The sequence below is a fragment of the Seriola aureovittata genome, chromosome 1 (genome assembly GCF_021018895.1).
Source record: "Seriola aureovittata isolate HTS-2021-v1 ecotype China chromosome 1, ASM2101889v1, whole genome shotgun sequence".
Classification (NCBI taxonomy): Eukaryota; Metazoa; Chordata; class Actinopteri; order Carangiformes; family Carangidae; genus Seriola; species Seriola aureovittata.
Window position 1 is genome coordinate 31,752,358 of NC_079364.1, and position 72,089 is coordinate 31,824,446.

General features: G+C 39.9%; 2 protein-coding genes across 4 annotated transcripts in view; one reads left to right on the forward strand and one right to left on the reverse strand.

Annotated features, from left to right (window-relative positions):
• Positions 1 to 5,412: 5,412 nt before the first annotated feature.
• Positions 5,413 to 39,776, reverse strand: LOC130171076 (cortexin domain-containing 1 protein-like). Of its 2 annotated transcripts, none has more exons than XM_056378994.1 (2): positions 39,507 to 39,776; positions 5,413 to 10,231 (listed from the first exon to the last, which is right to left on the reverse strand). In XM_056378994.1, exon 2 carries the CDS (start codon positions 10,142 to 10,144, stop codon positions 9,962 to 9,964), a length of 183 nt encoding a protein of 60 aa, XP_056234969.1. In that variant the 5' UTR covers positions 10,145 to 10,231; positions 39,507 to 39,776; the 3' UTR covers positions 5,413 to 9,961. The 2 variants fall into 2 exon arrangements, with proteins under 2 accessions (XP_056234969.1, XP_056234884.1); XM_056378909.1 differs by having other exon boundaries at positions 5,413 to 10,234; positions 39,507 to 39,774.
• Positions 39,777 to 57,503: 17,727 nt separating this feature from the next.
• The window catches only part of arnt2 (aryl-hydrocarbon receptor nuclear translocator 2), a 64,532-nt gene continuing 49,946 nt past the window's right edge, over positions 57,504 to 72,089 (forward strand). Inside the window, exons 1-5 of one of the 2 annotated variants that reach the window (XM_056374007.1) lie at positions 57,504 to 57,613; positions 61,949 to 61,996; positions 63,916 to 63,963; positions 65,248 to 65,461; positions 65,798 to 66,011. In XM_056374007.1, coding sequence (XP_056229982.1) covers positions 57,504 to 57,613; positions 61,949 to 61,996; positions 63,916 to 63,963; positions 65,248 to 65,461; positions 65,798 to 66,011 — 634 coding nt within the window. The remainder of the gene's footprint in view (positions 57,614 to 61,948; positions 61,997 to 63,915; positions 63,964 to 65,247; positions 65,462 to 65,797; positions 66,012 to 72,089) is intronic. The other variant, XM_056374018.1, reaches the window with a different exon arrangement.

The window sequence follows — 72,089 nt, forward strand, 5'->3', positions numbered from 1 at the left end:
CTATTTCCACTGTTGCTCATTTCTCCGCAGAGACCACATTACTTAAGTCGAAGAGGTGTAGCCGTTTGTTTGTGAAAACATGATGCAATCTGGACAAAATACACTTTTACACAAACACACTCTGCCCTCTAGTTAATTTATTCATTAATACTTTACTTATAGCTCATTCCCAAAGTAAAGGTCAGTTTTGAGCTAATGCCAGCTTTCAGTCAACAAGATTTTTTCCTCAGGTAATCAGCTTGCAGAGAGTAAACAGATCCTGTTTCCATCTGGACTGTGATTGAAATCTTTCCTGATCTGAAGTGAAGCTGGCATCCATATACAGTGTTACTGTAAATGTTTCTGAGAATAATTCAGTATATACTGTATGACACAGTTCACTGACCACTACAGGCCTCTGCTGCTGTATTAATGGAAATCAATACTTGCTAATTAGTTGCCATTTTTGAAGTTGCTCCTGCAGCAGCAGATCTGTCCGCTGAGTAAATCTCACACTAGATTTCTCCTCTGTGCACAGCACACACCATCGATTAGGCTCGGACCGGCAGGAGCTACAGTACAGGAACCATTTATAGCACTCTCACCTTCTACCACTTTTTACCACATTTTTGTTTCACCCTCATGCAGACTGCTGCAACATGGACTCACTTCCCATTGGCATCACTGCTTAACGCCCTGAGTATCGCTTTAGCATCATTATCAACATACAGGGTTGTCTGATAGACTCCCATTGACCTCATTGGAAATAGACACATAGGCATGTTGTTGGCTGACATATACTGTATACCTGTTTCTCAGTGGATTAGCTACCTACAGTATGTATAGGTTATCTGTTTTCTGTCCCTCTCTGCATCTGCGTGCTTGCCAGATATTTACAAATCCAAGACTGAAATTGCATATTGGCTAATACTGAGTACATTTCTGATACCATTGCATAAAAAAAAAATGTTTTAACAGCTGTGCATAAGATACATAAATGCCATTGGATCTGTCTTTTATCTAATGTAACTGTGAGAATTAAAAATAAGCAAATAAATGTAGGAATAAATAATAATTCCTACATTAGTGCTACCCCTCAAAATTAAAGCCTTGTTTATGTTGCCTTTTCACTAGTGGGACTTTCCAGTGCAACACGCGCCAAATGGCTGACATTATGCTTGCAGCTAATGTTACACTAGTTGCAGGAAATACTGTTTTAGAGCAGCTGAACCTGGATGTGAAACTATAAAGTTTATTATAAATTACGTGGTTTCGGATCGGTGCATAGACTCACATACTCACCGATACCCAATCTAATATTTTCGGCAGTATTGAAGGAATTTCCAATACTTGTGTCGGTATCTACCTGGTTATCTGCCTGTCTACCTGAAAGCCTGTTTGGTTAAGGTCCCTTTATTTCAATCAACCAGCCAATCCTCTTTATTTGTGTTTCTACAATTTTGACAGTTTGTCTGTAATGCTTTAATTTTCTTGACTCACAGACAGCAGTCAGTAATATTAAATACAAAAAGAATGAATACTAACAACAATGTATAGCAACAGCAATCAATGCAATACATACAGTTCATACAATACATACGCAAATAAACATAAGTACACAAGTTCACGCCTATGTCACTGTTTTCATCGTCATTTGAAAGTGAAATGACCAGAGAGAGCGGTGCAAGGGAGGAAACCCGAGGACACGTCATCACGTCCGCAGCTTGCTACAGGCAAATCACATTTTCTTTTAAAAGACCGATGGAATAAAAGACTCATTGATCTATTTGTCACCTCCAGAGAGGTAAAACCTTCACCTTTATGGAAGCAAATAAAGTAAATAATAAAGTCAGTCTGTAAAGGGTGAATCGAGACACATGGCCAGGGCTTTCTGTACGGCTCTGATTTGACACAGATGGCAAAGATCATTTCAATTTATGTCACAATTTATTCACAATTTGTCCCTGCGGGTTTTTATTTTTCACTCTAAGATGAGTACACCAACATATCATAGTAAATGTCAAAATGTACTTTAATTAAAGAAGCACAGGGCACTTTCAAAGGAGACTTATCAAGATTAAATCTTCTGAGCTTCCTTAAGATAAACATCTCTTTGGTCTTGGAGACATTCAGACTTAACAGCAGCTGCCAGACTCTGCCACTGGGCCATGACTCTGTGTCTGATTTGAGGAAGGCTGAATCTTACTGAGTCACTGCAAACTTAAAGGGATAGTTCAGGTTATTTGACGTGTGGTTGTGTGAGGTGATCATGAACAGTCATTACATTACCCATAGTAGATTAGGAAAGCCGACCGGCAGAGTGGCAGAACTATGTGTTGCCCACAGAAAACAGTCCAATGTCCGTTTAAATATTGTCAGCAGTTTATCTTCCTGTGAAAACAGCTCTTTCCTTTGTCACTATATTTTTCAACCACTGAACAACACAAGCGCATCTACAGAGCGCAATGTATTACACTGCTCTTTGATTCACTAAGCTGACCTGCAGCTGCAGACTATTCATGACTACCTCACACAACCCCACGTCGAAAAACCCAAACTATCCCTTTAACGTATCTGCCTTAAGATGAGGTTATTTTTTAAATTAGTTGTATGTCTACAATTTAACAATAGTTGTATTTATTGATATGATATTGAATGAAGCAGTTTGACATTTAAAGTCAGTGTTTGAGCGACGCTGTACGGAGGACAGAGACTCAGGGAAGAGCTGGAGCTGAGATTGATGCTAACCTTTGTTCTGATTGTTTCTCTGATAACTTATGAAGCAGACGTTCAGCAGGTTTTTACCAGCAGCTGAATTATCCACAGAGGTGTCCTCCTCTCCATAACAAACACACCAGGGGATTAAAACCAGTAGAAACACCCAGAAAGCAGTTTACCTTTAAAAAGCAGAGATTCAGCGACGCTCTTCAGTGACACAGGACAGGACGTCTCCAGCAGCTGGGAGCTGAGCTGTCTAACATTTCCTCAGCTTGTTTCATCATCATAGAGGATATGATGTCACTGGCAGGCGACCAGTGAAACGTTACCATGATTAAAATCACAGATTTCTCTGGTTTGAGAATTGATGGAATCATTTATGATAATGTTAGAACACAACTCAACAACATATAGAACACAGGTCTAGATGTTTTTAGACATTTTAATCTGGAAAAGTTACAGATTAGAACTTTAAAACCTTGATGAGTTATTCCATACATGACAGTAGTTCAGTTTTCCTTTGTTCATGACTTTCTCCATAAATGTGAATACTTGAACACCTGCTGGCCTTTACACTAGCAGGTACAAAGATTAGCACTTGGTGTGAAATATTCACTGTAGCAAAATTTGCAGCAAAATATAAATGTCAGAGAGATGTTAGCAGGAAACTCAGATAGCTCTATGCATACTGAATGTAGTAAACTTGCGCCCTGTGCCCCAATAAGCATGCTCAACATGAGAGGCAGGCCGACCTTTTCATAGAGACCGGGCTGAGGCAAACAGAGCACAGAGCCAAGGTTAAAGGCAGGAGAGACACAGGACACGGTTTAACAGCCAAAGAAAATTAAATCACTGTTTTACATTCTCACATTATTGTGCTGGCCTCATTATGATAACATACTGTATGTACCTTGACCTTCAAAGCCCTGTGGATGGTTGAATGTGCAGGATATACCCTTGACTCTGAGCTCCACGAGAGAGTTTCATCTCTGAACCATTTAGCCTATTATGCGAGACAGACGTTGATGAAATTGGCCTTGGGGCTGGCAGATGGTTCCCCATGGATTAGCACTGAATGAAATTTCATCAGGTTTCCAGTGTGACCCAATTACACGTCCAAACTAATGTGAGATTAGTTTCATCTGTGTTCAATTAAAAAGCACACATAAGACAGGTACTTCTGCAGATAGTTCTGTAATTCACATTCATCTTTACTGTAACGCAGTCCAGTCTTTTTTAAACATGAAGAACCTCCAAGGATACAAAAGAAATATGTCTCACTCACTCACTCACTCACTCATGTGCTTGCTCTTTGCCTTTTAGTAGTTAATAGGAGGGCGCCTACTATCTATGCCTCACCTCCACTGAATCCAGCTGTGTCATGGTGACAATGCAGTTGCAATATGAAGCAGCTCAGTCATGGCTCCATTGTGATTCAAATGTCCACTCATAGTGCTTCAGAAAAGCAGTGTTCATGTAGTTTTGGTAACAGAAGGAGAAACATTTTTTGCATGTTTTCTCCTCTGCGTCAGCCATCCATTCTCACTATGCCAGAGTCTTCTTCACCCCAAAAACAGAGCTTTTGGAAGACAACGATTAGCTTGTGCATTGAGGGTGCTAGCATCTGGGTGGCTAAAGTTAAAGGTGCCTTGTAAAGTGTTTTTGCAAGCGAATAAGTAGTTTTTTCCTTTACTGTTTCCCAGCAAAAAACACATTAGCCGTGTCCTAATTCAGGGGCCACATCCTTCGGAGGCTGCATTTAAAGACTGATTGCGTCACACATCAGCCTTCTTTTCCTGGACGATGAAGGCTCCAACTCCTAAGATTCATTGTGCACCAGTAGAGAAAATCATTTGGAAGCAAACAATAGCAACAGAGAGCCTGAGGATTACACTTTTAAATGTAAATATCGGGCTTCAGCTCAGTTCAGCACCTAATGGTACAACTGTTAAAACTGTTTGTAAAAATAAAAAAAAGAAGGTTACGTGTTGTCAGAGTTGCCAGGTGACAGGAGCGGCACGACGGTAAGGGCGGGCACAGCTGGTGATGCAAAGCAGAAATTCTCTGCAGGCCAGACCTTCTCATTTCAGTTCAGCCTTCACAGTCTATGACAGCTATGAAAGGCCACAGCTTCGTAGACCACGTCCTCAGAAGGATGTGCCCCTGAACTGGGACACAGCTATAGTGTATCCTTGCAGTCTGATTAACATGTAATCGCATTTTCTTCTGCACTGCCTGTGTTTACTGCCACTGACTGTAGATGAGTGGAAAAGTGTGAAAAGCTCCAGCTGGGTTTGAGTCGTGCTGTGTGTGTGCCTGCGTGTTCACCTCTCTGAAGGGGCGTCCGTGTTGATGTGCAGGAGATTCGAACACAACAGGGACCCACTCATAAAAACACTGCTCCACAGGACACCTAATAGTCAAAACTCCACAGGAGACCTTTAACAATATTTGAATGTTTTCTCATTTCTAACTTTCTGTCATCTCTCATTTTAATGTCATTAAGCTACATATAATCTGTTTTTGTCAGGTGATGTTAATGAGCTAATGATCTGAGTCTGCTTGATGGTAACAAGTGGTATTTAAGAACTGAGATCAAACTACTGGTCTAATTCCATTGTCTAACATGAAAAACTGAAAAAGGAGTAAAATAAAACAACTAAATGGTGAGTTCAGCTGTATTTAATCTCAGTGATGACACATGTTGCGCAGGAAGTGACTCATCGCAGGTTTAATCAGCTGACATTCAGCAGACAAGGACAACTGTCTCATTCTCTGTGTTTAAAAACATATAGAAGTAGTAGTACACTTGTTTTGCTATATATATATATCTATATATATATCTATATATATAGATATATATAGATATATATATATAAAGACAAAGTCAACAGAGGAAACGCAACATTACATATTAATTGTAATATATGGGCATTCATGTACATTCATACTGAGTTTCAGGCTTTAGAGATTCAAGCTACTCCACCAAAAACAGAACTGCAGCATAAAAATAGTGGAGAAAAGAGCTGTGTAAGAAGACAGAACGTGATACAGCCCTGTACAGTGGACAATACTCCTCGTTCTTCTTCACTCTGTGGTGCTGCTTCGCCTCATTGTTATACAGCATATTAAACAGGAGGTCATTTCATCACATCCACTTCAGCATGTCAGTAAACTGCTGACTTCCACACTGACCCCTGCCACCAACTTCTCTGATTTGCTGGATATCTGAGGTCACTGGATCACAGCTACTTAACCCTGATGCCTTTAAAAGAAGCATAACGTGACTTTTTTCCCCCCTCATCCAAATAAATGGTAATTTTATCCAAGGAATCTCAGATAAAGGGACCATGGAGCTGATGTGGGACTCAGCATTGTGCTAAATGGCTCTTATGTGTGGTGTAGTGTAGTGTAAGCATAGGCACTTCATATCATGCAGCTGACAGTCATTTCATAGATGACTTATGCTTTCTGTGCAGATCATAAGTCAAGGACAGATTCAATTAAATGCAACAAGAACAACTCAGCTGGTTGTGAACTAATGGCTGAGACAGGCAAAGCAAACAAGGTAGATTTACGAACAGAAGCAGCGGTGTCTGGTTGTAATAGTTCATACTGCCACGAGGTGCCTGTTTTTGCAGTTTTGTCTATGTGTTTATGTGTGTGTGTGTGTGTGTGTGTGTGTGTGTGTGTGTGTGTGTGTGCGTTTTGTACAGCAACAGCAGAGGACATGCTGTGGCATTAACACATCAAGCATGACTGCTACTGTGAGGGCTGAATGGCTGTAGTTTGTCTGAGCATTAATGCTCAGTAGATACTGTATACTCTGAATCGCAAACAAATACAAGTCAATCAATCCTGTAAGAAAGTAACAATTCTTTATAAAACATACAAAATCTGCTAGTGTGGCTTACAATAAAATCAATAGACAAAGGCCTCTCTACAGTTTATTGACATCTTGTTTGATTTAAAGGGACATTCCAGTGATTTGATGCATGTGCAACTTGCAAGACTGAAGCAGCAGATGCTCATGTTGTCGCTTTTACACCCTTGTGTAGGTGAAGCTGCAAAAACCCAGGATCCCTAACCCTACACTTCCCATAATGCAACTAGCATCTTCCTCTTCAAAGCCACAGAAGACATTAGAGAGGGCTGAAATGAGACTACAACTTTCAGGTTCACATTGAAACAGTATGTGGTACATTCAATTTGTCTACATAGGGAACGTATTTATTTTAAAAATGTAATATTGTTTATGTTATGTTTCAATTTTAAGCTATCTTTAACATCTACCCTCAGTTGTCAGTTTAATAGCGACACCTGGCTAAAGCTAATACAGCCGTCCTGTAATAAACCTTACCTTCATGAAGGTTGTGTTGTAATGTTCAGTGTCAGTTTCTGCATTTCGGTGGCTGCAATTTGTTTCGAACATTAGGATTATTGTATTATACTGTGTTAGTTTTAGCTAGGTGGTCCTAATAAACTGACAACAGTGTACAGTTGTATGCGGATGTTTGGCCACCCCTGAGCAAATTCCATTTTTTGTTGATTGGAAGTGAAGTGTAAATACAACCCCTGCAGCAAACAGACATTATCTTGCATCTTTTCAAATGTTAATGCGCTGTTACTTTTTATCCGATGAATTAAAAAATCTTAAAACGATTTTTTTTAAATTAAGTAGGCCTATATGTTGCATGTGCAAAACTTTGTGCACGCTATGTAATCAGTGTTTTAGTGTCATGAAAAAAACTTGTGCTGACTGTCATGAAGAAAATGAAACAACAGATTACATTTTGTGTACCTGGACATGAACTGACATGAGGCCCAGCTGGCTTATTCTCTGCTGCTGCTAGGTGCACAACTATTCGAAGCATTTGGATTTTTCTGGATTTTAACATCTTTTTTCTGAGCTTTTAATCCACAGTTCTTTTTTTTTTTTATGTAGTTATCCATGTAAAGTGAGTCAGCAGCAGTTCAGTGCTGGCTGCCTCAAACACAGAGCTTTGCATGACCTTTGCATGGGACCCCTATGGGCTTTGTGCCGGGGTCATCTGTACCCTTTGACCCCCCTGACAGAAGGCCTGGGTGGGAATGTGTTGACAAGGATGGAGTGATTCTATCGCGAGACAATCTCTAGCTTTTTTGTGTTTTTCCTCATTGAGGCGATTACTACAGCCAAAACCTGTGAAGCTGAGAAGAGTAATTGTAATATTAATGAAACGTAATTGCAGTAGTTGTTAAAGTTCATTTAAAGAACATAACGCGACAGTTTATGTGATTTATTTATAAAATCTTTGTGTTTACTGACCCTGTCACCAACTCCTGCAGTCCAACGGCCTGGCCCACCGGGAGTATTTCCGTTCCCCCTGGTTACACACTCTGTACCTGTTGACAGCAGCTGCAATTTTTCAATGTGCAAGATCCTGAAGGTTTCAACTGTTAATAGGAAATGATCTTATATTTATAGTATACCCCAGGAACACGTTTCACTTTTTTCAGAAGAAGAAAAAATCCCTCATCTTCAATCAGACATTGCAGAACCTAGTGTAACGACAACGAGCTTGGAAAGACTGCGCCGCAGGTTTGACATGAAATTCAGTGGAGTGTCCCTTTAAACTTGTCATGTCTCATGGAAATCATCAAGTTGTGGTCGACCTTTTTTTCTCAATTCAACCATGATGTGATGATTGTGACTGTGATTGTTTCCTTGAAAACGGTGGAGTACCCAGAGGCTCATGCTAATGCGTCATCATACAATACAACTGTACACCATCCCTTACCTACTCATCCACAACATGCCACTATGCTTATTTCTTACACAACGTACCATATACATTGCTAATGTACACGGTATATTGTCAACACATTGCTTCATCAAAGAGAAGCTTATGTAATTTTCCATCACAGGATGATTCTGGTTTATCACAACATGGGTCTTACTTTTATTGTTTTGGCCATAATTTCCATCTGTAATTATAACAGTAGCTGAGATCTGAGAACACGACACAACAAAGTGGAATTTGACGATAACATGACAAATATGATCATCCAGGTTTTAATTGAGTTAATCAGTTTTGGATGTTTAGCCATATTATCTAAACCTCTAAGGAGAGTACAGTGGTGTAGGTCAAAGTTGAATCAGGAAACTTCAATGGATGTTTACACTTGCTGACAGTTACAGACAGTTTGGGTGATAATTCAGTTCATCTCTGTGATTTTCTATGTTCTCACATCTCAGCAACTGACTGGGTGATTATTCTAACATCACCGAGCAGAATGACAAAACTACAATGATATAAGTTGTAACGAACTGGAATTAAGCTTTAAGTTAGATTAATAACTAATGCCAACAATTGAATTTTATCATGATAAGCTGTGTCCATATGGAACATGGATGCTTTTTGTTCCATTTTACAGTCTTGTGCAAGTTATAAAAGCAAATCCTGATTCTATTGCCCCAGAACTTCTGTTCTTCACGTTCATCCTCTGCTATTTATTTCTCTGCAGTCTACAGATATAAAGGGAAAGTGCGGTCAGTCAAAGGCTGGCGTCCACCTGCCATCACTTGATTGTGTTTTTGTCAGTCCGATAGGAATGTAAGGCAGCCCCTGGGCTCCTGAAGACATCTCTAGGTAGATACAAAAAGCCAAGTTTATGTGCTTTACTCTGAAGTTGTAATAGCGTCACTCCGTCAATGGCTTAGTCAGCAGATAGCATCCGCAGCTCCGTGTTCAGGCTTCTACTCCTAACAAAAAAGTACCAGAGAGGGTTTTTACTCTACCTTTACCACCGCAGAATGCTCTTGGTTCGATCAAGAGTGAAAGACTGGGAAATTATTTCAGAAAGTATCAGAAATGGTAGCATGGCATAGCAGAGCCATTTAATAATGTGTATTCAAACAAAAGAAGTTCTGTACCAGGAGAAGACACGCACTCTTACGTGCTTCTTCATCATTTCTGAATGATAGAAATGCTCCAAAGTGGTACTTTCATAATCAAATATTTGTATATACAATATACAAATATTTGTATAATATTTGTGCATTGTGTTTTGATTTACCAGGTTGTTTGCTTGCTTGTCTTTTTTAGCTTTGGAAATAAAATAGATTGTGGAGTCATTACGGTTTCAAACAGCATCACTGCCTCACTACAGAACCGGCGGAGAACCATCCTCTTTCTGGGTCGAGACTTTGGCGGTGTTGTTATGTATGGTTGCCTTGAGGAGTACACATTTACATGATATGCATGTGTTATGTTTGGGTATGTCAGTCGTCCAGGTGCTGCTCCTCCCATGTGGAGGTGGGGATTGCGCTGTAGGGGTCCATGATCACCTTGGCGCAGCGGATGATCATGGCCACCAGCAGGAGGCAGAGGAAGGCGATGCAGGCCAGAGTCAGGCCCTGGTCCACGTCCACAAAGGCTGGCTCTGCTGTGCCCTCCACCTCCATGACTCGTGTTGTCTGCTGCTGCTGCTGCTGCTGCTGCTGCTGCCGTCCTCAGACACACCCACACACCCTGCTATCATCCTGAAGATCCTACTGGAGATACACAGAGAGGAATAAGATGGATGTGTTAAGTCATATGGAGTTTTCTATGTTTTTCTGTGAATCTGATCATTTCCCTCAAATATAACTACTGGTTTCCAAACAGTGTGGAAAAGCAGCCTCGTGTAACCTCTCTGCTTCCACCACTCTGTGTATTTGCTGTCCCCCACACCCTGAGAAATACGTTACAATGAAATATTAAACTTTTTTGAGAGTGTGAGGAGGGAAGTGCAAAGTGAAGTTTAGCAGCAATATAATGCACACAATATACACTAGTAGTACTTAAGTGTCCCACCCTACCTGTCGCACCTTCAATCTCATTGCAGTGCTTTTGTCCTGTTTGTACATTAACTTCTATCACTGTCCTAACACTCCGTACAGACTTCTCTGCTGCTTGTGTTATTTTTTAGTATTTTGCCGTGCAGTTATAAAACATAAATATAAACCATCAATATTTCTTGAATGAAAGGTCAGTCCCACTCCCTCTAAAAACTGGCTGCAACATTGAAGATCTCAAACTCATCTCAACTCACAATTTCTTGTCTTAATCAGGTTGAAAAGTGAAGGAGGCTGCAAGCGAAAGCATCTGGCCTCATTTCCCTGAGACATAAGACACAAGACAAAAGACATGGACACTAATGGGAAGCCATTTTGCACACTGACGATGAGGTTGGAGGCTGTTGCTGCCGCAGGAAAATTGACTGCACGGCAAAGGCCCTTCCATCTGCAAAAGGTGGGTGGTGGGTCTGATAGAAACACTAGAAATAATTTACGAATATTGAAGTGAGGCTAAGGCTATAAATAAGTGCAGGGTTTATTATATATTTCTTTAGTAAAAGTGAGAATGTTTTGCTCTTTTGTCTGATGATGGGCAAACTGTCGTGAATATGTGATGAGCTTAAAAAATGTTTTTTTAAAAAGTAATGTCAGACTGTTTCTGCTGCCAAAGCAGAGAGGAGAGGAGAGAGAAATATAATGAGGTCTATTTGACTGAAATGTTGCATTTATAATCTTGTGAAAAGTCTATGGATTATTTTTCTGGTAAAAAATGACAGAGGTTTTACTTTCTACTTCCAATTATCATCACAAAGTCTCCTCCTGTTATTCTGGGCCGCAGTGATGGAAGAAGAGTGTAAAAGCATAGGCAGGGATTAATCTCTGAATTCCAATTCCATTCCATTAAAAATACCTCTTTTGAACTAAACAACATTACAACTACCGACAGTAAAAGTAAATGACCATTGTAACACTAACGGAACTATGTACACTTCTATATCTAATTAAGTAAGGAGAAAGCCAAAATAAAATGAAACAGGCTGCGACTTTGTTGCCAAGCCTGAAAATACGGTGCTGAGGGGGGCAGCAGAGAGAGGCGGCTAGAGAAGAAACAATCAGACAGTTCTCTACACCCGGCTGCTCGCCACCGCCATCGTCTCTGATAGCAGGCTATTTGCCCCTCCTCTCACATATTTGACTTTCACAGCAGGTGGTCAGACCACCTGCTGTGAAAGTCAAATATGTTGCACAACTTTGGTTTGTTTCAAACTATCTGTGGCTTTTATCAAGGATCTGTGTGAGTCTAATTTACTGTTGTTCAGTGTTACAATAGAAGTGACACTACAATGTTTCTGTTGTTCCCAGTGGCTCTGTTGGCTTAGCTGCCAGAGATACATTCCTAAAGACAGACTCCCTTTTAATGTGTGGTTAAAGTCCCTCTCCAGACATGTAAAACTCCTCTGCTGTGATTCATATTTTGTTTAACATGGTTTTCACACATTAAAAGAGAAAAAAATTAAACACAGTGACACAGTGTTAGTGGTTGTGCTAATGCTAACTCTCTCTCTCTGTACTGACAAGGTTTCAGGTGTATTTAGCCCCGCCCCCCATCCCCACCAGTTGACAAGATTGGTTCCTTAGGTTTGTGACGTATGAAACCCTGGCTGTCTGAATCTGTGTTTATGAGACTGTCATTGGTTCACTGCAGTTCAAGGTGGAAACACTCAGTCATGGAGTTGATGATTATTTCTCTCATCATATGTCTTGTGTTATATAAAAACATCATATGGATGTTAACAAGGTGAAACACTTGATTCTCTTTGGAGGGGTCTTAAATGTTGCTCTCATGCATTTGTTTAACCAGTGAAAAGCACTTTGAATTGCATCTGTGTTGGAACAGTGTTACATACAAACGTGCTTTACTTAAAAGGGTGAATCTCAACGTGTGGGGCTGGATGCCCATTAGTCTTCTTACCTCTGCCACTAATCCATTAGGCTTTCCACCCCTCATCTGTCTCCTCTGTTAATGGTAGTGGTGATAGTGGGAAAGTAGGGTTGGTTATGGTGGGTGGTACTGTAGGGGTCTCATTTATCAAAGCATACACAGAGCAAATTCTAAATGTGTGTGCAGGAACATCCCTTACAGAAAAAGGACATGAATTCTATGTGTGCAAAATCACATGACCGCATGTACATGTGATTTTTGCACATGTGAAATTTTACATTTGAAAAACTGTTAAAATCACATGTGAAATGTGTGGAACACATGTGCTGGCACATGGCAAAAATCTGGTTTTGGTACATTTTCCTGGTGTAATGTATGAAGGCCATGTAAATTCCCATGTGAAACCTTTACGATGTGAAACCTATGTACATAGCCATGTGAAACACAAGCAAATACTCATGTGAAAGTTGATTGGCCTATTTTTCCAAATTCAAGATTTACATACAGAAACACATCCATAATGCAAAATATGGACAATCACAGCCCTGAGAGTCGTAGTAGCCTGAATGTGACAAATTACTTGTTATGGACAAAGGTAGCAAAAAAGAAAAATCAATATGAAAAACATCACAGACAATGAGGTTAAGATACTGTAGCGTTAAAAAAAAAAATCCTGCAGCGTCCTCAGATGTGGGACAGGTTCCCAGCAGACACAGACTTATTATAGGCTAAGTCCTAAGTCTCATATTTCATGTTTCCTGCATTGTTACTGACAGTATTGTGTTTCGCATTGTGCTGTACCATGTTTCCACACTTCATTGGTTACTAATGGTTACACAGAGGGATGTAGAGTGTGTAAACCCTCATGAGCTCCCTGCTGTGCTGAGGTGATGGCTTGTAAGAAATGAAGTTAAGCCCTGTTGTCATTGCACTAAAACATAGAGTAATGTCAAACTATGCTCTAATAATGTGTTGTACAGTAGCTGAGAACCTGAGATCACCACAGTATAAAAATCAATTTGATACTTCCACAATACTTTGTTTTGTCAAAGATAAATAAAGATAGAGTACAGGGGCGGGTGATTGACAGATCAATCAAATAAAAGATTTACATAACACAAAATAGCTAGTTAACACAATACCACTTCAACCACCTCAATGCAATTCAATGATTACAAATTAGTTTTTATTTTTTATCTTTTTCATTTGTTTCACTTTTTTTTTTTTTAACAGTTTAAGCATAACAGAAAATATATGATAAATACCAGTCAATTCAGATCCACCACATCAACTCACTGGTGCATTACTAGTGAAACAAGATTAAATAGAGGCATTAATAGCATCATTTATTCTGAAAGTAAATGATGCCATTATCTTCCAAATAACAACAGAAATGCAGGAATATATCCATTATCACATGGTCGACAGTAGAGTCGGGGTTTGTGTGTCTGTAATTTACGAATCGATTTGTCTGCCTGTCTACCACTGGGAAGCTGTTAGCGCTCCTCATCAGGAGGGGCTCTATGTAAATGAACGGTTCCTGTGCTCAGAAGGGAGAGTACGCATGGACTCAGCACAAATCTGTGTGTTTTGGGGGTGTTGGTGGTGGGACTGGAGGACACTGAACGGCAACATCCGTCAGGTCAGCAAATTCCCCAACAACTTGTTTACATTCAAGTGATAGTGATGGCCAGTCAATCTATACTCAATAACCCAAAATGAAAAAATGTGACAACATTTTTTTGACATTTTTATAAATTAATAGAAAATCCAAAATGGGCCAAAAATATCTGGCCCATCAGATTATTTTGATTTTGGACTGAAGGACAGAAACAAACATTCAACATTCAGGCAGCTGGCTCCTCTACAGTCAGCTGGATGGTGCCTGATGCCGAAATAGATCTCATCATGGCAGCAGAAGTTACCCACACGATCACTTCCTCTTTAGCGATTTTGCCTACAAAATAAAAACGAGAAAGTTTGTTTTTTTGCAGCAATCCTTTATCTTGAACGAATCGAGAGCTTTTATTTTGAAAGGTTCAGGTGAAGTTCAAAAGATTCTGTCACTTTGTAAACCTATGAAATAGCCAACAGTAATGTGTGGTATGAAAAACTTAACAATTAAGTAAATCATTCAGAATTACTTTTTGATAGTGACGTTTTTGCTCTGCTGCTTAAATGTTTAGCTAACTCCACTCTGAACACAATGTAATAGTGTAATAGTGCACGTTCAGCACACAAACAGTTAAAAACTGATGCGAAGGAATAGTTCTGAGTAAAAGTGTGTTAAATAATTAAATGATGTTTCAGTGCGTAACAAATTAAATCAAATTAAAATGATAAACATTTATTATTCACAATAACGAAAGGGGAACTAAAACAGAGTTCATTAAGGGCATTTCATGACTCCAACAGGTCATTAATAACTCATTTCTTCAGTTATTTTTATCCATTCTCTGCATTTCCACCACATACATGTCTCATAAGGTGGTCCTTGTTGCAAGTTGGTGACTAAAGACACCAGCCAGATTATGTGTCTATTGTATCCTTAATGCAGTGCAAAGCCCAGACACCAGCACGCAACTCTTTTTGTTTGTGACTGTCCCGCACAATTTAACCACAGTGTGGAACAGCATTTTTATCAATCAATATCTTAGACTAGCCTTTGATGATATTCTGGCCCACCATGTAATGGCTTAGGAAAAAAAATTGGCCCTGACAGACAGTATGAATTGTGGAACCTTATGTAGATTGTGTCTTTCTAAACTATGTCCAACCAATTCAGTTTCAGACTCTAAGCAAGTTCTGGACACATCTCAAGGATGATTCAAATTAAACTAAAGCAGAGAGGATGAACCTGGCCGCAGCAAAGGCTCTAAATACTGTTGGAAATGACTGAATTCAGATTTAGATTTTTAATAAATTTGCAAAAGTTTCTAAAAACATGATTTTGTGTGGTCATTATGGATTACTATAGATTAATGGGCAACTATCTGAGTTGGGACACTTGAAGGTCAGTCATTGACCTCTGCTGCCGTACTGTTCACAACAGAGCAACAATACACAGAATGTAAATATTTTAACTTTTAACCCTCTACATTCCGTCACTATGATGAGTGTGGGAAATGTGATGCATTGTTAGAGATCACTTTCATACAGCGATGTGGTTTAGATAAACTCCACTTGCATTTGCTACAACATTAAAATGCTGGTTACAAATTAATGCATCAGTGATCATTCATGTATTAATGTAATATATAATAATGTATCACTGACAGGAGCCATGAATAATGAATACATTACATTACATTAAGTACATTTTGTGATTATACTGTACACTTTTCTGTATGTGGAACTGGATGGAGTAATCTTAATGAATACTTCTGCAGCACAAGAACAAATAAGAACAATCTATATGTATTATATCTTATAACAGGATATTAGCACAACAGTATATCCAAATAGCAGTGCTATAGATATAGCAATCATGCACCCTCTTAGTGAGGGGGCCCAGGCAGTTGCAGCCTGACACTATCTCATCCAACTCTGGATAAGACGCTGACATTTCTGGTTTCGAGTTATTCTCGAAACAAATGCATCAGATTCCACCTCATTAAGTTTAGTACCTCATGCTGAACTGCTTCATTAGAATCTTCTTTTGCTTCTTATTGTGTGATATTTGTGTGCTGTTTGAATGCAAATTATACTTCACTAACTTTGAAGCAGATGCGGTTGAGAGCACCAATTGCTTCCAGGCCTGATTTGATTTTTGAAGTTATAGTCGCCCCAGTTTTGAGGCTACAACACGAGCAAAATGTAATTCAGTGTGAGCAATAGATTGACAGCCTTGTAAATTTGCTGATGCATGAATCCAGACTGAGGTGAAGTGGAAAGTCAATTTGTTGGTAAAAGCTGGAGAAGAATGAGAGAGAGAATTGGTGAAGTTGTGTGTATTATCACTTAAGCTGCTATATATGGTGACACCCAACCAACAGCCCTGTGATTCGATTCAACAACAGCTTGTGATTAACAAGCTGCAATCATGGTGAGAGACCTGACATACACACACACACACACACACACACACGTTCAGTGATAAAGTCCCCTCCAAGTGGAGGATTGAAAGTGTGTCAGTTAGACAGAGGGACGTAGCTTGAAATAAAGTGTGACTTTGGGAATACAGCTGGGGAACTGTTCTGTCAGACCAGATTCAGTCAAGCCTATAGAGGCTGAGAATTCACTTCAGTAAATGTAATAATAGCACAATGTAGCAATACATGAAAATAAGTAAGTGTTCCTTAGTAATCAAAGTAACTAAAAGCATTTGTAATCCTGTTATAATATTATTGTCTTATTTTTGTTAATGCATGGAGTTAGACTTTAACAGGACTTGCTTTATATTATGTTTCATAGTTTAATCTATAACAACATATTGTATCGTAGTTCATAAAGTAATAACATGTTTTGAAGGATGAACCAGACCAACCATCACTAAACTAACAACAGCCAACAACTTAAACGACCATCTAAGTTGCCTGTCCTTAACTTCGATGATGGTGATGATGATGATGATGGTGATGATGTATAAAATGCTGTTATTGGTAGTTTGTGCACTTCTTCATTGACAAAGTAAGCTCTCGCATCAGTTGACAACTCGCAACTGCCAAAGTCTGAGAGAACGTACGAGTCGCTGACTCACTTGTTAGCTGACGGTGCACTTATCGCAATGGCTTATGGGATTGGTATATTTTACAGTCTATTGCAGCATTACAATCGGTAAGAGAGCACTGAGTAACTGTGACAGACTACTGAGTCATTTATTCGGTCTCCTTATTCCATGTATTTATTGTGTGCATTGCATTCTTTAATAACAGTTTAATTAATCAAAAAACTAGGAAAGAGGCGACTTGTACATCAGATATCATAAGTCCATCTGTAGGTCACAGCCTTCGATTAACAGAATCTTCTTGATGCACTAAAACATTGCAGCGGCTTATGGAATCAGTTCAAAACCTCCCAATATCAGCATTTCAGTGAATGAGTCAGAGTGTCACTGTTGGTCTCGACTCTGGTGGACAACTGTTGCAGTCTCATGGTTCACAGTTTGGTGTGTTGAGTGTTTTGAGAGTTTTACTAACAGTATGTTATATTGCTGCCATAAACAGAAGGCGCTAGAGGACAAGGAGACTATGTAAAAACCATAAGACAAATGGTCTTCCTGCCAGGACTTAACTAGGCTTAGTATTATGTATTTGCACATGCGGCATGGACAATGAAAGAACACTTGTAAATTTTACAATGACTGATTCATTTGCTGCTGCCCCACAATTCCGCCTGCTCAGGGAAATTACCCGATCCACTGAACCGGATCTTGGGTCAGTCCGCCAACACCAGCATAGATTGTGATAAGCTGCTTGTACAGACAAACAATGGACTCATTTTTACAGGAGGACAACTTCATGGCAACAGAGACCTTCAGTCCCCCTCTCTCCTTTCTGAACCCAACTTCTACTCACCCCTCTTCAAGCTGCGGTTGCTTCGGCAATCAACCAAAGCCACGTTTCCACCGCAGGAACTTTCCCCAGGAACCAGGAACCTTTTGAGGAACTATGCGCATTTCCACCACAGGAACCAGGGTCTAAATTTAATTCCGGGGTAATTGATAGACCCCCAAAAAAGTACCTGGTTGGGGGGGTAGTACTTTGCAAAGGTTCAGGAACTTTGGGGGATGTGGTCTGCTGTGCTGAACATTTCTGACTGGTCAAGTACTTGCTGCATTTTATTTCACCCACCATGTTTAAAAGTCCATAGGGACCGAGCACCAAGCGAGCGAACACATTTTCCTCACCGCAAAACAAGTCCGGGAGAAGGTAAAAAAAATTCAAACAGAACTTCAAAAGAAATAAAGGCCCACAACAACCGGCGTGGCTAGGGTTGCCACCTGTTACGCATAATCCAGGATCGTCCCGTATTTGACGCAATTTGTCCCGTATTTTTGTTCATGTTATGGCCTCAAAGTGCTGTGAATAATGTAATGTCAGGCAATAATTTTGCATAATCTTCCCCAGACCACAATGGGCCACAGGAACCTTTTAGACCGGCTCGAGGTCTTTTAGTTTAGACTTGGAACTAAAAATTCCAGGTACTTTTTGGTCGAAACGTGGCACAAAACATCACTCTCTGAAATGTGTGTTACCTCAACAACCTGTTGACCAAACCCTCACGTTGAAAAAGTTTTCCACCGGCTACATCTGGCTGAAGAATTCATCTGCCTGAACGCTGAACATTCAACTGGCAGCAGCCGACTACAGCTCTGATGGACCACTAAGCTTCACGCCGCCAGCTGGCCTGTTTGATGGAACTTTAACTGAGCGGCGGGAGGCAACTGCACAGTCATCCTGCCCTCATCCTTCAACACACTCTGCCCTCAGGACTGTCTGCTCCTCACATATTCAGGTAGTAGCATCTTTAGATATACTTAAGCTTTATTGTGTATTCTCATTATTTGTATCTGTTCATTTATGTGAACATAAACTCTCATACTCTAAGGTGGCTCAATCACTGATCACTACCTTGCTAACCAATATAAATATGATCATTTCTTTCATCCTTTGTTATTAGATATGGTTTGCATTGTCAATATTCATCACATTCATCTTCTCTCTCTTCATTATGTGTAAATATTGTAAATAAATCATACTGTATATCTGAGAGAAGCTGTCCTGACTCCTTTGTGTTTGTAAATCTGATGTCAGCATTAGCTAGAAGCATACGTATGTTTCCACCCCTGGTATGCTACTAGTGTGTCCACTACACGTGCTACATCTGCAGGGTTGTGACACAAACTCTCCTCTGTAAAAACACGTCGGCTTGTTTAGATTGTAAAGAGTCTACAGCCATACACAGCTCTGTGATGGAGAGGTGGAAATTACAAATCAAGCGAAATCAAAGTTGGAGGAGGAGTGGGTGTACCACTAATAAGGTTGCTCGATCCCCAGCTCCTCCAGTCCATATGTCGAGGTGTCCATCGGCAAGATAGGACATGGTACAGAAAGGGCTGTATATATATGTGTGAATGGGTAAATGTGACTAGTAGTGTAAAGTGCTTTGAGTGGTCGTTAAGACTAGAAAAGTTTCATACAGAACTAGTTATATACAGTCACAGTGTGAGAGCAGAGCAGCCAGCTCTCAGAAACACAATGATTCTATCATGAATGATTCTATATCATTCTATCTATCAGGCATCAACAAACTGTATTTACTTGTCTGTACAGTATTTCTTGCCAGTCTAACCAACAGACATCACTGGTGGTAAAGTCAGGGGATCAACAAAGCGCTTTTTTTGAAATTCATGACGATCTGCAATATTTATCTGCAAAAGTGGGGAGCCACTCCAGTCCTCTACCTCTAGCATGGCAGTGATTTTCTTTATTATTGTTATCTGCTGTGACTAACACTGATCCAGACATCTTTAAAGGATCAAACCAATCATTTTATTACTTACTGCCTCACATTTTCAAAAGCAAACACCGGCTTGAAACCTGCTTGGAGAAAGGTAAGTGAGAAAACATGTATATTTCAGTTGAATTAAAAGTATTTACGCTAACTGAAATATACCAAATAAATGAAATATCATTTAAATAATATAAAATAATAAAATGAAGTCTTAAAAATGAGAATATGATTTTAAAAAATTGAGAATAACTTAGAGTAGATATTTCTATTTAACTCCTCAGTTGTCCATTCACACCAACAGGAAAGGTAATTCCAGTTCACTTAAACTATTTGTTTGGACTTTGAGGAGGAAACAACACAGGCAGAAAAACACACACACAGAAAGACCTTTGTTCTATGAAGTGACAGTGTCAGCTCATTGTACAATCCCTAAATCAGTCTGATTCTGATTTCATTCCTATGATTTTTTTAAATTCATATTATCTTATTTAAATATAATCTGGATCACTTTGGAGCGCTATACTGCACCTCCCTGAGGCTACTCAGGCTATGAGTTTGTTTTCAAACTGTCGAGATACTGTTTGACTGCTTTGTGTAGAAGTTTGACAGATGTTTCTGTTTCTGTGAACAAAGTTTGGAAAAAAGAAAATGCAAAACTCTTGAGGAAGATGGGATCTTATATAATGAGAACTTTAGTTTGGAGAAATAGATACGAAGTGGGATTGAGGTCCACCACAGTCAGACTCCTGTGGGTGCTGCAGTAATCTGCCTCCTCCCACTTTCTGGTTCTCTTGCGATCCACAGGGGTGAAAATTTGTGGTGAGCGCTCCCATTCATCACAGCCCATCTGCCAGCCCAGGGAGCGGGGAGGAAATAAAGGGGAGGAAGACATCAGGGAGGAAAGGGAGAGGCACAGGGCAGAAAGGCTTAGAGAGGAAAGATTGAAAAATAACAGAAAAGCAGTGAAAAGGGAAATGTGGAAATATGCCCCTGTCTGCCTTAGACTACTGAAGAGAACAAAGACTGACGAGAGCTGCCCTCTGACGCTGCTCCGCTTTTACTGCTGCAAAGTCTTAATGAAGCCGAATAAAAACACAAAACATAAATCTAACAAAAACTATACATAAACAGAACATCAATGTTTTAATACAGAAAGTTGCATTTCTGTGTTTTCTCTATTTGTAGCGTGTTTCTGTATTTGCAGCAGGTTTAGGAAGCTAAGTGTAAGTTCAATTAGGAAGACTGTCTTTATGCCTCATTCATTGACAATTCTCTCTCACTAACTCCCCCCCTCCCTCTCTCACCCCACTTATTGTAATGACTTCAGGTGTTCTCAGTAACCAATCACATTTCAGGAGTCTCTCCAGATTGACCTGTATTTGGTTGTTTTCTCACATCTTCTAAATGCTGTAAACCTGCTGTCAAACTGGGGAAGATGTTTTCTTAATTGACGTGTGTTTAGTGGATCTGCATGTGTTGTCTTCTGCATGAATGTGCTACAACCATCCACCACCTCAATTAGAAAAATGTTGAATATGTTACATCACACAACATTAATCTGGCAAACAATTTCTGAAAGTGTCAAGAAGTAAGATGTGAGATGGGACTGCTGCCGTGGTGTTGAGGTGCAGTTGGATTTGGGCAATGACTCTGCGAATGATGTCTCATCCTCTATATTGTATTTCTGTAAAACATACACTCATTGAATTTATTTTGTTAAAAGCCTGTGTCATTTAATCCACTCAAATCCCCATCCAAAAGTCTGAAACCACTTCTCCATGAGTTGCATCAGTTAATTACTGTGTTTTTTTTATTGTGTATTAAAAAACCGGCAGTAGTCTCTATTCTCAAATGAGTGTGTGTAAATTCTAAGTATGGTGGGACACGTGTGAATGTGAATAATAAAGTAGAGGGCGTATGGGGAGATCCCACATCTGCTGTATTTGCCACATTCATCGACTCTTCATTGTGTTTAGTGGAGGCAGATGGGAGGAGGGGAGGAGAGAGCTGGTGTCCCTGTGCCCCCCCCCCCCCCCCCCCCCCCCCCCCCTCTCCTGCCCACACTGTGTTTGCTCTGCACTCCAAGGATCGTCAGAGCCGGCCTTTAGCTCTCTCACTATTTTCCTCCTCAGGCTGAGCTCAGCTGAAGTGGGAGCTGGGGAAGAAAATGACAAAGCCGGCCCTGTAATTCCCACAAATGTGTCTTCAGTGGAAAGGCTATAGTACTTCAATCCAGCAGGAGTACAGAGTAGATAATAGACCTAGAGGGAGGTCTGAAGCTCTACAGCCTCCCAGTGATTCAGCCTCTGATAACTATCACTACAGTCACAGGCACCAGCCCCCACTGGGATGAATGCCCACCTTTGATGCCCCTCTTTAACACATTATGACCACTGATAGGCTCATCCTTTAAATAAAAATACAGCTTATTAAAACTTGGGACTTTTTCTTGTAGTTCTGGCCGTCAATGAAAAACCATACACATTATACACAGAGTCAAACTCATTTGAAAAAGACAAAAAAGATGAACAGTAAAATCATTGCCTAAAATGTCCAAAATTGTGTGTATAATATTTTATTTTAACTGGCTGCTGTGGTTGTATGCAATGTTCAATTGTGTTCCATTCACTCATAGCAACTAAAGCCTGGTTGATTTTTAGTTTTTATAAACACTGAACATTTTGACTGGCCTATTTTCTTCAATACACCTTGTCCAAAAAAATGAGAAATGTATTGTTGTCTCTCACTGTGCAGCTGCTGCTGCAGGTCAGTTCACCTGCAAAGCAGCCATGCCACCCTGAAGTCTCCTGCTGGGCAGCCGACTGCGATATCAGCTGAGCGCTCAGTCACAGTGGACGGCAGTAGAGGAGGACGTCCCTAACGTTTGGTTGAACAGTAATTTAGCCAGCGTCTGAGTGGAGCGTGTCAGAGCAGCCGACAGACATGAGTTTCCATTACTGTTCTCTACTTCCATCACAGTTAGTGGTGAGGTCATTCTGACACAAAGGTTTGGCATTGCTCTGTGTGCAATGACACAGCTGAAAAAAAGTGTGATGATTCACTTGCCAAAATGTGACTTCTCAACTGCTGACATATTTATTTACTGCTGTTGACTTAAAGTCGTCAATCAGCTGCTGACTGACTGAAATTAAACTTTAGCGAGCAGCAGCCTGTAGAGCTGAAAACTGAAGCCAACAGTGAAGTGCCAAAACCTGCAGTTCCTCTAATGACCACTAGAGTCTGGCTCCAGCAGTAAGTCACTCCCCATAGACTCCCAACTTTACAGCAGAAATAAACATGTTTACAGCCTGGTACAAAAACAGTTTTGGTCTCAAAGTCTCAGTTCCACACACACCCCACCTCTTTGCTCATTTTTGGATTAGCCGAGAGTCAGGGGCGGAGTCAGACACTGCCAATATGGTGACAGGGAAGCAGCTCACTCTGAGCTTCAAAACCGCTCCACAGAAACCTGTGACTACTTCCATCTTTATATACTTGACAAATATATTTTATTAATGTGGTAGGTCAGGGCTGTACATGTGTCATGTCAAGACTTAAAGCTAAAGCACTGGACAAGATATTCAGGCCAAATGAGTCTGAATCCTGGTCTTGTCCCGCTTGGTGACACTGATCAAAACAGAATATCTTTTATTATGAACAAGTTACAGCTAAAATGTTCGTCTCCAAAACTAATTTCACACCTGTTTGGTTTTTGCAAGAATCTGGGTCAAACATCACTGAGAGGGAGTGGTGTGTGTGTGTGTGTGTGTGTGTGTGTGTGTGTGTGTGTGTGTGTGTGTGTGTGTGTGTGTGTGTGTGTGTGTGAGAGAGAGAGCTGCATAGTTCCTGATAATCCTGATGCTGTGGTCTGTCGAGTTTGATCTGAGAGTTGTTCATCTGTAAAAGTCGTCTATATGTGTGTGTGTGTGTGTGTGTGTGTAATGCAGCCGACTTTCCTGTTTTAAATCATTGTAAAACATTATATAGACATTGACATTAAATTAGACTTCATAAAAAAACATGAGTAAGAGGAAATCAGATCATGTAAAAGAAAATTTAATCAGTGTAAAAAGATGTTTATGGAACTCAATATGGATCATGAATAGTATTAATATTAATAATAGCCATTATAACTCATTGTAGAATAGAAAGAACTCAGAAAAGAGAGACAGCAGATGCGTGAATAAGAATGAAAAGGTTCATCAGGCAGCCTGACTGGGTTGTAAACCAGCTGCTGGTTCAGTAATACACATTTTCAGACGGTCTCTCCTGGTAAACATTCTCTGTCTTGGCTCTCAGTTGTTTACATGAAAAGAGCCACAAATAGTTAATGTTAGTTTCAGGAAGCTAAAGAGAGGGTTGGACACAAAGGTGTGGAGGGAAGAGCTTCCAGATGCTGATGTCCAGCAGCAGCTCCCTCTGGGCAGGTAAAAAATAAACTGCTGCCACTTTGTACTCCAGGAAATGGCCCAGTTTGAACAAAGATCTATGTGGTGCAACACCACTGCTGAGCTACTTAGACCGGACTACCTGACCCAGTCCAACAAACACACACAGTTTCAGAGGGACAGAAACACACCACACCCCAGACACTGAGACTGGTGGACAAACCTGGCAACCCAGAAACCTCAAACCAGCAGAACATTAAACTGCTGTAGATTTTTTTTTTTTAAATTTAATTAATGTAACCTTATTTCACTTTTCACCTGATGTTTTTATTTAATATCTTCTTTGCAACTGTTTTTGACTAATCATGAATGTTGCTGTCTGACTGACTGACTGACTGACTGACTGACTGAATGACTGACCGATGATGTTTCCACCACTGCTCAGTGGAGTGCTCTGGTTTCCCAGCTGCTCAGGAACTGCAGGGAAGAGGAGGAGCACTTCCACTACACTGAGCCTCACCTCCATTACAGCAAATAAACTGCTTTCATTCCATGTATCATTTTTACTAAAGGAGGCAGAGGAAGAACTAAACATAAAACACACAGAGCAGAAAGAGCAGGAGAGAGGGAGAGAAGTCATCGGTAACGAGGCTTCGTACTAACGACTATGACCAACTCTTCATATCAAACAGAGGGAGTTAGACATAAAGACCTTCTTCGTTACGTTCTGGAGTTGAAATAAATAAAGACTATTATTGCAGATATTGTGGATCCAGATGGAGGCTGTGCTCTGTGTCAGAGACTAAATAAAAAAGACAGTCTATCTCGGGCCCCGGTGGTTCACCTGGTGGAGTGCATGTCATTTGAACTTGGTCTTTACCATGGTGGCTCTCTGTTTCTCTCTCTCTCTCTCTCTCTTTCTCTCTCTCGCTCTCACTCTAACTGTAATAAAGGCAAAAAATAACTGAAAAAAATAACTTAAAAAAAGAAAGATAGTCTGTCTCTTCTAACTTTCTCTCTGATCATGTAACAGTAAATCCAGCTGAAATCACAGCTCAGTCTTTGTCTTTCATTCATGTGTTTGGTGATTTTGTCAGACGACGTCACAGTTATAAAATCAGGATTTGACCATAGGCAGCCCAGACAGATACTAGGCTTAGACCTAGTCTTGGTTTATTTAATGACTTGTTTGCAATATACATAGTGATGCACATTTGTAGCTCTACCATTGTGTGCAGTATTGTATCATGTACAGTATACAACTGTACTGTGGTGTAGGCTAATAAAGTGCAAGCCATCCGTTGGCTTTTCTTTCATTGAATGACTCTACTTCAGACGTAAACCTCAATGACTTATGGTCCTGTCAACAAAGAGAGAGGACTCAGTGAGCTGAGCTCAGGAGGAGACATCAGGATTTTTTGGGGAATAAAATGCTTTTCTTGGTCTGTTGTGCAAATGGCAGGCTGCTGACAGGGCATGTATGTGTGTGTGTGTATGCGTGTGTGTATGTGTGTGTCTACCAGATACCACATGCTGCAAAACACAAGGATGAAAGTAAACACAAACCTGATCTTAGAGGAGGGTACATTCAGGTCTGTATTTGCTAATAATTACTTAATTAATTTCACATTTAGTGTGCAACCCTGTCAACTGGAAATTATGTTTATATACAGCACTACCAAAAATGACTAAATTAATTTCCCAGTTACGCTGTGGTGGTTAACCTCATCACTCCCTGGGTTAAGTTCAGACAGTTTTTTCATATGAATGAATGGCCTGTGGTTCGAGTTTAAAAAACGAGACTTCTGTAGCTTAAACCTAAGATCATTGAGGGTGAAGCCCTCATTTACAATTATGTCGAGTATAAAAATACCAGTTAAAAAAAGAACAGTTCAGTATGAACTCTAGGGACATGGAGCGTTAGCCAGTCATTAGTCCTGGTGTGATGGGGTCCAGTGGACCAAACTAACATGGAATTTAGATATGACTGCAGTTTTTCAAGAAGGGCTTGGTAAATACATAAATACAAATCACGCCTCTCAGAGAGAGAGGACCATCCAAACTTTTGATACAAGATGCAATGATGAATATTATAGGCATCAGCAGTAATGAACAAGGGAGCAGAGTGGTAGACAGCATCAAGGGGTTTCAGAGTTGCAGCCGAAGCCAGTACAAGATGTCACCATGATCTAAAACTGATTTAAAAAAAAGTTGCCTCATCAAGAGTCTTTCTGCAATGCAATGGGAAGCAAAAAAAATCAAATTTTTTGCCTTAATTTTCTCACCAGATTTGAGACATGATTTGTGAAGGATAACTTCTCATCATTTCAGATGCCAAGGTATTTGTAGAGCATAACTCTTTCAATACTGGTGCTACTTTTAGTGGTGATGATGAGATTTCTGTCTCTTGGGAAAAGCATAAATTGAGATTTGTTATCGAGAGCAACTTCTAAATCAGTAAAACAGAGCTGGAGAGATTCCATAGCAGACTGTACAGTTTTGGCAATGCAATATAGAATAGTATCATCAGCATAAAGATAGATATTACAACCAGTTGCATAAGAAACAATATCATTTATGTAAAGAGTAAAAAGAACAGGTCCAAGGACTATGCCTTGAGGGACACCTTTTGCAATTTGAACAAAATCTGATTTAACAGCACCTTTTGCTACACATGGCTGTCTGTCCCTAAGATAACCCTGGAACCAATGGGTAACTTCATCAAAACCAAAGTTTTTTTTAAAAGCAACGAATGATCAACTGTATCTTGATTGAAGTTTGTGAACAATTGTGGTTTGTAAAGTAAATACTTCTCCCTGACATTACAATTAGGTTGTTGAAAATAGACAGTATATTATTACATTTACTTATTTGGCAGACGTTTTTATCATGGGCGACTTACAAGTGATAGACATCACTAAAGCTTAAGTGCAGTAGGAGACCAGAGAGGGATGTCCCTGCTCTGATAGCATCTGGCAGCTTGTTTCACCACAGACCGGATCAGTCTGGACTGTGATTACCTTGTGTGGATGACAATGCCAGATGACATACTATGGGGGAACACAATGGCCAAGAAGGAGCAGAAGGCTGAACGATTGAGTTCAAGTAGATGGGTGCAGACCCAGAATAATTAATTAATGGGAAGATTAGGCCATATCTTGGAAGAAAAGGCATGGTCAACACTGAAGGGTGGTGGTCCAGTTGTGATTCTAGAGATTGTTCATCACCATTATGTAATAAATAATCTGACACCAATGAAAAATTTACAAAATGTAAACCATAAAAGAATTTAATAAAAGAATTTAATGAAAAAAAAAAAATTCAAAATATAAAGAACAATAAACACTTAAATAAATAACCAAACCTCGACGTTGTCACAATCTAAATAGCCTCTTTAAGGAGGTTTCTGACCAAGCAGTGTTGCTAACATTCTTTTTCTCACTAGATTTGGCAACTTTTAAAATCCTTTAGCTAATTTTCTTCATAAAAACAGCTAGGGACATATCTAAAGACTTTTTGGAGCTTATCTCGTCTCCTCTCTGGACTGACAGTGTTAAGTGGGCGGGAAAAAGCAGCAGCATGTTCAGTCAGTTTACTTGAATTTATTATCTTTAGATTTTAAAAATCTTGTATGTTTGTGCAGCTTGACCTCTTCTGAGACGTACTTACAAATCAGCGAGGGAATGACACGGGGCCCCTTTAGGGAGGTTTCCTACTGAGGCGTCATTGCAAATCATCCATTGGTTAGTGACGTGCAATACCACTGATTTCTTTTCCAATCCAGTATCTAGTGATACCAATACGATACTGGTACTATGTACAAAAGCTTAATATGTTCAGAGAAGGGAAATAATAAGTAGGCTATAACTATTTTGAATAAGACATCAGACTACGCTTTGTTATTCTTAAATAAAAAAGAAAAATACATTCAGTGCACCATTTAGCTCTTTCAAAAAATCAAAAGAAGATGTCCTACAGACCAAGAAACTTAAAAGTTGGATGTTAATTGACACTTCAGCATCTGTATCAGGCTCCCCTTGAAAACACTTGCCTCAACCGTTTTTACAAACACACGACTTAGTTTGCGTTCGGCAAACATCAATGTCATCACTCTGTTCAGCGGCTCATGTATTTATAGAGCCGCAGTTCATATGACTATGACAGACGAAAAGAGGAGTAGTTCCTATCAACAAGGTATTATTTAGACTAGATCCCGGTGATAGCCTTGTTACTTTCTGCTGTGTCCCTGTCGATGATAAAAGACACATTTACCCCAAATTACTGAGTTAAGGTATCAATCTTTTAATGTGAGAATCGATCCTAGAAGAGAAATGTTTTAGAACTGGAAGTATTAATATTTCATTATCAACAGCCTGGAGCCCCGAGCATTTGCCCGCCTCACCTGTTCCCATGCTGTGCCTCTGGTCAGGTCTCTTTACTGCCCACTGATGCAAGGCCCCTAAAAAACACCAGGACTGTAGTGTTCAGATGCATCATGATGAGTGTGTTCGATTTGTTGTTTTGGAAGGTGTGGCAGTTTAATAACTTTGTCCTCTACCTTTTTACACATAAAATAAAATGTTGACAGTCGAGAGGGGCCACAGCCATAACAGGCCGACCGCCTCCATCAGCTGCTGTCACTGCCAGACTCAAGGAGGATGTTGCATTACACGGGTGATATGGAGTCAAGTCAAACCCTCCAGCCCAAACAGAACACAGTGATGAGGAACAATGATGAACATCCTCCATTTGCGCTTCAACACAGACTCTCAGGTTGTGGGTAATAAAATAAAAAAAATGTGTATTCCTACTGCAGCACTGCAAAATTATAAAGAGGCTGTCCTGAAATGAGTCCTGTAATGTTCCTGATAAAACAATATTATATATTATATTTATCAATCCATATGACTTTGTCTCAAACACAAAATGTGACATGCAGTGAGAACAGTGGGTAGTGTCACTAAACTTTGATCTTGATTTGGTCAGAATGACTCATCCAGTGACATGCACACACATGCACGCACACACACACACACACACACACACACTGAGCAAGTGAACAGCGAGGTGTGTGACATACATCCTTGATCAGGTCAACACTGCAAAAACTATTTAAGCATTTACAGTAAGAATTGATGAAATACTTCTTTGTATGGGTATCAGTTCATTTTAGTTTTCTTTCCATTGCTGGTCAAGACTGTCACATTATCAAAACTCTCTCACAGTCAGCAAGAAGAAGTCTATGAGAAACCAAACTGTGTCATTTTTCACTGTTCACACAAAATGCTATCAATGAACACATTTTCCAAAATCCATTAACTCTCTTCTCATTCATACTCCACCAGCAAAACGCTTTTAAAATGTTCACACAATGTTTTCAAAACTGTAAAAAACACATTCAAAACAGTATGATACATTTCTGCGGTAACCATTTTGAAGTATATAGGAAACTAGAACAGAATATTTACAATAAAATGAAATACTAATAATTCCAATCATAGCTGACTGCTATTTCAGCTGAAGACTGTTTTCAGTCACTGTACCAAAGAGAGATAGGGGAAAAGCTTCAGAAGGATTTTCTTTGGAGACGTGGATCAAGGAAGGAAGGCTGGTGGGGTAAGGAGAGGGAGAATGTGTGGAGGACGAAGGAGAGGAAGACCAAGAGCAGGTGTCCCTGATGAGGAAAGGCCACAATTATTGACCATGTTGAAAGTCATGGTCTCTCTCTCTCTCTCTCTCTCTCCCTCTGAGGGGAGGGTGCAGCCAAATCTGCAGCAAACAACAGCTGCATCAGTGGTACAAAACAACAAGTGAGAGGTGTATCATTCAATGACAACTGAACTACTTACTACAGTAAAAACAGTAAACAGTGTGTTTGCATTATTACACGCAGGGACATTCTGAAATATATTGATTGTTTTGTGTTTTACAGAGGGATCCAGAGTTCGCCTCCCACAGGGGGGAGAGGAGGAATGTTTTCAGACGCACAGGAAATTGCCATTGTTGACATGGTTATTGGCAACAATGCAATAAAACTGCAGGAAATTCGGGACAGAGCGCTGGCAGACAAGATCACTGTGGGGAATGCGAATACGGTCAGCACAATGACAACTGTCAGAGTCCTCGAGAAACATAAACTAAGGATGCAGCAGTTGTACACTTTGAAAGATTTCCAGGTAACCATATAACCTCACAATAACCAAACAGGGAACTTAGAGGAGCTAGCATTGACTCCTACAGTACAGAGAGGCTCTTTTTCTGGATGACCAGCAGAGGAGAGAAGTCAAGGGTGAAGAAACTCCTCTACCTTGGTTGTTGTTGTGCGATAACGTTCCACCGCTCTGCTGCAGTCACACACTGGTTTGCTGCACACCCTGGTACTTTTCCTGTCTGCATACTCTCCCTCTTCCTCAACCACACAGAGGAGTTTTTCTCTTGGGGGTGCTTCTATGACACATGGTGGTTTATGTCACTTTTTCACTGTGTATACTTTTGCATTGCTTTGATACAAAAGGTTTTCAATTAGGACTTCTTCCAAAACTCATGAACACCTCTCTTAGTTTCACCACCAGCAAAATGCTGTGCAACTACAGCAGCTTCTGCAGACATTTAGACAGAAATATGCTGCATCTTGACAGACAAATGAAACTATACACACAACACAGTATAAATGTGGGAGGCCATGGTTCAGGTGGTAGAGCAGGTTAGCAGGTCGTTCAGTCCCTGGCTCTCAAGAACCAAGGTTGTGCCTATGTAAGTCTGTCTATGCCAGATCCAACATTTGGATGGTGATCCTCTGTGGAAACTAACAGCATCAGCTGAAAGTTAACGACAATTTATTAATAATTGTCTGATACAGAAATATAAGTATAACTCGAGAGTGAACTGACCTGCATAAACTGTCAATGGCTCATAAATTCAGCAAAATGATAAAAAGTGTGATTTCATACTTCATTTGTTCTAAAGAGCACCTTCGACAGCCAAATCAATCAAAGTACATTTAATTTACTCTCTAAAACACATTGGAAATTTGTAATATTTAACATCTGCACATATCGGAATTTATAAGAATAATGCTGTGATCCGAGTCAGCTCCTTTGCCCTCCATGATAAAATATGTGTTTCCAGATGACTTTGCAGTTTGGAGTCAGTGTGCAGCCATTACTCCTATCATCAATGCTTTTTCCCAACAGAAAGTAGAAGGCACATCATCTCATTAGATTTGAGATGAAAATATAACAGTGAGGTTTTAGTACAGACCTTGGACTTTGGGGTACCCACATCAAGTGAATAGCGTAGTACTCCTGAGGGTGGGAGTGTGTTCAACAAGAACTAGTTCATACAACGTGTCATCCAGCCATGACTGCTCTAGACAGTCACGTTCCAACGTGGGCGAGAAGCCAGCCATCATAACAGGGGGGCTAGACATGATGATCACTGAAATACGATGGAATCAGAACACATTTTTACACATTTGCCACAATAGCAGGCGATGAGTGGCTGTGTTGAATGTTGCTAACATTTTAGCCTTCTGCTGACTGTAGCACAAGGCTCACAGCTGTGGCTGTGTTGCTTGTGTTACATGTGTGTATGAAGTGTCTGTGAGGGGGAGAGCTGCTGGAAGGCATATTTTTTTTCTACATTCCTTCCTACCCCATCTTTAAGTGTCATCTCAAACTCTAAAGCCAGCATTGATGGTAGTAATCATTTCCAAATAGGCCACTGATCCCGATGGAGTGACAGTGTGTGTCTGCCAGCAGTCTTCAACTATCAGTCTCATCACTGATGACCCTGGACATCCCTCCTCCCCACAGGCAAAGAAATCACCCTGACAAAGAGCAGGCAGCCACCCAGGGAGCTCTGAAAGTCACTCACATCTTACCTGCAAGTCCAGAGATCCACTAATATGGGCTCTGGTAAGATTCTATTCTATTGCATGTCTGTTTGTCCTGGAAGAGGAATCCCTCCTCTGTTCTCTTCCTGAGGTTTCATCCTTCCTCTCATTAATCCCGGTAAAGGAAAAGTTTTTTGGGGGGAGGTTTTCCATTTCCAATTAGAGAGTGTAAAGCGGCGTGTTAAGTGTGGTAATGCTGTACAGATTGTTAAGCCCCTTGAGGGAAATTTGTCATGTTGGGCTGTACATATAAAATTTGAAGTGATTTGACTTTTATTTTTCAACACTGTTCAACAGTGTTGAAAAATTGAGACATGTTGTCTTGTGGTGTCACATGAGAAAAACTCCTCCATGCATCTGTAGGACAGGTACAGTGTAGATTAGGAGGACTTGCTGCTACTGCTGCTGCCATTCTGTCTCATGTAACACCGCTTCTACTGCAACTTCCTCTGCAACACTGCTGCTGCTGCTCCTACAGTATTTCTGTTACTGCTACTTATATTCATACACACTTGAGTGGGATGTTGAAGAGACAGTATTCAATCATTACACTTCAAATTAATTCATTCAAATTCATTTCTATGCTAATGTACCCTAATCTTTTAGTCAGTGCACAGCAGGTCGGCTTCACTGGGGTTTACGCTAATGGAGTCCTTTTTACCAAATTACAAAAAACTGTCAAGGAATTATGAGCAAATAACAGACCCATAAAGCTAGAAGGGCACTCAGAGAGCGCAGACCTCCACCAAGGCCAATGTCAAACAACACACACCAGACTTCAGGGGAGAAAATTCAAACTGATATTTAATGATCCGGATCTGCCTCAAAATTGATTGGTTTCCTCCCTGGCCCACGCCCCATTCTTCCATCAAGTTTGGTTCAAATTTGCTCAATATGCTTTGCATATTCCTGCTGACGAATAAACAGATGAGTGAAAACTTCCTTGGCAGATATTCCTGAACCACCGACTGGCCTCTGTCTGACAGAGAACCTCAGCTTATAGTTTCTCATAGTTTCTATTTCAACCAAACAAAATTTTGCTGTATATTGAGCTATTTTATATTACTTTGTTATTAATTGTATAATTTTTTTTATTTTCTACCCAGTTACTGTGACAGATAGATAGATAGATTTCTTTTATTTTTCTTCTATCTATCTATCTATCTATCTATCTATCTAGTCAAACACTATTGATGGTGTCCAAGAAGAAAACCGTTGCCAAAGAACATGAAAAGAAGTCTGCTGAATATTGGCAGCACATTGTTTGGATCAGATGGGTCCAGCATGTTTGGTGTGGACCAGGCCAAGACTACCACAGTGAGCGCACAGTGAAAAGGTTGTAGGGGAGATGATGTTTAGATTCTATGAATGTAGGTTTGTACCCAAATACTCAATGAAAATGTGACTCCCAGTCTGAAGAAGCTTGAGAGGAATTTTACCACATGACAATCATCCCAAACATAAAAGAAAAAAATGAAAACTACAACCTTGCCAAGTATGTCTACAGCCTTCAATCCAAAATGACACATGGAACAAAACCCCTCCAGTAAAAAGCAGCCGAGAAGAATCAGCTGTGAAGACGCAGAACATCCCTCCACAAATTTGTGCAAGATGAATCTGTCATCAAAAATAATGGCAGACAAACTACATGTAAAAAAAAAAAAAAGAAAAGAATCTCACTAATGAAGGGTGTACTGACTTTTGTCCCATTCGGTTCTCTTATAATAAGAATATATATATCATATATTTTTAACATATTTAATAATAACACTCATGGTCGGATGTATCGAGCGTGAAATGAAGGTGAGAATTTACGTTCCCCCATTCCAGCGTCATGTCAGGCACTTAGCAGTGATGCAGTGAAACTACTAACACTAGGAAGTGGTTCATCGGGCCTGTCAGACCACGTGTGAAAACAATTACTCCGACTCCTCGTCCTTGAGCCGCACCATGTCAGCTGTATGGGAGGGGAGCATCTGTATGTCAGCCAGGTAAATAAAGTTCCCATACGATGTGGTTGACCAGGCTAACCGGAGCCGGGTTCCCCAATCGGAGCGATGGACTGCACACACACTCCTGTACAGGCGCCATCAGAGGACAAATTTGCTTATGTGAACAGAAAGCATTTTCATTCCATCAACGTGCAAATAATATGTGATGCATGTGGCTCGACCTAGCAACATGGCGCCGCGCACAGTCGCAGACAATCCAGACAAGAACTTTAAACAAACCTTACATTATGATTGCAGTACTTGCATTACCTTGCATACCAATATCTGCACTTTAAAACTTTGACTTTTCTATTTTATTATATGTATTTTTTATTCGCACTATTTTTGTTGTTTGTTCTGTTTTGTTTTGTTGTTCTGTCTTTTGCACTACGTGTTCAGGGAGATGCTTCGCAGTCATATTGTTTTTAACAAAAACAACAAAGATACTTGACTTGAAATGCGACTGACTGATATTGTGGCAAGGTGGCCATGATTCATTTACCTGAACAAACAGCACGGTTGGGAACAGGCTACGAGCTGGCAGGGTGCTGCTCATGCGTGCTGATTGGGCTGTACAGAGAAGATGTGCGTGGAAGCCTGCACACAGTTTTATACGTCTGAAGCTTTCCAGCTTTGAGTTCACGCCACATTTTAGTATGAACTCTACCCAAGGCTTTGTACATGCGACCCCAGGGGTGTAAAAAGGTTGCAAGGTGATTATAGGAATAAGGAAATATACTAGATTTAGGACTTTTTCTCATTTTAGATTTTTATCCATGCTCGCACCATGGTTCTGGGAATGGTAATGTTGGTCTGTCCATTAATGTGGCTCACACTGAAATATCTCAGCATCTCCAGCGGCTTCATAAAGTATTCAGATCCATCTTTTTGCACATTTTACTGTGTTTTAGATTAGGTTTTTAATTATTTAAATTAACAATTTTGCAAATTGAGTAAAAAAAAAAAAGACTTGGGTTCCCCCGAAGTCTTACCAAATTTCTCATATCATCTTGGAAAAAAAATCCATTAAATAATTTGTTGTGAGGCCTTGACTTTTTGAAAGACAAATCAGCGGGAACTTTCCACTCTGCAAAATGCTTCCGCACATTCTCGTCACTCCATCCTGCAACCGGGACCAAACCGATCGAGGTCATTGAGGATGTTACAGTCTTAAACGCATCACAGTGGAGACCAAGAGAGAGGAACCACAGGTGAAATGTGGAAGCAACAGAACAGCATACCCCTCGATCAGAACCCTGTTTATGACTGCTCAGCTAGTCTGATGGCTGTTTTACCAGAGCAGCCGAGCTGTTGTGGAAACAGGTCTCCAGTTATATGAATAATGCTGTGTGATTTGTGATACTGCAGATTATGCAAACTACCTGTGGAAACAGGATCAGCATCAACAACAGCTCTAAAATTGTTCATGTTTACTCATAAACTAAAAAAGTATTGTGTGTGTGTAGAATCCCATTCATAAATGAATCATGAAACACTCTTTGAAATGTTGTTTATTTTTTCTTCATAAACCAAAAGGTTTTTTATTCTTTACTCTTTACTCAGAGTAAGACTCAGACTTACTGTGACTGAGGCCTTTCACAGACTCATTAGCCCATAGATTTTATTCAGGCTAGAAGATAGCTGTTTTTATTTCTCCCTCATGTCTGTTGCGTTGTAGCGAAGTGGCGCAGATTTAAATTTACGGCAACATTTCACCACATTTACCTGCAAATACTGTTAAAAAAAAGAGGTGTGAATTTTTTAAAGCCAATTTTTTTTTTTTTACCTGATTTACAGCAGTATTTGTCATAATTACTTTTCTTTACAAAAATAAAAAATAAAATAACAATGTATTAACTCTAAATATTAAATCAAAATGTTACATCTAAAACTTAATGTTAAATCCAAATCTAAATGTTGTTAAAAGTAAATATTTAATAATATGCTATGATATATAATATGCTAATATGCAAATTTACACTGCCTGTCAGTGGAAGTACCAAAATAAAAGCTTGATCCTGCACTCTGCATCAATCCAGGCTCAAAGCTGCTACAATTTTGGTCCCAGGATTATCGCATCACTTTACTAAGTTCATATGATTTGATATTTAAGTAGCCTAATTGAAAATATAGTAAATCCACACTTGGATGAACAGTTTGGACATGTCAGTTTTAACATGGTTCTCTGATCACTTCATTATCTTCTCTCATTTGTCTCTTCATTCGGACCCCATCAAATAAATGACAGAAACTCTGCTACAGAGTGCGCAGTTAGTTAAAATTACTGACCATCCATCCACAGCCAGCCTGAGGTTTCAGATAAGTCACCACACCGTGTGAAAGTCAGCGGAGACAAAGTGCAGAGACTGAGAATCTTCAGGAAGTCAGACAGTGGATTTGTTGAGGTGGTTCTTGGACAGTAAAACAGTCGTCGATGTAGAGACTCTCAGCAACAACTTTAAAGGATAGTTCTGGATGAATACAACATGGGTCTGTTTCTTGTCATCGCCAGGTTAATTGCTGAGATCTAGTAAAAATGATGACATTGCTACAACAAAGTCTGACAGATAAAGAAACATTCAGACAAACAAACCTCCGGATCAGCCAGACTTAGATGGAATAAAAAACAGAGTGAACTTTAACATTATTATATAAACTGTCTGCTGTAAAACCACCTCCTGCTCCATCTTTGACCTACTGTACTTACTGTAATCACGTATGTACACAAAAAATTATCCAGCTAATTTTGTTTTCCAGTTCCACTAACACTCTGGTCCAGAGCAACCTCAGCAACTAACAGCTGAATTTTGAACAAAATTCATGCTCATCTCAAGATGAACCTTTTCCACTTCCAGATTTCGCAGCACACTCAAATCAAAATATCAACATGGTTCACAGGACTTTTAATTATTCAAGAGGAGGTCTGTGTTGAGTACTACATGACATTAAAGCTGGGGTAGGCAGAAATCTAGAAGAAAAACTATACCAGTATTCCAACATATAGCCGTCCTCCTGCAGCTCTCTCCTCATATGCACATGCTCCATACACACATGCACCACAAGCAACAAAGCTGCAGCTGTGAGCCCTTTACTACAGTTAGCAGGAGGCTAAACTGTTAGCAACATTCAACAACTCATCACCTGTTCTCATGGTAAATCTACCTACACAACCAACCACTACAACGCATTAGATATAACAGCAGCTTGTTACCTGTCCAGGTGAGGAACAGGTGAGTTCTGTCCATCTCATCACCGATATGAAACGATGTGATGATGGAATTTTCACAGAGTGACACCAAAACATAAAGATCTAAAGATGTTACGTTTTAGCTCCTGCTGGCTCTCATGCTGCATGCGTGTTGCTGGATATTCATTTACCGTATTTATTCAGTTAGCATGAATGAAAATTTTAAAACATAAGGAGAGGCTGTATAGGGGAAAATAGTTTTTGTATACTGATCTGAGAATGAGCTTCTCAGCAACTTGAAACTGGATCTTTCACTTTGTGTCTTAGTTTTTTTTAATTGATTTTATTTTTGTTTGTACAAGTAAAAGTGGAGGAAGATTGTGATAATACACATTTTTACAGTGATGTTAGGAGTCAGTACAAGATGCTCATTTGACCTCTCTCTGCATTGTTTTACCTGGTGCTGCTGCAGTCTTTACATTAGCCATATAGCACTGATTTGTGCCCTGTTGAAAGTGATACAGAAATGTTACCAGCAAGAATGTCATATGGCTTTTATGTAAAAGTGACCAGGGTGCTTCTTCAGACATGATGCCAACATGTTGACCTTGGTTTGAACTAGTCCAAAAACATGCAGGTTAACTGGCGTGTGAATTTGAGTGTGAATGGTTGCTTGTCTCTGTGTGTCAGCCCTGTGATAGACTGGTGACCTGTCCAGAGTGTCCCCCACCCTCACCCAGTGCCAGCTGGGATTGGCTAAGATAAGCAGTATGGATAATGAATGAATGAATGGCACTAAGCCTCTAGAAGAGCATGACATTAACAGAAACCTGTCAGTTCTGATTCCCAGTCTCTGTCCACCTTTTATCCCTCCTGCTAAAGCTCCTTTAAAAAACGGTTTGACTGAAGCAGATAACTTTGGAATTGTAAAAAGATATTTAATGCTGCTGCACAGAGAGGGAAATTAAAGTGCAGACACTGCACTGATAAAACTGCTGGATTCAAACTCTCTCATTCAGACTGTGTGGTGCCTGTTGTTACATTTGCTTCAGTCATCTTTTTCTCTAAGTTGTCCCATGGAAGGTAAGTCAAGCTCAGCTCTGCTCTGCATCGCATTGGAAATCTGCCCTTTGTCTGCTCCGTGTCTCAACTGTTTTCTAACATGTGCGCCATTACAACTTTATGAGGTGATGATATATAAATGCTGTGCAAATAAATGAATAAATAGAAATAATGAATATTTTTAAAATGAATGCAGTTTTAAGCAAAGGGTTCTCAGATTAGAAAACTATGGGTAAGAGACAAATGTCTTTTCATTTAGTTTGGAAAATTTGTTGATTTTCTGTCGGGGCTGAACACGGTGCTGCAACAATTACTTAACAACAATAAATTAATCAAGTTGTCAGTTACAGACAGAAAATTAAACGTCAGTCTTTTTGATTACAGGTGAACTGATCAAGTCATTTATCACAGGTAAACACCAAAGCTCTTTTTTTTTTAGCATATCCTCCGAGAGAATTGCAAGAAGTCTGCTTTTCTCTGATAGTGATTATTTTTAGACTGTTGGTCAGAAAGCAAGACAACTGAACTCATTACCATGGGCTCCGGGACATTGTAATGGGCATGTTTTATTATTTCCAAATGAATTGAATGAATGTATAACATCCTTTTCTATACTATGCAAACTACTCACTCTAATCAGAGAATATAATGTGTTTGCGATGTCCCAGTGGAGCTGCGCAATCAGCAGGAAGTTGCCTGAAGATACTACACTGAAACCACCTCCCTCCGCTCTCCTGTCTTGGAGCATTTGACAGATCCAATATGGGATGTAATGTTGTCTCTAACACAACTAAACTCAAGAAACAACAGCCCAGAAAAATTACAATTACAGTCAGTATCTGTTGCTACTGATTCCACACTCCACTGCACAAATTTAATTACCTCAAACATTATACACACTTTCAAACCTCTTGGATGCCTGCTGAAAATCCTCACACAGACACTTGAGATCATAACAGCCCGTTATCACGTCGTCCACTAACAAATGGAGAACTGTTGCCTGTGTAGTGCAGAGAAGGAAAGAGAGCCAGCCAGAGAGAGAGAGAGAGGAATCTGAGGGCTTCTTACCTGCTTCTCTTACATCCTGCACGGCTGCTGAAGGTAGGACAGCTCCCGGTCTGCGCTGAGGAACTGCTACAAAAGAGAGGGAGGAGAGGGAGGAGAGGGAGAGAGAGGGAGGTGAGGAGTCGTGGGAGCGTGGCAAGTTAATGGAAAGGCTGGGTAGAGGGGAGGCAGATGGGAGGAAGGGGGCAGATAGATGGAGAGCGGAGGGGTGAGAGTCACTGCTTGCTGCTGCATCCCCTCTCTGCATACAGAGCCCCACAAACTAAGCAGAGCAGAGTGCTGCACTCGTCCACGCTCACTCCGTATGTGTGCAGCTGCCTGTGTGTTTCACAAGCAAGATGCAGCAAGTGTGTACAGCATCAGATCTGCTGAACTGTCAACCGGCAAAGATGTGTGGGCTTGTATCTTTATAGCATAGAGAGATAACCACACCAAATGTTGTGCACCTTAAATAAAGGTTAGAATTAAGATTTGCTTTGGTCCAGATAAGAATTAAACCTGAATTACATGATAAGTCTGGTGATATTCTATATTTTACTTATTCTCAAAAAATTCCATGAGAAGACCAAAACCAACAATGAACTGATCCTACTAACAAGTTTTGTTTGTGTATCCAAAGCCTGATATCTCTCATTCCTCTGTGCCACAGAGCTCCATTGCTGCCAGAAAACTATTGACACACATCAGTGATCCACACTATTGCACTGGGTGACATATTCTTCATTATTGTGGACTCACACTGCAGTTGATTTTGACTAAAGATACTCTAACAGAACATGACGCATTACAACCAGCACCATTGGTAAGAAATGGTAAACACTTCCCTCCAAAACCAGTTAAATTTTAATAACAATAATAGTGTTATTAAGCAAAGAAATACAAGTTTTTTGTTAGTTTCAACTTTTAATTCATGGTTTCACATATCCTTCTAAACGCCTGTGGTTGGAAAGCTACAGCAGCTCTACTGCAGCAGTGAAAACAGAACCAACAGAGAGAAGAGAGATCTGTTGCTAGATCTCGTGAGAGTTTGTTACTGAGACAGAGACAGGTCTCGAATGAAGTTAAATTTCTCCTGATCTGTCTGAAAATGACATTTTAATGTCAGAATATTCTGAAGCTCTGTAGCTTGTGAACAATGGATCCAATATTTATTTCAGTGACTATAAAGTGAAAGAATCATAATGTGTGATCACGTTCACTTCTCCCGTTGGAGTGGAGAGACTCAGACCTGCTGGTCTCCTAAAGGGGCGGGGAGGTGGAGAAACCATGTGACACAGATACAGGAAATTATTGTAAATTCCTTGTCTCCTTTCTCAACTGTCCTCTGTTTTGGTTCAAACCTCAAACAGAACCTTACAGAACTGCTTCAGCTCAGACATGTCTGATGTGAGTGTCTCTCTTCAGCTCATTCCACAGCATCTCTACTGGGTTAAGGTCTCCGGGCTCTGACTGAGTCATCCTGTCATCTGATTTTCTTCAATGTCGAGGGTCATTCTCTTACTGCATCTCTCAGTTTCTGCTGAGCTTCAGCAGGTGGACAGCCACACTGACATTATCCTGGAAGATACAATAAACTTGGGGTTTCATTTCCGCTGGCAAACTGTGCAGATGACTCTGAGATGACTTTTTTGACCATTTCATCTTTATTCAAACCAACATTTCTTGATCATCAGTCTCCTGAGGTCTCTTTTTTGTGAGGCATGATTCACATCAGCAGATGTTTCTTGTGAACAGCGAACTCAAAAGGAGCTCTAACCCACAGCTTTCACTCTTGTTTCAGTGCTTGGACTCCAGGTTTGATATCGTCTGACGCCAGTTAGCTTTTGTGGTAACACTTTATAAAACCCTGTAATTTTAAGTGTAGTTTTGCTCTATGAATGAATTAGTTACTTGTTCCTACTGACAATTAATCATGGATACAATGGAAGAGAACAAGGCCGTGGAGAACGAGGGAGAAACTCCTGGGTATTTTATGGGAAAGGAGAAATAAATTATGCCTTAAAATTATCATGTAAATGCTGGATACCTACAGATACTGTATTGGGAAAATTTGTCTTACTGTGTAATTAAACAGTAAAAAGGAAATAACAAGCACACATTGTATTGCAGACCACATACCTTATTCTTGTCATGTAATTAAAATAATTACAATGATAATTACTAGTTTCTTAATCAAACATTAAAGATTATCCATGTTTTTTACAAAAAGTAAATAGTATCAATAGTAATAGTGTTCTCTATTTCATATTTAGTAGAGCAGACACGTTGCTTTTGATTTTGATGAAACATTTTAAGTAATACAACAAATGGAAATGGTGTGGACAAACACACCGGGACGCTCTTTAAAGGCAATTCACTGCAATCAATCACCTTGTGGAGCTTTTAATGAGACTGCAGTCCTCAGCTGCTCGTTTGGTCCAGTCTTCTTCAGTAAATGATCCAGTTCTCTCAGGTCTGATGATTGCCTTCGAGTTTCAGATGTTTTCGTTGATGTTCAGTTGGATTAAAATCAGGACTCATAACAGGCCACTTCAGAGCCCAGTGTTTTCCTCTCATCCATTCTTGGCTGCTTTTAGATGTATTGTTTTGGGTCATTAACCTGTTGGAGGAGCCATGACCTGCAGCTGAGACAGAGCTCTGACACCGGGCAGCATGTTTCTCTAGATCACCTTGGTGATCTGATTTCATCGTGTCCTGCACAGATTCAAGTCTCTCTGTGCCAGATGCAGCAAAGCAGCCCCATAACATAACTGAGCCTCCTCCATGTTTCACTGTGGGGATGGTGCTCCATCCTTTGAAAGCTTCATTTTTTCTTCCTTATCTCCTCAGACAACTTTCTTCTCTTCTTTCTCTTGTCCCTGTTCAGTGCACACTGTTTGATACCAAACAGCACAATGAGTATTTTTCTCCATTTAGACTGAATGAGTGATTATAAGATTGAAGACACCTGTGATACTAATGGTAGTCTACTATCAACAGCAACAGTCTGCTGGAAATATCACTACAGTCCACTTATTTATAACCACTTCTAGGGGAACCAGTAATTTTATAAAGGCCATTTCAGAAGATTTGAAGTAAGAATTCTGCTTTTTTTCTCAGCTTTGTTTTGGCCTTGGTTGACAATAGAAGTCTTTCTTTGCTGTGCACTGAGAACACCTACTCATCTCGAGCTGCTGCTGCTGCAGTGCTGGATGAAAATGCCTGCTATAGGGGCGAGTTTTCAAAAGCAATTTCTGGACTTGTCCTTGTTGCGCTGACAGTCACGAAAAAATAGAAAATTCATATCTATGTGTACAGATCGATAGATTAAAGTCCATGAATGTTTCACAAACTGCTGTGAGACTGGGTTGTTTAGCCACATGCTGTTACGATTACACTTCACTCGCCTTTTTCTCCCTTTGTTTTCCCCCTCCCTAATGTGTTTTGTTTGTCGCCAGTCTGTTTCTGTGTCTGTGTGTCAGCTGGGCGTGGCCTCCTGGTTCCAGCTCCCTTCAGTTTTCATGTTCACCTGTTCTTCCTGATCTGTCAATCAACTCCTCACCCTGCAGCGGTGTTTAAGCCCAGCTCATCTCTTTATTCTCTGCCAGATCGTTCAGTCACGTTGTGTGGTGTACAGACGCTGCAGCCAACCTCAGCTCCAAACCTGCCGCCTGCCGCAACTGTCTCATCGTTCAGCCTGTTGTGCATGACTTTATGGCTCCAGAAAAACAAACACAAAACCTTTCCACCTTTGATAGATGTCTGTCATCTGGCGGCTAAGGTGATACATTTTTTGCAGCCAGTAGCAGTGAATATGCTAAACATATCTATACACAAAGTTAGCTCCACAGGTAGAGAGAAATGACCTGCTGTACTATTGCATCAAGTGACAGCACAGTATGGAAAATATTTGACATTTTTCTGAGTCAGGAGCACTGGTGCACTAACTCTGCTTATTATATTTATAACATTAGAGTGTATAGAAATCCTGTTCTTTCTTCAGAATATAGCAGACACCAGATTTATAATCAACAGAAATTCTTCCCCCCCAAACATATTTTCCCTCCAGAGCAGTCAGATCTGCTCCTCTATGGCACCGATCCCCAAACTGAAACTCTAAAGGTCAAACACAAAGGCTTAGCAATGAACAGCCTTAAGCACACAGTAAGAGCGTGAATTGTCTGATCTTAAAACTGCTGTTTATTCCTGCAGTTTCAGTGGAAAACCATCCACAGCCCTCATAAAAATCCATGGCTCAGACCACATCACTGAAGCTAACAGCTAACTCTGCACTCTGAGCTGACTGGCTGGTTTCCTTCTTGAGGTCGGCTAAATGAAAAATTTCCACTCATTACTTCTGCAATTTGTGCAGTTTTAGGAACAAGTACTACTTTTCCTATTGTTCATCTCCTCATTAACTCTCAGCCATTTTCACAGCAACAACAACCCGTCTACAATGATTTGTGCGTTATAAGTTAAAATAGATTTGTTTTGTTGATATTTGTAATTTTGATGAACATCTGATCATATTTCAAGACAGATTTACACATATATGCAGGTAATTCCAAAGAGTTTACAACTGCCTCTGTATTTGGAATAAATCCAGAATGTTTCATCATATTCTGCAGTTAACCTTTTTACCTCCAATTAAAATTTTATTATTGTTCCATAAGGGTGTTTGATGGGATATTAAAAAGTCCCAATGGCCAACTTTATGTAGTTTATTCCACAATAAAGTGTTGTTAATAACTGGATGATCTTTCTGTTGTAGCAAGTTTGTGCCAAGTAGCTCAGATCAGGGAGAATTGATGAAGGACATTTGTTTGTTTAAATCTCCTTGTGATGAATAAAAAATGATCTAAAACTGGTATTTATCTAACTGGAGTTTTTTTTGGCCCATTTCCCAGTATGTCTGAGTTCAAAACGGGTCATGCTCTGCTTTCTTGCGATACATAATTGGTATTTAGTGATAATTATCTTATTCAGACCTGGTTTTATTTTGAGAGTATAAAGTTACATGTATTTTGAATTGTTTTGTAATTTTTAATTTCTAATTAGCTGATTTCTTATTGAGTAGATATTTGTAAGGATATTTAAACATCATCTATGGTATTGGAGCATGATTTGATTTAACTATATTGGAGCTAACAGAATAATCCAGTCATGAGAAATGAATGAGTACATTTTTCAATCTTGAAATGTACTCAGATTTTAGTGTAACTATTATTGGTAAACAGGATTTTAGTCCAGTTCCTAATACGATTATGTTGATTATTTTGGCTTTGAATATGTTACATCTTGGTCAAATGTGAAATAAAATAAAATAATAGCCCTTCTTTCCAATAAATTGCAATTGATATACAATTGACTAATGCTGTGTCTAGTGGAACGTGTGAAACCCGTATTAATGGACTACCACCATTAATTACCACTGCAATATTACCATTTTCACAACCTGGCAACCCATAAGTTGCAATCTTAATAACTTATTACTAATAAACAATTAATAAAAACCAGAGGTAGAAACTAACATTTGCTCAATTGTACAATCTTAAGAGATGTGAGTATATATTTTATAGGCTAAACATTTTTACATCCTTTCAGAAGAAAATACTGGCCTTTTTTATTCGATGGCTATAGTTGTTAGTTACTGTTCACATTGGGAGTTTACATGAAGATATCAGCTTTTTAAAATATGATGGATTGTTATGGATTAAATCACCCAAATGTATAGTCTAGTTTCACCTAGACCTTTTACAACATTACAACATTGCTTACATGTTAATGCATCATTATTCTACAAGGGGTCAGTGACAGTGGGCACAAGATGAGTACTTAGTTTAACCTTTAAATACTTTAAATACTGCATTTTGCTGTAGCTACTAGCCTGTTACTGAACTAATATCTTGTTATGGAGGACCTTATAAGCCCTTTCAGGAAGATTTTAGGAAGAATAAGTCCCCACCCTCTCCAGTCTGCATCAGTGGAGCTAACGATATCCTTAAGTCCTAAAAGTATCTGGGAATGCAACTGAATAAAGTCATTAAAAAGGAGGAGTCTGTTGTTTGTCTGAAGCTGCTCACAGTGGAGGAGGTTGAGGACAGAACTCAGGCTAAACTGCTGAAAATCATGGACAATGTCACCCCTCCCCTCCATAAAACTGGGGACAAACTAAAGAGCACATTCAGCAACAGACTCATACAACCCTGCTGCGTCAGGGAACGTCATAGAAAATCATTCCTGCCTACAGCAATCAGACTCTAATGCATCTCTATCATTCTTTGGTCCATATATATATATATATATATATATATATATTATATATATATTTATTTATTTATTTACCTCTCATTTCTTTTGTACTTGATCCTGTGTATTTACAGGAATCCTCCGGGATCTATCTACCTAAAAATGATTTTCAGTTTAATGTATAGTACTCTAGTTTTAGGCAGACATCTTAGAAAACTGGATAGAACATTGGGTCTTGTAAGATGAACTGTTGAAGGGCTGCTGCTGATGTTAGCCTGAGCAGGGACCAGCAGCTCAGTGGACAGGAGAGTGGTCCACAACTGGACGGCTCGGTGACAGAGGGCCGAATAGAGTATTTAAAAGTTGTTTATTAACACAAAACAACTTGAAGAGCAAAGCAAACTTTATACTCCATGTAGCATTGCATTCAAAACGCCACAAATATTTGCATGACGTTCATCACCGCACCAGTCGGACTATAACATTAATTTATTCAAGCAACCCTAAAATCTCGCGGTGCTACCATTCAGACATCTTGCATTTTATTAAGTCTGGTCTTGGAGAAATTTTCCTTTAACATACATTACATATGTGTGTGTGTATGTATACTTATATATATTCCACACAGACACAGGCTTTCGCTGGGCTGTTGGAATCCAGATTATTTTTAACCCTGCGTTAACGGATGTGAGGCGGTCGGACCGAGCCTTGCGTGCCAATCCCGCGGAGTTTAGACGGTCTCTCACGGGGGCTCTGTAGCCGTATTGTGCGTCATCTCCATCGCTGCCGTTCTGTTATTTTTCCTCCGTTGAGGCAACATGGCAACTCCCGCCGCGGTCAACCCGTCCGGTAAGTCAATATCCAGTCTGCCGGTGAAGACAGCGCCGGTACTAACACTAGCTAGAAAACAAAAAAAAGAAGCAGGGTTTTGTTTAGACCGTTGCTGAAGAGGGTTTGAAGCGCCGACAGGCCGCCGGAGCCTGGCTCAAGCATCCATCCCCCTTCCCCCACCGAACCGCCGTTGACAACATAGCTATTATTCACAGCTTATGTAGTACTACTTATGTGCTTGAATGTCAAAACGACTTGGTTGTATCATTTTATGCATTTATGCCCCTTTGTGGTTGTATTTTTGTTCCTGTTCATCTCAGTTAGGCTAGGCTAATGTGTTCGTTTCACCGACCCTTTGCTTTCCTCACTCTGTGATACAAAAGGTTATTTTGCATATCGTTGCTCCACCGCATTGCCCTTCATATGTTATGTGTTACATCGGAGACATTTCAGCATTTGTTGTCATAAAAGAGAAGCAGACTGACAGCGTCGTTTATATTTGTATTTCTCCGTCCATCGCCTGTTGATTCCTTACTGCATAGAAATGGTTTATAACGCTACATATATTCGCCCCGGGATGTACCGCTTTCATGCAAAAGCATATTTAAAAATACACCAATTTGACTATATGGCATTTCCTATTGCCTTCATGTGCGTACAGCAAATAACATAACAAACATTTCATTCCTTTAAAGTAATTTTGCTATCCGGCATCTTCCCACTGTGACAGCGACCAATACATATTTGAATAATATTTAAACTTTGAGAAATGATACTCCTGTTGTTGGCTGAATCATTTACCTCAGAGGGAAGTGAGGAATTGTGGGAATCAGTTATAAAAGTTTGGATCGAATTGAAATACGTGGTCCTTGGTGGTTCACGTGTTTATCGATTTACCAGAAAATATTCAACAAATCATATGTGAAGCTCTATGTGCTTTGTGTGTTGTTTGTGTGTTAAACAAAGGAAATATAAATTGTGATATTTTTAAATAGAGTTTGGTGTAGTGAGTTGATGATGGTCCTGATGGTGATTGCTCATGTGAATTTACTGGAACAGGCTTGTACAGAGAAAAGCATGAATCTCAGTTAAATTTGTATTTATGTACCTTAATAGATAATAGACAGTGTAACTACAGTTAATTATGTTTAACCATCTTGCCATTAATACTTTGTTTCTAATGAGCTTGATAATTAGACTGTATTCAAAAAAAGCAGGTAATAATTTCAATATGGAGCCAGTGAACTGCCAGGGCAATAAATTAAATGAATTACAGATGAATTAAGTATTTACTCAAAATATACTGTACAAGTCACTGTTAAAATGTCTTAAAGTTATCATTATTCAGCATTATATGGCTAATATTATCAGGAGTTGTTGAGTATTTAGGTAAAAGAAAATAACACCCAAAGGATCAGTCCACATTGGGAAAGTGTGGCAAAGTAATTATTCCTGTGTAGAGGGCAGAGTATCTGAGTTTCAGAGACCTCCATATGAAAACAGGTCAACCGTACTCTACCTCACGCTCTGTGTCACTTCATTGGCAATGTAAATGAAAATCGAATATAAATAAAGAATTCGCTGGTTATTAGCACCTTGGCTGCATACAGAGTGTTGAGATGAGGTGTTCTTAGAATGAACAATGAACAGATGAGAAAATAACCCTGTCAGATAACAGAAGGGCACGGTGAGAAGACGAAACATAATCCTGCCTCTTTCTGTAGTTTAAAGACAAAGTGCTCTGTCAGTCACTGCAGAGGAGAGTCTTCTGTTTTATGGAAGCAGCACCAAACCCTCCAGGCCAGGCACAAACCTATTGCTTTAATTATTACCCCCTGCATGTTACGTTTGTTGTAATGTAGTGACCCACTCAGATGTTTGGCGGGAGCGTGCAGTGAGAGCTACGTTCAGCTCCTCTATCCAGTGATGACACCCAGTTAGAATTAACTAATGTCTAATGCTGCTGCTGCTGTTGCTGCTGTAGCCAGAGGAGGACAAAGTTAGCCTGATCTGTGATCAGCCTTACCGTTTCCGCTGGAATGCTAATAAGGTTAGGTGCGTTGACCTCAGACCAGATACCTAGGGTTGTGGGAACGCTGTGTCATTGAAGGATTATCTCCAGCTGGTCGTCACCCAGATCCAATTGGTGTAAGAGCATGTGAAACATGACAGGTGAAATGATCTAATGAGGGTTGCGTGTTTAGAGAGGAAAAAGATGATTTCAGGTTCATGAAATACAGAGAAAACTAAAGGTAGTGAAAGCCAGCAGAAAATGCTCAGTCAGTCTTGTTTCTTCTCTGAGCAGATTAATCTTCCTGATTTGAATTATAGTGTTGTCTTTGTCTCAAAGTGATTTTTACATGAATCAGTTTGTCAGTCAATAGAACATTAACACACAAACACATTGATCATTTTAATGTGCTGCTTTTTTCTGAATCCCTCTGACTTTGAGACTGTCGGTCAGTTAAACATTTCCTTGACTTCTGGGAAATTGTGATGGTCATTTAGGGTTTTTATCAATTTAATATTTCTTTAGGCCAAGTTCAGGTTTGTGCATTTTTACTCATCAAAGTTTGTAATAGAAATCAAAAATGAAAAATGTTTTGATGCCAATGGCAATGCAGATCTATATCTAGTAGCATCTCTAGTAATAGGCTGCAATTACGGCAATTAAGAATTACAAACAGTGCATATAAGATGATATTCATATATTGTCCGTGTTATTATTTAGGGCTATATTAACAATTTTCTGATGTGCATCATACTGGAACAAATGTGTGTTCAATTTTATGTAAATATAAACATGTAAACTGGTGATCCAAGTCGTTAGGCTGTGTTCCCTTGTTACGCATCGCATTAGACAAAACTCTTCAAATGTGTGAGAAATCATTTTCTTGGAATTATTTTATTTGGACATTATTGAACATTGCAACAATCACAATGAAATGATTTCCGATAGATTATAAAAAAAAGAAAAAACAGAAGTACAACATCATAAGAGAGGTTTAAATAGACAGCTTAGTAATCGTTAAACAAGTAAAAATACAGTGGTGTCATGCTCCTAATTTTGCATCCAGTTCTTTAGTTTGCATTAAATTGGTTACTTTTTTTTTATAATACATTTTTTTATACATCATGGAGAAACTGCTAAGAGAATATGTCGGCGTGTTTTTTCTGTGTATTCCTTTTGGCGTATTAATTATCCTTTTTGAAAAGTAAACGTCCTGAGGCTGTTTGATAGACCTGGTGTTTGGGGAAAAGACATCTGGAGGGAAGACAGGAGGAAAGAATGACAGGGAAGAGAGAATAGAAATAACCTTGTCTGAGGGAGAGCAGTGATTGAAAAGGAGAAAGTAGTAAACCAGTTCCCCCCTGGTCTCCCAACAGGCTTATTAATGCATTTGACCTCAGGGCTTTTAAGCTTTTGGCTGTCTGAATAATGTATGTGACTAAGTTAAAACCAGGCTTGTGATCAACTGTAGCTGCGTGTCTTTAAGACACAGCACAAAAGGAAGCCGAAACACTTGCCATGCATTTTAAAAAACGACTTATCCAGTTATAGACCAGTGGAAGACTGTTGGCTCTGCTGCTCCATGCTAACACTTCACCATCATTTTGCTGAGTGACAGTGACACGAGGCAGCTTTTTTGGTACTGGCAGCAAACTGTGAGTATCTGAACCTGTCAGATAGAGGTGTGCCCTCTTTTATATGATTCATGGTCAAACTGGAAAAATTCTTAATGTTAGAGATGACACTGATTGCAATTTCCTTGACTGATTGTGATTTTGGCTGATTGTGATTTTCTAAGAACTACTAATCGACAGTTACTCAAACATTTTATAACTTTTCTTTAATGGACAATTCAATTGTATATTCCTAATAAAACATTGGCTATGAACTATTAAATATATAGGTGAAGTGGAGGGCACCCTCTCTCTCTCTGTGGCACTAGCTTTGGCTGCTGCTTGAAATTGGACATGTTCAGCGGGGTGATGGTGTTTTAAGTTTGTTGGTCTAGGTGTTTTCATGGTTGTTCCTCCACAGGTATTACTACTCATGAGCGTTGTCCTCTTCACTCCCAGTGAAGAACTTCCATGCTGACGACATGTTGTGTGTGTGTGTGTGTGTAGCTGTGTCTGTGCTGTTCTGTGCACAACGTGAACCATCGTGTGGCTTATGAGTGTAACTTGTGACCGGCACAGAATCAGATATCTGAGATCATATTTGACTAGTGTTTTTGGAGCTTGTTTAGATGACATTAGAAAGGTGACAGGAAGTAACGGCCGGAATAGATGGTGGACGAAATGCAACAACATCCCCAGCTAAACCAAATGTCAAAATATTTAACATTTTACAGGAAAAACAGAGAAGAACTTAGTATTCAGATGTGCTTTTTTTCTTATTTGACACAGTGACATGTGAGAAGAATTTGGAAATTGTACTTTTTTGGCTGGAATGCAACAGCAGGGCCAGAACTATGTCAATGTCAGTGACTGAGTGATGAAGTTACACCACTGACTGTTGCTCTTTCAAAAAGAGTTGGTGCAAACAGTTTCTATTACATCATCAGGGGGCGTTTACAGGCTGCGTTGCCAACCTAGAGCCTGTATTGCAGGATTTACTGATTTTACAGACCCCCTTTTTTTTTTTCAAAAAAGCACCTAGTAACAAATCTAGCGATTTATTTGGAAAGAACTTAGCTGCTTTCCATAAAAGTTGCCAGTAGGGCTGCAGAATATGCAAAAAAAATCATATTGTGATTATTTTGGCAGCTATTGTGATTTCAGTTGGAATGGTCTTTCTGCATTTCTGCATGATTTTTGTTGGGTCTTGTACCATACAAACATATTTCTTAATGTCTGAAGAATATGATTTGTAGGCTGGTGCGTCTCTGTAGCACCTTTACCGTGATCAAAAAACATGTGATTTGGATGGTGCATTTGGCCATATTGCAATTTTAATTATATTTCGATTAATTGTGCAGCCCTAGTTGCCAGTATTGCCCCTCGAACATGAGGTAGACTTTCCCTCCAGAGGCACCTCTCTCTCATTCAATTGACTTATTTTTTAGACTGTGTGTGTGCTGTTTCTGCCAGGCTGAATGACCACACTTATTGTTGGATGAAGCCGTCTCTTCATCAAATTATGCTAGTTTAGAGCCATGTGTTACTCATACCCACTTCATGAATGAATGATGGAACAGTGCTTCTTAGAAAGAAGGCCCCGCACCGCAGAGTGAGTGTGTGTTTCTCTGGAAGCGAAGACGAAGGCGGGAATGCATACTGTATCAAATATTAACTAAGTTACGCGGTGCACTGGGGCATACTGTAGGGTTTGTTTGGCCTATCCATTGCATCTGGTTGAATGAGTGAGTGAGTGAATAGAGTGGAGAGATGGAGGGGAAAACAGCAAGGCAAATAGAATGGATTTGTGGACGAGCGAGGGGAGAAATAATGCAGTGGCGGTGAGAGAGAAAGAGAGGGAAATATGAGAGGAAGATGGAAGCAGTGTAATTCCTCTCAGCTGTAATGACACACAGCATAGTGGCTTTAGATTGAATGGAACAGCGAGCACATATTTTACCGCCGTCATTACAGAGTAAAAGCTGATAAAAAGGCCTGTGCAAGAAAATGTGTGTGTGTGTGTGTTTCTTGAACATCATCAGATAGAATTTGGTGTCCAGGCTGCAAACTACAGTGACTAAGGATGGGGGAAAACATTGATTCACTTAAGTATTCTTGTTCTTATGATTTTTTAATTGGTGAGCCTCGTTAGCTGGTTGAACTGGTTAGCCTGATAGCATAGGCATGTGAACGAGAGAGCTCTTTGTTCAAACAGCAGCCGGAGGTCGCCGGTTTCCCTTTCACAGTGAATAAATCCTCATGTTTAACGGCGCCGCTGAACGGTAATGGTTAACTTTCTTTAACTGTAAACAGCTAACTGCTAACTTGTTGTGTGAGCATCTGCTGACCGGAAGCTTCATGTGCACAGCAACTACATCAACACTTTGGGCCCAAGACGAGCTTGGGACTTCAGAATAAAAGCACCAGTGTCTCTGCTTTGATTCACTTTGTAATAACAGTACTTTACTTTATTGTAACAGTAGTGTATTTAACTTAATTACAACAGTACTTTATTTTATAGCAATGGTGCTACTGAAATAAAAATCAGAAAAACTGAGTGGTAACATTGTTTTTGGAAATATGACTCATGATATACATTGTCTCTAGAAGTGGATGATTGTACTTTTTCCCATGGTCTAGTGTTAAAAAGTAAATAAAAATTGCAGTAAATCTAACTATCAAATAGTATAAATTGCAATACATATCGAATCGGCACCCCAGTATTGTAGTAGTATGGAACTGGGAGATAAACATGTGTACGTGGGTGATGTAAAGCCTACTACTAATATTCTCTAGATGCCTGTATCACGCTTTGGTGGATTCAGTTGCCTTTCTGTTCTGTTGACACTGTTGAGTAAAGATTTTGTAGTAGCGACAAGATCTTCACTCCACACACAAACAACAAAGCTTTATTTATAACAAAGTTATTTTACGTATTTATCTCACAACCTTAATTATACACACCTTGGGAAAGATATGCAGCCTCATGGTGTGCAGAGCCATGAGCGAGTGGCACATAACATGAAGACACACAGTATGTTTTTTGTTTGTTAATGAATTTTAACTTGTCCGGTGGGGCAAGTCAATTTCTCTGTCATTTGTTTTACAAACTTGTCCTGCAATAGCTGTCATGGTCTGCCCTGAAGGGACTCTTTCTTTGCTCTCCACTTTACCTGTTTTGCAATGCTTAGTTTTTCTTGTCCAATTTTGATCTGTGGCCTCACCATCCAGTAAGTTTTTGGTGTGTTTTATTTTTGAATACATTTTTTTTTTTTAATATTATATTAGCGTAAATAGCAAACTCACAAAAACTGAAAAGCACAAAGACAAACTCAGGAACGCAGAGAAAAACTGTGATTTTAGATGTAAATCCCACTTCTTTTCACATCATATTTTAACTTTTAGTCATATTTTTGAATGATAGTTCAATTTTTGGATTACAGTTTATTTTGGCTGGTTTTGTGGTTCCACATTTCTAAGTGTTTTTATTAACAGACAAAATTAACCCCATATGAGTGATTTCAGTTCAGAACTATGGACTCTGGCTTTCTCTATTTATCAGTGGAAAAGGCTGTTAACTCTGCTGTTTGTTTGGCCGTAGAAATCTAAACCATTTACGAATCACATATGTTGTGTGAGTTACATTGTCCTTCTCGCATCAATCTTTGTTACATTTCCAACATGGTTCGTTTGTTTTTTTCCCCTCGTTTTGGCCCTAAACATGACAGCTACATTAGCCCCTTGGTGTATTCTAGAGTGACTTTGAATTATCAAGGTTGTTTAATTACCCAGCCCTACCAGTTCATGTGCAACAGTGTGGGCAGGCAGGAGATGAATGCAAACGAGTGACAACACCAGCTCATCAAAACTGCACTGTGCAAGATGTGAAAATTTAACTTACCATTCATTGAAGAAGTGAGAACTGTAAATCATGATATCTCTAAATATAATCATTGATTGTCACTGGTGATGTAAAACCTGCCTTTTTGAACACATTTCTAAGGTGTTGTGAATGATATTGCAATTATTTTGGCAGATGCGATTATGGTGTGAGTCACAATTTCAGTTCAAATGATCGTTTCTGCATTTCATTTTCGCAGAAATTTTTAAAATGATGATGATGTGACTTTTGTTGGTATCAAACAAACATGTTGCTTTACGTCTGGAGAGTATGATTTGTAGACGTAGTGTCTCTGTAGCACCACAACGCTTCTGGTGCTAACAATGCACAACATTTTACCTTTATTAAAAATAAATCTTAGCTCCTGCATTTTTTTTTCTTTTCAGCTCCTGTGATTTGGATATTGCACTCGGCCATATTGCGAACTTGATTATATTTGGATTAATTGTGCAGCCTTAGTTGTGAGTGAACCAGAGCAGCATGAGGTAATAAACAACAGCAGCAGTGTCAGTAACGGTTTGCTGACAGAGAGCATCACTGAGTGAAGTGAGCAGAGCTGATGTCTTTTTACATCTATTTCAATATTTGTCAGGTGAAGCACGCCTGGAGAGTTACTGCTGGTTGAAACCTGCATCTGAACTGTGACAGGCAGCCGTGTGCACAAAGACTGAAAACAAAACAATGTGAAACTGTACAGAATATATAAATACTACACAGATACTACTGCTAACCCTGTGTTGGTTTACTGTTATTGTTGTATCTTACAGAGATGGGCAGTGAGTTGCCAGGGACAGTGGGGATGCCGGGAGCAGTTGGTGCTGGCCAGGTGAGGATGGGAGGAACTGTGCCAGGCCGCGGGGGCAAGAGGAGATCAGGAGGGTGAGTATCATCACTGCTGACCTGCTGTGGAAACTACCCACCACAAATGTATTATCTACAGCAAGGGTTCAAAAACTCTTCATAGCATGCTCTGAAAATAACACCCAACAGTCACCAGAAGCTGATGCAGTTTTGTTTTCGGGTTACCTGTCACTTTATCCACAGTTTTTTCTTTCAGCCTTATTATATTATTGCAGGGAACAAAATGTCAGTCATTCATATCATCCTGATGTGTGTGAAGCACCGAGAGAGCTTCATACTTAGCTAAACACAAATATTCCCGCTTGTGTGCTGTGTTGTGATTGGTTATTTTTAGGGATCGACCGATTATCGGCCGGGCCGATTATCGCCGCCGATATTCAGCATTTTGACGCATATCGGCATCGGCCTTTTTTAAAATTCGACAGCCGATAAGAGATCAATTTAAAACTGGGTTATTTTGGCTATGATGCAGCCGCGCCTCTCTGTCTGCTGTCACTACTCTGTCGCCAGCATTGTCCCACCCACAGCACCATCTGATTGGTTACAAGCAGAGCCACGGTAACAGCCAATCAGCAGTGTAAGCGGTGCATGAACAGTCCTTACACACACGGTGGAGAAGGTCCGGAGAGCAAATACTTGTTTTGAAGGTAAGTTAAGGCAGCAGAGTTTCCCGAAATTGTAATGAAAATCCCAGTCCTCTACAACTGACAACTACTAGTAACATGACTGTGAGCCCATTAACGTTATATAAACATAAGCGGCAGCTCTGCTGCTCGCAGTCCCTCCAGACGTGCCTGTTAATCACTTGAAACAAGGTTGCTGATAATATCGATATGTCCGGTTTTATTGCAGGGAAGCCAGTCGAGGTGAAGGCTGGTTAGCTTTTAGCGTAACGTTAACCCATCGGTCCGCGGCTCTAGATGCTCAGCAGACTGTTAATGAATTTTAACTTGTCCGGTGGGGCAAGTCAATTTCTCTGTCATTTGTTTTACAAACTTGTCCTGCAATAGCTGTCATGGTCTGCCCTGAAGGGACTCTTTCTTTGCTCTCCACTTTACCTGTTTTGCAATGCTTAGTTTTTCTTGTCCAATTTTGATCTGTGGCCTCACCATCCAGTAAGTTTTTGGTGTGTTTTATTTTTGAATACATTTTTTTTTTTTAATATTATATTAGCGTAAATAGCAAACTCACAAAAACTGAAAAGCACAAAGACAAACTCAGGAACGCAGAGAAAAACTGTGATTTTAGATGTAAATCCCACTTCTTTTCACATCATATTTTAACTTTTAGTCATATTTTTGAATGATAGTTCAATTTTTGGATTACAGTTTATTTTGGCTGGTTTTGTGGTTCCACATTTCTAAGTGTTTTTATTAACAGACAAAATTAACCCCATATGAGTGATTTCAGTTCAGAACTATGGACTCTGGCTTTCTCTATTTATCAGTGGAAAAGGCTGTTAACTCTGCTGTTTGTTTGGCCGTAGAAATCTAAACCATTTACGAATCACATATGTTGTGTGAGTTACATTGTCCTTCTCGCATCAATCTTTGTTACATTTCCAACATGGTTCGTTTGTTTTTTTCCCCTCGTTTTGGCCCTAAACATGACAGCTACATTAGCCCCTTGGTGTATTCTAGAGTGACTTTGAATTATCAAGGTTGTTTAATTACCCAGCCCTACCAGTTCATGTGCAACAGTGTGGGCAGGCAGGAGATGAATGCAAACGAGTGACAACACCAGCTCATCAAAACTGCACTGTGCAAGATGTGAAAATTTAACTTACCATTCATTGAAGAAGTGAGAACTGTAAATCATGATATCTCTAAATATAATCATTGATTGTCACTGGTGATGTAAAACCTGCCTTTTTGAACACATTTCTAAGGTGTTGTGAATGATATTGCAATTATTTTGGCAGATGCGATTATGGTGTGAGTCACAATTTCAGTTCAAATGATCGTTTCTGCATTTCATTTTCGCAGAAATTTTTAAAATGATGATGATGTGACTTTTGTTGGTATCAAACAAACATGTTGCTTTACGTCTGGAGAGTATGATTTGTAGACGTAGTGTCTCTGTAGCACCACAACGCTTCTGGTGCTAACAATGCACAACATTTTACCTTTATTAAAAATAAATCTTAGCTCCTGCATTTTTTTTTCTTTTCAGCTCCTGTGATTTGGATATTGCACTCGGCCATATTGCGAACTTGATTATATTTGGATTAATTGTGCAGCCTTAGTTGTGAGTGAACCAGAGCAGCATGAGGTAATAAACAACAGCAGCAGTGTCAGTAACGGTTTGCTGACAGAGAGCATCACTGAGTGAAGTGAGCAGAGCTGATGTCTTTTTACATCTATTTCAATATTTGTCAGGTGAAGCACGCCTGGAGAGTTACTGCTGGTTGAAACCTGCATCTGAACTGTGACAGGCAGCCGTGTGCACAAAGACTGAAAACAAAACAATGTGAAACTGTACAGAATATATAAATACTACACAGATACTACTGCTAACCCTGTGTTGGTTTACTGTTATTGTTGTATCTTACAGAGATGGGCAGTGAGTTGCCAGGGACAGTGGGGATGCCGGGAGCAGTTGGTGCTGGCCAGGTGAGGATGGGAGGAACTGTGCCAGGCCGCGGGGGCAAGAGGAGATCAGGAGGGTGAGTATCATCACTGCTGACCTGCTGTGGAAACTACCCACCACAAATGTATTATCTACAGCAAGGGTTCAAAAACTCTTCATAGCATGCTCTGAAAATAACACCCAACAGTCACCAGAAGCTGATGCAGTTTTGTTTTCGGGTTACCTGTCACTTTATCCACAGTTTTTTCTTTCAGCCTTATTATATTATTGCAGGGAACAAAATGTCAGTCATTCATATCATCCTGATGTGTGTGAAGCACCGAGAGAGCTTCATACTTAGCTAAACACAAATATTCCCGCTTGTGTGCTGTGTTGTGATTGGTTATTTTTATTGAATTTTTTACTAAACTTGTCATAGGTCCAATCAAAGGTGGTTCACATTGAGTGTATTGTGACCTGGTTGTATTGAAGGTGGCGTGAAATGTCCCAGAAGCTGTATTTGTTAAGAGAGAACAACAACCTGCTTTCAGCTTCACCATCTGTTCTTCCTCTGATCGGGCAGTTATTGGGCTCGTATACGTTGTATTTTCTTGCTTCATCCTGTCGTGACTGAAATATTTGGCAACAGAAACATCCCTTTGCTGTGCTCTGTGTAACCTCTCACCTGTCTGTTCAGGATGTTCCAAAATCATCAGGTCCTAAATTCTGGTTCTTGGGAATGAGCTTTTATGAGCTTTGTAGACACTAATGTCAGATCACAGGCATCTGGCTCAGGTTATTAACGATCTGCCAGTGTTCTTTTATTCAGTAATCAGACTGGTGGTACCACCACAAAAATACACTGTAAAACATCAAACATGACTGATCCTTCCCAGTAACTTCATGTAAATATTAAGTTTTGTTGATTTCAAATTAATTCAAATTCTAGTTTTCATTTTCAGACTTTTGAACTTATAAACATGAGTTGTTCTAACCTGAGGTCTTACAGTTAGTCGTTTTTAAATACTACTATCGTTCAATTTTTAAAGAAACAAAATTAGCACATTTACAAACATCCCATCATGCATCGTTTGGGAGTTAAAACTCTATATACATGTATTTTTTTGTACCTGAAGAACCCATTCATGATGGAAACTGTCTGTTTGTTTAATACATTAAATTAAGTCATGCTTGTTCTTCTCATAAAAAGAAATAGTGCTAACAACAATGAAAGTATTGCATTTCGTCCCCGTAAACAAAGTCACTCCGAGCAATATTTAGAAAATATTAGTCTCATACCATGCGTATGTGTACAGGTGGTGATGGTTTAATGTGAGGCTCTTCTGTCTCTCGACATCTTTCCTTTTATTGTCTAGCATTAACTGTCTAGTGCAGGTGAAATCCTGTACAGAAGTATTACAGACGTTAAATGTTAATCAATATGAAATCAGTCTCTCTCTCTCTCTGTCTCTCTTTCTCTCTCCTTCCTTTTTCCTCCATCATTCAGTCCTTACACTGGTCAGCTGTGGACACTTTGGGACTGCTGTTGCTGCCAGTGATCGTTGTTGGATTCCTGTTGTTCGTTTCTCGGGATCATGCCTACATTCTGACAATACCATTTTTCCTCAAAGTGTCTATTTAGATCAGTTTACAGTTTCATACATCTTGTACTGTCTTTTTAGTGTTATGTGTCTTTCCGACATTACTCAACATAATATTTGGCATGTTAGTGCACATTTTGACTAGAAAAGTGCATTTAGTATGCAGGATGAACCCCAGATTTGGCCATTGCATGCTTGTGATAGTGATTTACAATGAAAAGTCTTTCTTTGTAGTGTAACATCTTTGTTCTTTGGTTTTTGTTAAAAGACCAAAAGGTGACATTTAAAACGCTGATACAGAGCTACAACAAAAATGTGAAGTCATGATGGACGTTAGAAAAGAAAACAAGAAATAAAAACATTATCTATTTTCTGCAGGTCTATATGTTAAAATGAACCTTTAAACTGCACTGCACAAAGTCCTTTTGTATTAACTGCTTTTTTCAATGCTTGCATATAGGTTTAAAGATGTGTATTTCTATTCGTCTCTTTGTGGACTTCAGCATAAAATCTTCAGTGGGGGCTTTTAAATCACACCTGAATTTTCAAGTTGCAGTAACTGCATCAAGTCCATCAGCCAGGTTTTTGGCTGTCGGGGGATTTAGGTCAGACCCCAACCGTGTGGAATGCGATACCTGCCAGTCCACATGAAGTTCTGGACAATCACATAACATATAGATTAATATGGAATAATGAAACTAATGATTATTTTCATTATTTTATCATCTAACTATTTTGGATTAACTGATTAATTTAGTCAATTAAACATAAATCCCTGTCACAATTTTCCAGAGTCCAAGGTTACATCTTCAGTCCTGCCAACAGGACAAACTCAAAGATATTTACTTTACAACTGTAAAGGACAAAGAACAAGCAACAGGAGCAGAGCCCAACGATTTCTGTCTTTTAAGATGATAAAATCAGTGGGGATGTTTTCAGCTGCTCATCTTATGAAGAAGTGTTGTTAATGCACTTTTCCTCTGCTCGCCGGTGGAAAAAGAAAGTAAACTAAGTGATGCAACCCTTTGTCTTTTGTGTTGGTGTTTCAGTTTGGAAGCAGAGCTTAAAAAATCAATTTCAATTCTGCATTTGTGTGGAAAGAACAATAAAAGAATGCAGTGGAAAAACATGGGGCTGCTTTAGACTTGGTATGTGTGTTTGTGTGTATGGGGGGTGCTGTACATGAGCTAAGTACCTTGTAAACCAGGGGCCAAAGCAATGCACTTAACCCATGCACAGGCAATAGGCCTACATAAACATGAATAAATAATACAGACCTGCATGTAGGCAGCATGGCAAATAAACCTGGCACAGGGAGGCACCAGGGACTGCTCATGTCTATTCCATTGTTGATTTATTTATTCAGCTGAGTGTGTATATGTACATGTCTCCGTATGTGTGGACAGAGTTGATGCAGACAGGGTGTTCTGCCTGAGCTCTCTGCATAACATTCACTCAGGCTGGCTTGGTTTCCTGGATTTGTTCATGTTGTGAAATAATTTGGTGATGGGCGCAGTGATGAGCAAAATCCAGCAAGGCTTGAATTTGCAACCATTGTTAACATCATGCAGTGTTTTTACATGGCCTTACTGTAAGTATAGTCTCTGTTCTTCAGTCAGCTGATTTAGGGGAGTAAGGAGTCCTAATTTTCCAAGCTAGATTTCTCTCTCATATACAACATACATGTAACTGGGTTTCTAATCAGATTTTTACTTGTTTACATGTGCATGACAAAAGTCTGCAGACAGGGAAAGTATCAGCTGAGTGCAGGATGAGACCTTGTATTTAATGTATCTCCATCCAAAGCCCGACTGAGCCCGATTTGACTTATTCAGAAACATTGGTGATGTGAGAGACGGCTCTGCTCTGGAGTCTGCTCTGTCCGTGCATGTGATGCAGTCATCGTAGTTCACTTGTTTTAGCTGGAGCAGTGGTGATGTCACTGCTGTGATATGTGGCAGAACTATTGAAAGCAGGTACCTTTCCACAGGAGACCCTGTTACATTGTATTCTTGCTCTTCATTTTGAAGAGCTCTTAAGAATACTTTAACTCTTAAGAATATTTAAAATGAGGAGGAGTTATGGAAACCTTGGGTTCAATAAACCTCTCAACAAGTGGCTTCATAATAATAATGCAACCTGATGTGTATTTCTAAGAAAACATACATCAAGTCATGTATTTGGGGCAGAAAGCCTGGACAGCTTGATAACACTTAAACCCGCATGCTAAGTTTTAAGTATGCTCTGTCTTCCATCTCCATCACTCTTCTGTTTCCATTATATTAAATATTATTCCGTTATTAGTGTGAACATTTGTACAGTTCAGCAGCCCCCCAACACCGTTATACTGCCATGTTCTTTGTACAGCGTTGAAACTGTTCTGCTAAGCAAAGTTTGATGATCTCAAAATGCTCCAAAGCCAAATAATACAATACAATACAATACTGTTCAGTGTAATGCATGCCTGCTCCTGAATTGCTGTTCTGTTTTCATCTGTACTCTGGCCACAGTCGGTTGATTTCAAACCTTGTGTCACAGTGATGTGATTTCCGTGGTAGGACAATGACATGGCTCATCACCTGTGCCTGTGGTCTGTTGTTTGGTCTGTTGGTTTATTTGTCAGCAAACACAACTTTGTCGCTTTGCAGCAGCAGAACCAAATGAGGAAAGACTTCACTGCTCCAAACTGATGTGTGCCGCTATCTCTGTGAATATACATACAGTAATAGACACGTTTTACCAGAACACACAGGGGCTGTAGTCGTGAGAGAGCACTGTCAGCTCTCAGTCTAATAGAAGTAGTAACTGTGTTTTCTGTGGTTGTTTCTCAGAATGGACTTTGATGATGAAGACGGAGAGGGTCCTAGCAAATTTTCAAGGTGAGAACAACGAAAGCCGGTAGCACTGACCCCCTGTGAAATGTCTAGAACTAGTTCACAATGATCACACAGTTCCTGTTTCAGGGTATCCGCGGGTACGAAAAATTAGTTTTTTTATTTTTTATTGCACTATTTGTATTCAAAAGTGGGTAAATACTAGTGCGCATGGCTCGATCAAACAGGAGCATCAGTTTTCCTTGGTGTGAAATTGGTCTTAGATTAGTTTCATCTTGCATTATAAAGGTCTTAACAAATTTGTCTTTGAGAACCCTGCAGATACCCTATGTTTGTAACATTTCCCTCCATCACCAATTCAATGTTTTGTTATGTTTCGTTTTTGAAAGAGAGACTCGAGTCTGTCTCTGTCACTACATCGCAACTGTCCTCTCACTTTTAATTTATCTCAACTTGTTTTTCCTTTTTCTTCCTTCTCATATTGTGGAGTGTGTGCGTATGTAGGATGTACAGTAAGTGCTTTATTTCTGAGCTGACAACATGGCAGTGGATTTGTTTCTGCTCATTTGAGTGGTGACTGGTTTGGAGGAGGAGCTGCTCTCTGCTGAACACAGGAGGAACTGCACTCTTAATAATGGACAGCAGCATTACATGTATTATTTATCTGGCTACAGGGAAGCTTTGTGTTTACACTGTACATACACTTTGTACATATCATATCCCCTTGAAATAGATCATTCACTGCTGTCTCCAATAGCCAGGGGCATTATTTCACCCTGCTGCTCAGTATGTGATATACAGTGACACGCAGCTGCATGGAGACTGAATTGTAAAAGAAGGAAGAATTCACACAGTCCAGAGTATTTTAGGGGTTTTTAGGGGAAGGGGCTGCGGTGCATTTTAAGGGATGTAACATCAGAAAGGTATGAAGACATCTGAGACGCACAAGTTCAGACACAACAGGACTCTTCTGTACAGTAACAGTGTGAAAACTCCAGAACATTTTAGTGTCCAATATTTAAAAATAACTTTAACTGCTCAAAGTCTGATTGGATTTTGATTAAATCCAGACACCAAAAGACACATAATTCTAACTTGGACATCTGGACTACTGCAGTCATAGTTCAGTCCTGTCACAATTGTTTGGGTGTCTGAATCGAAGCAGTCCAATTTTAGTAAGCTATTTTTTTTTCAGATTTTTGATTGAATTTGAGCAACTTAATAGTTTTAGGCTCATTTTGCACTTGAATTTTCTACCTGAATTTGTGAAGGCAAATGATTTGATTGAAATTTAAAAGAAAATCAGTTTTCAAAATAAAACATTTCAATTTGAAATTTACAAACATAACATATTCAGTAAAGGTTAGGTTTTACAGTTTTACAGGTATTCAGGTGCTCATGATATTCAAATTTCTTTTTGCGTCCACAGTCAGACAATCAGACAGGTTGTACACAAACCTGATTTTTTTAACTCAGGTATATAAACCAACTTATCTACCTGGGTCAACAAATGTCCATTATGTTGTAATTGTCTATTTCAGTGTGAAATAGGGATATACCTGAGTGTTTGTTGTTGCCTCACTCACTTTACCATTGTAAAGCTGAGTGTAGTGAAGTCACCTGGTCCACAGATGTCAGTTAAGTTTGTGAGTTCATATAATATATATGAATATATATCAAGACCACAACTCTGAAAATAAAACCAAGAGTGTAAGAAAAGCATCGTTGTGAATCATGTCTTCACTCAGAGTAGAACAGAGCACTTTATCATTGACACCAGCCTGTTTTGTACCGTTTTGCTCATTTTGTTACCATCACACTTTGAACCATCGACTGTCATGCATTCATGAATATGTGACAACCATTGCGTGTGAAGAATGTGGAGGTTGAAGCTGTTCTGTGATGCTTTTCATCTGTATATATATGTACATGGCTTCACATGCTGTGTCCTCTCTTTTCTGCAGGTATGATGATGATCAGATTCCTGGTGGAGATAAGGAGAGATACGCCAGGTAGGCCTAGCCAGCTGGGGCCACAGAGGATTTTCCATTGACTCAGGGACCAACAGGCTGTACAACCTGCACACGTCACACCTGTTCTGATCCATACAAAGAGAAATACTGACAAGTGATTGTTGTGGAAATCTTGAAAAAAGATAAAGACTCATGCCTGTCTTTGTGGTTTTTATTCAACATAGCATTTGCAATTGGGCTCAGGACAAAGTGAGAGACTCAAAAAAAAAGAATAATCCGGTTTCTTATACTACAGCAAAGAAAGATGTGGGAGTATCCTCCCCTGGCTGGCAGCTGGTGGTTTCAGGGTGTACAAGCAGGTAGCTGGAAGTTCTCAGGTGTCAAAACCTGATATGTGGGGAAAGAATGCAGAACGAGAACTACTCCTTCACCTCATTCAAGGACAGTTCAGCATGCATAAAGGATTAACTTGTCCCGTTACAATATGAAGACAAGTTTCAAATACAATCACACAAAGTACAAATTTTCCACTACAGTGATTCCAAAAAATAAATATAGGTTTTTTAGAAATAACCTTTTTGCCAGTAAGTGTTTATGATCAATATGAAAGTTCCTCTCCAACCACAGAAACCTGTGATGACGGAGTAGTTCAGTCAACAGGTGTACAAATGACAATGTACTAACAACCTATTACATCACAGAAATGCAGCTATTTCCAACCAATTACATGGCAGTCCTTTAGGAATGGCCCACTTCCCAAAATAGGTACAGTGAGGTTGTTTGAGTCAGCTAAACACACTCGATGATGTTGTTGTGGTATGATGTGTCAGGGGAATTGAGCAAGGCACAGGAGAAATCTGTGTTGACACAGAAAACGACAGCTGTGAAACCTGCAGCTGAACCTGCTGCATCCTGCCTGATGGAGCTGCTAACAACTAGGAGAGTGTTTGGATATTTCTCCTTGATAATTTTAATATTTGAGGAGAAACACATTTTCTGCTTTTGATGTATTTCCATTTATCTGACATGCAATTTCATTCACTTGTTTTTCCAATGTTGATGATTAAAGATTTCAGACAATGTACTGTCCCTTGTAAAGAATGAGATGTAATGGTGAAATCCTCCCTTTTCAGTTTAGACTAAAACACATCACAGGTTGCGGACACTGACAAAAACCTGCTATGAATTATGGTCATTATAGTATTGGAGAGAAATGATAATGAGATGCATCATAGCTGTTGATCGCTTGTCCAGACAAAGCTGGTTAGTGGTTTGCAGTCTGAACCCTCGACAGGTGTCTGATTGCTCCGCTCTCTGTTGCAGAGAGAACCACAGTGAGATTGAGCGACGCCGACGCAACAAAATGACCCAGTACATCACTGAGCTTTCAGACATGGTCCCCACCTGCAGCGCCCTCGCCCGGAAACCTGATAAGCTGACCATCCTGCGTATGGCTGTGTCCCATATGAAATCCATGAGGGGCACCGGCAACACGTCCACTGACGGGGCCTATAAGCCCTCCTTCCTCACTGAGCAGGTACTGTACTGTCACAAACCCAGAGCTTTGTCATAGAGGACATTTAATAAAAATACTTACAAATAATAACAAAAGCAAAACACATTTCTAAAATGATGGATACTAAATTAAAGAAGGATTGCATCGGTATAGAAACAACTGTGTGGTAGATATAGCCCTTTAAACATGAAGTGAAACAAAACAATATTTTGTATTTTGTTAAAAATGACTTAATTGATGAATATAATACAAACATAGACTGTATATAAATCTGAGTTGGCTTCAATTGATTATAACAGAGACCACCTCCCAGGGCCGTGTCCTGATGTACCCTATGTGCCTTTCTGCTCCCTGTAGGAACTGAAACATCTGATTCTGGAGGCGGCCGACGGCTTCCTATTTGTGGTTGCTGCGGAAACAGGCCGGGTGATCTACGTGTCGGACTCGGTGACGCCGGTGCTGAACCATCCCCAGTCAGAGTGGTTTGGCAGCACTCTGTATGAACAGGTCCACCCCGACGATGTGGACAAGCTGAGGGAACAGCTCAGCACCTCAGAAAACTCCATGACAGGTAAAGAAAGAGCTGCCTTCTCTTTCAGCTGAACACTTTACTTTTTATTGCTTCTGATAGTGATTTGTTTACAAAAGGACCATTTACACCGCAAATGTCCTCACTTTTAAAACAAAAAATACCAAAAAAAATCTGGTGTTACCATATACAGTACATATATACAGGGAGTCGCCTATTGTATGTCTATGCCAGGTTCAGGTGATTGTTCAGCAGTCTGTTCGTCTTTGGTTAACACAAGCTCAAGACATTTTCACCTTTTATTCTACTACATAAATACGTCAGTAAATACCAGAGCCCTGATTTCTTGAAGCTTTTAGGTCTGTTCAAAAAGATCGGTTGCTAACAAGTGTCTAAATAAGACTACAGAGGTTGTCAGGGATGTTAAACATCATCACGTTGAACATGAAAACCCATCTACTCACCAGTCCACCTTTACAGCCTCGTTGTGTTTATACAAACCGTCTGTAACTGTGTGAGAGGAAAAGCTTTTGTAGAAGAGGTCAGAGCTGAGTCAAAGTACAAGTTGAACTTCAGTGGCGGTGACGTGGAAGTCATGTGACTGTGGTGTAGTTGGTTTATAGCCTAACATTAGCTTTTTACTTCTGCTGATTGTATTTAAGCTTCAAACATCATTAAGAGGTGTTCATTCGTGAAGATAATTGTGCTGTAAAAAACGTGCAAGTATCACAAGCTTTTGTTCATCACAGAGCTTATTTTCTGCAGTAATCCAAAAGTCAGGGGAAAAAAATTTCATTGGCTTTTTGTCAAGGGAACCAGAGTAATACTGATGCTACCTTCCTCACTGCAGCCCTCTATAGACCTTTTTCAGGTCAGACATTTTTAGAAGCCACACCAGGAAAACCACAGGTTGAAACAGCTATTATTAATGATGGCTCAGTTCCATCAAATGTCCCAGTGTAAAGTATGCTAATGTGCCAGGACCCTGGAACTAGTTCACTTCAAAGGAATGCAGTCGTATTTAACGTTAATGTTTCATCTGTACTTTTCCTGCTTGGACATACTAAAATGTTTGCTGTGAAAAGGATCTGCTACTGTCAAAACTACAGACAGCAAATTCTAATTTAATTGGTGTTAAGTAAAATGTGAAACTCTTATCACTTAACCATAAACTGTGACTCAGTTGTAGCCACATATTGTCATTCATTTCATGGTGGGAGCTCAACTCTTTTGTGGTTGAAGCTGTTGAAGTTGAAATAAGTTGCAAAAGCAGAGCAGACTAGTTTTCCCATGATGCACTGTGTAGGGTTACCCTCGCTGGCAGAGTTTTAAAGCAGTTTTTGGTGTCAGCACCCATTTGAACAAATGTTCATTCACACTGCTGTGAAGTGACCCTCCACCTTGTATTTAATGCTTGATGAGTCAAAATATTTCCCTCTCTGATGTTTAGTGAAACATGATCCACAGGCAGCTGATTAAATCACACAGGAGCCTTCAGTCTGTAACATTGCCACCTTCATGAAGGTGGTAATGTTAAGTCTTTTTTTAAAGTGTTTTACGGAGGTGCTGAAGACAGAGAACAGCTGGAGGTTTCATTTCTTTCTTCCTCTTTCATGTCGCACTGTCAATGTTATCTGCCTGATCAGAACACTGACTCTCCTCTAGTCCTTGATTCATACACACGTAATTGCCCTGTATTGAACATGTGTGAACCCACACCCACTGTGTCTGACTTTGAAAACAACTGGCCTATATAGTTGCGTTGGACAGGGGCAACAGTGGTACACCACCTAAAATGTTGGATTATGTCAAGAAACAGTCACCTGCACAAGTCTAGATATCGATAAGAAAACCAATGATGCGTCAAGAACAGTTTATAAGCGGTAGACCGGGACAGGAAGTGATTATTAAAAGAGTAGCTGTTTCATATTTGAAATTATATTCATTAAAAACGTTATGTATCTAAAATGGTAGTAGGTTGCAGGCTACTATACCGTCTTTAAGGTCAAACAAGGACAAACAATTAATATAAATGAAACCGCCTCACATCACAGTATGATCCGGATAATGAAACCTGGTTAAACAATGTTAAACCTGATGGTTGTTATTCTCAACACTCATGGTCATTTTCAAAGTCTAACAACTGTAACAAAGTACAAACACTCTGGATGAATGGAACAACCATCTAATGCCACCTGTTTATTTTTTTGTAGTGGCAGCTGTTCTCGTAGCTCCACTAGCTGCTGTAGTTGTAATGTTATACAGGAATGAATAATCGTAACTTCCACAGCAGATCATTTAACCGACATTATCTCAAATCAAAAACTATTTTAATGCAGACAAACTGTGCTCTGATGATCAGACTCTGTCCTGTGTGCACAGAAAGCTGATTTAACATATATAATTATATTTCTTCATGAAGGAGTGGCTCTGAGGCTTCCTCTTGTTTGAAGTGAGATTTAACAGATTGATTTGAGAGAGATTAGAGTGTGTTGACATAATTAGTGATTAGGTACAATTACATTCAACCCAACCGAACCTAAAAACTTGGTATTGTGAATCATAAGAGAGTCTCCAAGCGAGACACAGAGCATCCATAGTAACCTTGTGTGCGACCATAGTAACTCACTCACACACCTGCTTGAGAGGAGAGGGAGAGACGCTGCTGCCGGAAGAGGTGCTGAGTCCTCTGAGCAGCATGAATGGGAATAAATGACAATACAACAGATTGTGGAGATTTCTCACTTTCCCCCTGATGGTGTGAATAACTCGCTGCTGCTCTGTCTTATCTGCTCATGCACTGCAGTGTCGTTTCATGCCGCAACGTTATCACTTATGTATGTTTCTTATACCTGCACTGGAGTTTTAAGTGCAGCAGAGCATTTTGTATCTTTTGTATGATGATGACAGGCCAATCAGAGGCCTCATGAGACAAATAAAACCGTTACGCTCATGTCTCAGTTTAACCAGTGTACGTCAAGATTCTTATACTGAAATCAAATGTAACTGAGAAAAAAATGGTAATTCTTAATATACAGACAAGCATTAGTCAGGACAGGCCCCACATGTGAAACCAGTTGTATCATCTTCTGTAGCTTTAGATCTCAAACTCAGGCCCACTGGCCATGTTCTTTCCTCCCCACCAGTTTACTCTGAAGCATGGCAACTCATCCTCCCCACTCCTCTCCCTCCACACAGTCCTTCATGTTCAGTCGAGCTGTGTATTTGTATTTCTGGTGAACAGGAACGTTTCTTCTCGCTGATGAGACAGGAAGCAGTCTTATTAAAGTCCATGAAAATATCATGTGTCCACCTCTCTGCTCTCGGTTAAACTTTCTGTTCAGTTCGGAGACAGTTTGATGTCAGGTTCATGGTGGTATATCAGAGTGGTGTATGTCCTTGCAAATGTGTTTAATCTGGCAAATTGTACAATTAAGTGCAGCTTGCTTTGTTAAAAGTAAAATAAAAAGCCAATGTTTGTTAATGATTTAGCAGCTTGGCTAAAAAAAAAATGTAGGTGATTTTAAAAATGTAAAATAAATGACCTGCTCTAAGAAAGGATGTTAATAAGCTGCATTTTGGAAAATTGAAGATACAGTCTTGTTATCATGTGACTCTCTCTCCTTCTCCATATCTTTCATGTTACGTGATAATTCTAGATGCACTGGGGCATGTAAAATGTGAAATTGTGAGACATGCTCATTGTGCTCACTAGGGGGCAACACTGTCTTGTTAATCTCTTCCTCTCCGTGCTGCTCTGGAGTCTCCACAGTATCTCAGTGGAGCGTCTGTGTTTGTATTTGTCTGTCAGTCTGTCCATCTGACCCCAGAGGCCCCTCTGAACCTCACTGAGTACCAAGCAGGGCCGTGAAATCCACATAACACAGTAATCTCCATGTAGAGCTGTGAGAGATGAAAATACACTCATGAGCATGCAACCATACACAAGCCCTTGATGAAGCCTTTGAAGTCCCAGCACTTCTCAGAGTTAAGTTTCATTCAGTGGAACCAAAGCAGCATGTTCTGGAGGCTCTCTGCTTCTTCTGCTGCTGCTCACTTTCTGAACTTTGTTGTGCCTGTTCAGGGACTGTGTGTTTTTCCAGCGTCCTGGTATGGAAGGACTGAACAACATAAATGAGCAAGAAGTGGAACAAGTGATTGTTTCCTGCATACCAGGTGTTGCTGTCTGTAATTCACTGTGGAAATAATAAGTGACTTACTGTTTTGGAATCTTTTGAGGGCATGAATGGTGTGGTGGTCTGTGCATTCCCTTAGCTAGTATTTTAGTATTTAATATTTGTTTATAATGTTCTGAAGCAGGCCCTGTTCTCAGTTCAGGGGAAAAAGCTTTGATGACATTATTTTGTGGCTTAGCAACTCTTTCAGGGGGAAACAGCCTGACTCTGTCCAAAGGTTAGGATATGCCTACCAACACCTCTAAAGCCAAGAATGTTATCACCACTCTGAGTTGAAGGGTTGTTCATTCCCCTGTGTAAAAACAACATTGCTTTCATGTACAGTAAAACAAAAACACATGGGCAGGGACCAGCGCTAATGGCAGCCACTTTAGATGATACCTTTGATTCTACCACACGCACCGCAGTCACAAATACACCCTTAGCCTATTTTAGACATAGGCCACATCCAGTTGCACAGATCTGATCCACCCTGGCAGGAAGTCAGACACAGGAAGGGCATCCTGTGCAGACTCCTGATCATATGTCACATCACTACATCAATCTCATAAATTACCGAAACAGCAAGTCAGCAAAATTAGGCAAAACACTCTTAAATGCTCCCGTTGGGGTGTGAAGCCATGCAGAGGAGGGAATCTTAGGTTATATAGCAGTGTTGTGTCATCTGAAGTCCCGTCCTGCTTGCCATAATTTACTGCAGAACTGCTCACACTCTGCACGAGCAGAAGACATGATCCGTTTCCATGTTCCCATGAGAGCTGGATCAAGCACACAAGCGAGGGTGTGCGAGCAAAATAAGTAAAACAGAAAATAAACTTTATTTGGATCTTGTTTCACTGGGTTTGCTGTTAATTGTCATATAAAATCTGGTATTCAAATGATGGCAGAGTGGTCAGCACGAACAGATAGAGGTCGGTTGCATGTACAGGCCAGAAAACAAAGAAAAGAAAAAAAAATTAGGGTGGTAGAACTATTTATTTTTACAGACATCCCTGTCTCTATCTGTAAGGCTAAGGCTGGTGATTTTGTAGATGTATTCATTGTCAACAAATCCCATGAAGGGTTTTATAAACAAGTACTGGCTGTGCATCCAGGACCTGATTTAGCTTATTCCTCTGAACCATAGCGCACCATTGTCGTCCAAAAGCTATTAAACCAACGTCAGTGAGCCAGACTGTTGCACTGATGGACAGACAGAGAGGTGAAACTGAGCCCGGCACGTCCCATTCATTGCTGAGCACCGACCTCAGTTTGCACCACCAATCTGTTTGGGGTGATCAATGTCTCTATCAGTTGATAGGGTAACGTTAGTGTCAGCTGTCACCCTCAGTCTTCCCTCTCTGCACTTTTCCATGGTATTTCCTCTTCTGAATACTTTGGCTCATACATGTATGTCTCTATGAATCCATCACATCTCACAATTACTTCTTGAATGAATTTATTTGGATGTTTTGCTATTGCCACATAGCCAACGTTAGCATTAACAGCTGTTAACATAACAGTCTTGCCAAGACATTTGCATTTACTAGATGAGGTTACAATACATCCTCTGAGCAGTGCTACTTTTTCAGAGTAGCCTGGACGCTACAGTGACTTGGAATTGGAAAGTGACAAGACGGCCTGGTCGGACAGGAGCTAGCTGGTTAGCATGCTAACTCCAGTAAAGGTGATAGAAATAGAAGCAAAACAAGAAGGTTGCTTTCCACCTCTAGAGCCACCACATTTTTTCTAGACTGGTACGTAAACTTCTGTTAATGCTAACGCTGGCTGTGTAGCAATAGCAAAACTTACAAATAGCTCCTTTAAAGTTAACTCACCTAAAAATATCACTCCTACTAGTGATGCTGGGCTTTGGACTGAGGAGTTGCTTTCACGTCAGGTTTAAATCTTAAAGTGGAAATTGGAAGTACATGATGGAAGTGAC

Bases quoted from the DNA above. Each gene is read 5' to 3' on its own strand.
- LOC130171076 (XM_056378994.1), bottom strand. From the start codon at position 10,144: ATGGAGGTGGAGGGCACAGCAGAGCCAGCCTTTGTGGACGTGGACCAG.